Genomic DNA, 72,089 nt, shown 5'->3' on the forward strand with positions numbered 1-72,089 from the left:
AACGTTCGTCTCCCCTCGCAGCACGTCTCTCTTTTATTTCCTCGGGAACTCGAGCAACCACGATAGTTTCTATCACTAAATCACTCGAAAAGAAGGAATTAGTGAGTGGGCACTTTTAAACACTACGACTTGAGAACGAGTCTCGAAGTCGCAGAGCTAAAGACTAGGTCGAGTGAGGACCTAGGTGCCAAGACAAGAGAAAACCGAAAATAAACTAGAGAGAGAGAGAAGAGGACTTCGGCCAAGTTCTAGAGAGAGAGTCTCTCAAATCTCTTAAACTTGGATGAATGAATTGTGAGGAAATGGGGCTCCTATTTATAGGAGAGGTCTCACCTTCAATAAGGTAGTTTCCTCTTCTATAGAATATCACATATTCATGAGCAAAAATCCTTCATTTCCCATTCCTTGTTGGGCGCCCAAGGCTGCCTCCTAGAGGCAAGGATTTGTTTCCTTTTTTGTTCCTTGGCTTTCCCTTTTCTCACTTGGCCGAATTTCCCATTGCATGTGTGGGAAATTTGTTTCCTCTTTTTCTTTTGGCAAGTATCTAAATACATTTATGCACAAAATAAACTCTCTTTCCTTGGGTATTATGGGCGCCCATTTCACTTCTAGAAGGAGCTTCTAGAAGCTTCTTCATTTATTCATGAGAACATGAAAAAGGCCCATTAAGAGTTTTCAATAAAATTCTTATGAAATGAAATTAATTCACAAGGCCCAATTAATCATATTATGGCCGAGTGACATTAAGTCATCAAATGAACTTGTCAAAATTTATTGACATCCATTTCATCCTTATGTCTCAAAAGACAAAAATACCCTTTTAACTATTTTCGTTCTTGTTTTGGCTTAGCTTCCAGTTTAACTATTCCTATCGATGTGATTCGTGACAGTGACCTCATGGACCCAAATGAACAAAGCTTTAGCTAAACACTTGGACTCAAAAGTTCACAAACCTTTTCCAAGTTTAGCTTAATGCCAACTGACTCCACTAAAGAGCTGACACTGAAAATCTCTCGGTTCAAATGAATTTATTTTCTACTCAAGAATTCGACCTAATTATGATGAGCGGATCCACTGAATATTATCTATGTTTACCCTTCATGAATGTCATCAGCTAGTCGGGATTTACTAAATTACCATTTTACCCTTCTAGCTGTTATTTCCTCAACTCCTTTGTCGCTTGTGAATAAGTTAGAAACAATGTATTGACGAGGAGCTAACAAGTCACATTGTTTCATCCAAAAGAGTCAAGACTCAATTTGGACACTGGCCAGTTCATTTATTCACACTCCAAGGAACAAAGCATGAGGTGACATACATTGCATTTCAGCAATCTTGTACATGAATTCCATATCTATGAGAACTTCACAAAGTTACTCATGACAGACTCACAACTTAGTATTTCACCAATAGGCCTTGTTCGGAATCACATAGTGAGTCCGAACTTTGACTTTCTCAAATGAGAATACTAAGGTGTGAAATGGCATGTCTCATTTCCGGATTAAGGTAAGCATGATGCAATTCATACATAGTGACTTCGAGACATAAGAGGTTAAATGGTTTGTTCTTATCTTGTCTCTAGAAGTGCACTGGTCAATTCAGTACCTTCGGAAGATACCTAGAAGAACTATAGAGTTCCTAACTCTCAATGCCTCATAACCAGACATCATAGATTCTTCTAACAATCATACTGAGGTCAATAGTCTTTTGACCCTAAGATTGCGAATATATCGTTTTAAGCAAACTACGAAGAGTTTGTTCATGCAAATCTACATTTGTCTCTTCGTAAGTTGTTAAGTTTGTTTATGGACTAAAAGACTATGGTTTTATCATAAAGCTTCAGACAAGGAAGATTGAATGAACGTTTCAACTTTATTAATGAATGAATAGGCAATTACAAGCAAGAGTCTTCATGAGACTTTATTACATCAAATGTTCAAAATAAAGACTACAACTCTTCTTGTGGGCACTATTGACAACAAACTCCCACTTGACTCAAAGAAGGTGTGTGTAGTCCTTCATGCCTAATCCCTCACGATGTTGGTCGAAGACCTTGTTCGCTAGGGCCTTGGTGAATGGATCTGCGAGGTTGTCCACCGTTGAGATCTTCTTCACTTCCACGTCTCCGCGCTGCACGATCTCTCGAATCAAATGGTATTTCCTCTCAATATGCTTAGAGCGCTTATGGCTTCTAGGTTCCTTTGAGTTAGCGACAGCCCCACTATTATCACAATAAAGGGTCATGGGCTCGTCGACGTTTTGAACAACTTCCAAATACTTAAGGAACTTTCTAAGCCATACAGCCTCTTTGGATGCTTCACAAGCAGCCACATATTCTGCTTCCATTGTGGAGTCAGCAATGCAAGATTGCTTAATACTTCTCCACACAACAGCTCCACCATTAAGGATGAACACAGATCCCGAAGTGGATTTCCTGGAATCCTTATCCGCTTGAAAATCGGAGTCGGTATATCCCGTCATAGTCAGGTCAGTACCTGAGTATGTAAGCATCAAGTTCCTAGTTCTTCGAAGATACTTAAGAACATGCTTAACAGCAATCCAGTGCTCGGGTCCAGGGTTGGATTGGAAACGACTAACTACGCCAACGGCGAAACATATATCAGGTCGGGTGCAAAGCATAGCATACATGAGGCTTCCTACGGCAGAGGCGTAAGGAATTTTCCTCATGTCTTCAATCTCTTGTGCAGTCTTGGGAGACTGGTCCTTAGAGAGTGAAACTCCATGCCTAAAGGGTGTTTGACCCCTCTTGCAGTCTTGCATCGAGAAGCGATCCATCACCTTATCAATATAAGATGCTTGAGAGAGCGACAGGGTCCGGTTTTTCCTATCTCGAAAGATTTGGATTCCCAGAATGTATGCGGCTTCTCCTAGATCCTTCATATCGAATTGCTTTGCTAGCCAGACCTTAACCTCAGATAACTTACCCACGTCATTACCAATGAGTAGTATATCATCGACATATAGTACCAGAAACACAACTTTGCCTTCGTGTATTAACTTGTAAACACAAGGCTCATCTATTGACTGTTCAAAGCCGAAGCTCTTTACAGTTTCATCGAATCTAATGTTCCATGACCTAGATGCTTGCTTTAGTCCATAAATGGATTTAAGCAACTCACAAACCTTGGTCTCTTGACCTTTATCCACGAAACCGTCTGGTTGAGCCATGTAAATGCGCTCGTCAAGATTGCCATTCAGAAAGGCTGTCTTGACATCCATTTGCCAGATCTCATAGTCGAGAGCTGCAGCTATGGATAGGAGTATGCGGATGGATTTAAGCATCGCGACTGGCGAGAAGGTTTCTTCATAGTCAATCCCTTCTTGTTGGGTATAACCCTTCGCCACAAGTCGTGCTTTGAACGTCTCAACGTTCCCATCAGGACCCCTTTTCTTCTTGTATATCCACTTACACCCTACGGGTTTAATCCCTTCAGGAAGGTCTACAAGTTTCCAGACTTTGTTGACATACATCGAGTGCATCTCAACTTTCATGGCGTCAAGCCAAAGGTTTGATTCAGAACAAGCCATTGCTTGGCTATAGGAAACAGGATCATCCATGTCAGAGACGGCTACAAGAGAGTCTCCATAAGACATGTACCTGTCAGGCTTTTGAGTAGCCCTCCCACTACGTCGAAGTACTACTTGACGAGATTCTGATGAGTTAGGTTGTGTTTCAGTTGGGGTAAGAACAGTTCTTACAGATGAGGTAGAAGCTTCCTCACCCAACTTTTCTTCAAGCACAATTTTGCTTCTAGGTTTCGCATCCTTCATAAAGTCCTCCTCGAGGAAACGAGCATTCGTGCTAACGAAAGTCTTATCGTCCTCGGGACTATAGAAAGTAAAACCTTTGGTTTCCTTCGGATATCCTACAAACAGGCACAATTCTGACCTACTAGCCAACTTGCTAGTCTTTTGCCTTAGCACGTGTGCAGGGCAACCCCAAATTCGGATGCGGCCAAGATTCACTTTACGGCCAGTCCATCGTTCATAAGGAGTACCAGGAACCGTTTTGGACGGAACTTGGTTCAGAATATAAGCGGCTGTTTCGAGGGCATATCCCCAAAAGGAAAGCGGGAGTGATGAGTAACTCATCATTGATCTAACCATCTCCATAAGAGTTCGGTTTCTTCTCTCTGACACTCCGTTTTGTTGAGGTGTGCCAGGCGCGGTAAGCTGAGAAGCGATACCTTCTTCTTTAAGAAAGTCATCGAACTCTCCAGACATATACTCACCACCTCGATCAGATCGAAGGGTTTTGATCACTTTGCCAGTTTGCTTTTCCACTAAAGCCCTAAAGACCTTAAATACGTTAAAGGTCTCGGATTTGTGTTTAAGCAAATAGACAAACCCATATCTTGAGTAATCATCAGTGAAGGTAACGAAGTATTCGTATCCTCCACGTGCCTGTTGGTTGAGCGGACCACATACATCAGAATGTATTAGTTCCAGCAACTCAGTGGCTCTTCGACCCTTATCGGAGAAAGGTCGCTTAGTCATTTTTCCTTCTATACAGGATTCACAAGTAGGTAGTGAACCTATTGCAGAGGCTTGGAGTGGACCATCCCTCACAAGTCTCTTAATCCTATCTAGACTGATATGACCAAGTCTTAAGTGCCAGAGGTATGTTGATTTTGTTAGATCGGAGGATTCAGAAAGTTTGATCCTCTTTGGCTCCCTAATTAGATCATTATCTATTTCGGTGTCTAAAAGAGAAGGTTGAGTGGGATAGATGTAGAAAAGAGAATTCTTCATACATGCATTAGTGACAAAAGAATTATCAGGAAACGAAATACGAATTCCATTCTTTATGAACTTTAAACAATAATCTTGCTCGAGAAGACGAGCAACGGATATTAAGTTCTTCCCAAAGGTAGGAACAAAATAAGCATTATTCAAGTTTAAAGCGCGGTCTTCAAAAGACAGCGTCACGGATCCCACAGCCTTCGCAGACACCAGGCTCCCATCACCCCATTTGAAACAGAACTCGCCTACCTCTAAGCTTTTGGTTTTCTTGAAACCATTCAAGGAACAACAAATATGGTTAGTAGCAGCGGAGTCAAGAATCCACGTTGATACATTATCAGCTACTAAGCATGCTTCGGTAACTAGTACAATACTATGTTCCTTTGCTTTGAGATTGGCAGGACAGTTCTTTTTATCGGCCTTGTGAGGTCTCTTCTTAGTTCTAGAGGCGGAGGCTTTTTGCTCAGTAGCATGTGCCTCTCCTTGATTCCTCTTTCTCTTAGTGAGACCTACAGCAGTGTGAAGTTCCTTCATAAGCTTGGTAACAGTGTACTCTAGTTTGTTTATGAAGTAGTTCATCTTGGAGGTATCTAGAGATGCGAGGGGAGAGTTTCTAAGATCATATCTGTGATATTCTTCCCATCAATCTCAGATCCTAGGATTTCCATTTCATTCAGAAAACTAATGATCAGTATCATGAAGTCTCTAACAGGAGTCCTAGCCTGCATATGACAGTTCATAAACTGTCGGACTGCTTGTAGCCTTGTTTGACGCCTTTGCCCACTAAACATCTCAAGGAGATTGTAGAGCATGTCAGCGGCAGTCTCGAAGTCACGATGTTGCTCTTTCAGCATATTGTTCATAGATGCCAAGATATAGCACCTCACAATCTCATCGGATCGAAGCCAGGCCGCTAAGGCGTCATTGTCCTCTTGAGTTGAATCATCATTCGTCAGAGGAGGACTCGGGGTGGTGAGTACCCATTTGTGCTTGTTAACGGTAGGTATTATGTCGAGGTTACGTTTCGAATCTACGAAGTTTTCGTTTTCGAGTTTGATCGAGGAAAGGATAAACGAGAGAAGGTTGAGAGACAAGTTGCCTATTTAAGTTGAAACAAGTTTATGATTAGTCTTTGGTTTAGGATTTAAGTTTCATTAAGACTTTTGTAAAACCCAAAGGTGTTATAAACCAAACGATAATTTACTCCCTCAAGAGAAGGCCGCAAAAAATCTCCATTTATAAGTAAATGACACATCATTAATGCTAAGCCAAGATGTCAATACATCTATTTTGACTAGCCACCTTGTAAATTGGTTTGATCACTCACATCCTTTCGCAGAGCCTTAAGGAAGGATACTAGGGATTGAGCCTAAGTGTGCAACCAACCACTTAGTCCAAAAGATCAGCTTTGAAAAACAATCCCCCAAGGGGAGGCCTTGCCATCATTGCATCACTCTCGGACGTAGCTCATTGAGCAATGATCGAAGCAATAACGCCTTGGAGTACTCACATTTAAGTGAGGGTCGCAAGAGCGGCTCTTAGTCCCACGTTATTGCATCTTTCACTAGTGTTGGGGATCGCGGGTTACAAACAACGAATATAACCCTCCCACTTAGTTTTTGGAGTTGGTTCATCGACTCTTATAAGTTCGGAAACAAATTTCCTAGTTAGAGAGCGACAGAGCGGACAACTAGAAGAGAATCCTAGATCGACATGTTCAGAGCAGTATTAGTGCATAAAGGCACAAGGGACATACTCGATCTTTTCCTATTTTCTATTTCGGGAAAGTGCGTGAGGGAAGTGTGAACTTCAACTCACTCGAACACTTGAAAGTTTGAGATTACACATCTTTTTATTTTTCGGCTTGTCTACAAGGAGACCTCCCACTCAAATTTTCAAGAGCATATAGATTTTGAACATATGTGATATAGATATAGTTTTGAAAACATTTTGAAAATTTATTTGATTTGGATGACAAAATATTTTCAAGTTTGAAAGTGAAAACGGTTTTTCAAAATTCAAACTAGTTTTGTAAAAATTCAATTTCAATTAATCTTTCAAAAATCAAAACTTTTAATCTTTACACATCATGTTTATAATCATATGAAAAACATTTTTGCTCAAGAAAGTTTTCTCATTAGAGTTCTATAACTCATGGTAGTGGGGTTTGAAAATCCGGATTTCTAAAAAACTGGAGTTTCAGACAGCCGCGCACCTCGGAGTAAAATCGCCATAACTGGCGGCTCCGATGTCCTTTTGAGCCGAAACCGGTGGCATTGGACAGAGGACAGACAGAGCTTTAATTTGATTCAAGAATCATTAAATTTCGATTTCTGAGCAGAGAGTTATGCCGCTTTTAATGCGGGTTTACATTCCAGCTCGAAGAAAAAGAAATAAATTAAAGCTTTGTCCTTTTAGATGCGAAAAAGAATCGAGTGTAACGGAACGTTTTATGAAGTTGTTTAAAGCTTTTATTTGTGTTTTATTAGCAGGGTAATAACATAGAATAAAAGAAATAACAACATTCATAAAACGATTCAAGTAAATAAACGAAACTAGCAAGAAAATAAAACTAGTCACAAAATTTACTCGAAAAATCTCAAACCTTTAAAACACGTTTTTCAATATAAAAAATTAAAAACTTTTAGAACTGATTCTAATGTGTTTTAACATCATCCCAAACTCATAGAAAATCAACATGCTTTTTAATTTAAAGACAAGAGCAATAAATTAAAAAAAATCTAAGATTACAATTCTAACTTGTCACAAAATTAGTAAACTTTCGAAAACGATTTTCAAGCTCATAATTTAAAAACATGCACATGCATTCCTTTGACCATAGCTCTGATACCATTTGTTGGAATCGATCTAGGGTTTGAAAAAAAGTTTAACGCTTCGTTAAGCGGCGGAATTTTAAAAATTTTCTTTTTAAGTAAAACTAGTTTTTACTAACCTAGACAAGAGCATATGCATGTAAATAAAAACTAATATGAGCTATAAAAGTTACTAACCTTTTTGATGCTTGAACGTTGATGAGCCTTTGGAAGGTTGGCAACGTTCGTCTCCCCTCGCAGCACGTCTCTCTTTTATTTCCTCGGGAACTCGAGCAACCACGATAGTTTCTATCACTAAATCACTCGAAAAGAAGGAATTAGTGAGTGGGCACTTTTAAACACTACGACTTGAGAACGAGTCTCGAAGTCGCAGAGCTAAAGACTAGGTCGAGTGAGGACCTAGGTGCCAAGACAAGAGAAAACCGAAAATAAACTAGAGAGAGAGAGAAGAGGACTTCGGCCAAGTTCTAGAGAGAGAGTCTCTCAAATCTCTTAAACTTGGATGAATGAATTGTGAGGAAATGGGGCTCCTATTTATAGGAGAGGTCTCACCTTCAATAAGGTAGTTTCCTCTTCTATAGAATATCACATATTCATGAGCAAAAATCCTTCATTTCCCATTCCTTGTTGGGCGCCCAAGGCTGCCTCCTAGAGGCAAGGATTTGTTTCCTTTTTTGTTCCTTGGCTTTCCCTTTTCTCACTTGGCCGAATTTCCCATTGCATGTGTGGGAAATTTGTTTCCTCTTTTTCTTTTGGCAAGTATCTAAATACATTTATGCACAAAATAAACTCTCTTTCCTTGGGTATTATGGGCGCCCATTTCACTTCTAGAAGGAGCTTCTAGAAGCTTCTTCATTTATTCATGAGAACATGAAAAAGGCCCATTAAGAGTTTTCAATAAAATTCTTATGAAATGAAATTAATTCACAAGGCCCAATTAATCATATTATGGCCGAGTGACATTAAGTCATCAAATGAACTTGTCAAAATTTATTGACATCCATTTCATCCTTATGTCTCAAAAGACAAAAATACCCTTTTAACTATTTTCGTTCTTGTTTTGGCTTAGCTTCCAGTTTAACTATTCCTATCGATGTGATTCGTGACAGTGACCTCATGGACCCAAATGAACAAAGCTTTAGCTAAACACTTGGACTCAAAAGTTCACAAACCTTTTCCAAGTTTAGCTTAATGCCAACTGACTCCACTAAAGAGCTGACACTGAAAATCTCTCGGTTCAAATGAATTTATTTTCTACTCAAGAATTCGACCTAATTATGATGAGCGGATCCACTGAATATTATCTATGTTTACCCTTCATGAATGTCATCAGCTAGTCGGGATTTACTAAATTACCATTTTACCCTTCTAGCTGTTATTTCCTCAACTCCTTTGTCGCTTGTGAATAAGTTAGAAACAATGTATTGACGAGGAGCTAACAAGTCACATTGTTTCATCCAAAAGAGTCAAGACTCAATTTGGACACTGGCCAGTTCATTTATTCACACTCCAAGGAACAAAGCATGAGGTGACATACATTGCATTTCAGCAATCTTGTACATGAATTCCATATCTATGAGAACTTCACAAAGTTACTCATGACAGACTCACAACTTAGTATTTCACCAATAGGCCTTGTTCGGAATCACATAGTGAGTCCGAACTTTGACTTTCTCAAATGAGAATACTAAGGTGTGAAATGGCATGTCTCATTTCAGGATTAAGGTAAGCATGATGCAATTCATACATAGTGACTTCGAGACATAAGAGGTTAAATGGTTTGTTCTTATCTTGTCTCTAGAAGTGCACTGGTCAATTCAGTACCTTCGGAAGATACCTAGAAGAACTATAGAGTTCCTAACTCTCAATGCCTCATAACCAGACATCATAGATTCTTCTAACAATCATACTGAGGTCAATAGTCTTTTGACCCTAAGATTGCGAATATATCGTTTTAAGCAAACTACGAAGAGTTTGTTCATGCAAATCTACATTTGTCTCTTCGTAAGTTGTTAAGTTTGTTTATGGACTAAAAGACTATGGTTTTATCATAAAGCTTCAGACAAGGAAGATTGAATGAACGTTTCAACTTTATTAATGAATGAATAGGCAATTACAAGCAAGAGTCTTCATGAGACTTTATTACATCAAATGTTCAAAATAAAGACTACAACTCTTCTTGTGGGCACTATTGACAACAGAAACCTAATCCTACTATACAAGGAAACAAATAATCAGCTGTTGACAACTAAGGAAAAAAAACGTGTACAGCTAAGGGAATTAATCCCACACACTAATCAGCTCTAACTAACAAGGAGAAAAATAAAGCCCATCTAACAATCAACCTAATGGGCCTTTTAACAATGTTACACGTTAATTAGACTATTCTGGAGAGTATACACGGAATTAACATAATACTTTAACAAACAATGTACATTACGTGATTTAACAAGAAGCTCTCAATCTCTAAAACTTGGGATGAATAAAACGAGGGGAATGAGGGATCTATTTATAGGAGAGGATTTACCTTCAACAAGGTAGTTTCCTCTTCTATAGAATATCACATATTCATGAGCAATATTCCCCTTATTTCCTTAGAGGCACCCGGCCAAGAGAGTCTTCATGACTACTTGGATTTGTTTCCTCTTTTGTTTGCTTCTCCCTTGACTTGTTTGACCGAAATTAGCTTTCCTTCTAAAGGAAATTTGTTTCCTCTTTTTCTTTTGGCAAGTATCTTCATACATCAATGCACAAAATAATTTCCTCTTTCTCTCTATGGTATGCACGAAATTTTGAGTCTAGAACATGATTCTAGATGTTTCTTTATTTGTTCATGACAAAATCAGAAAAGCCCATTAAGAATTTTCACATAAAATTCATGAAATGAAATTAATATTCAAGGCCCAAATTCTTTAACTTGGTCGTGTGGTTTTAACTTCATTTGTCATCATATGACAATGTCAAAAAATTTATTGGCATTCATTTCGTCCTATGTCCAAAAAGACAAAAAATACCCTTTAGACAATTTTCGTAAAACTTGTCTCGTTCTTGTTTTGACTTAGCTTCTAGTTTAACTATTCCTACTCGATATGATTTGTGACAGTGAACTCACGGATTCAAATGAACAAAGCTTGAGCTAACATACTTGGACTCAAAAGTTCACAAACCTTTACCAAGTTTTAGCTTAGTGTCAACTGACTCCACTAAAGAGTTGACACTGAGAATCTCTCGGTTCAAATGAATTTATTTTCTACTCAAGAATTCTACTAATTGTGATGAGTGGATCCACTAAATATTATCTATGTTTACCTTTCATGAATATCATCAGCTAGTCGGGATTTACAAAATTACCATTTTACCCTTCTAGCTGTTATTTCCTCAACTCCTTTGTCGCTTGTGAATAAGTTAGAAACAATGTATTGACGAGGAGCTAACAAGTCACATTGTTTCATACAAAAGAGTCAAGACTCAATTTGGAGACTGGCCAGTTCATTTATTCACATTCCAAGGAACAAAGCATGAGGTGATATACATTGCATGTTAGTAATCTTGTACATGAATTCCATATGTATGAGAACTTCACAAAGTTACTCATGACATCTTCACAACTTAGTACTTCACCTATAGGTCCTGTTCAGAATCACATAGTGAGTCCGAACTCTGACTTCGATACGTAGAAGAACTAAGAGGTTAAATGGTTTGTTCTTATCTTGTCTCTAGAAGTCCGAACTATGAATCAATATGTCTTATTTCAGGATTAAGGTAAGCATGATGCAATTCATTTGTAGTGACTTCGAGACATAATAGGTTCAATGGCTGTATAGGCTTGTATGAAGCATTGGGTTGGTCCCCTTGAGGCCCACCAGGTGGCGGGAGGCGTTCTCGGCGAAGGCACGGGGCGCGCGAGGCGTGACGCCCGGCTAAGCGCGGGGCGCGCGCATGCGTGAGGCCTTATCAGGCGTGGGGCGCGCGCAGGCGTGAGGCCCTATCTGGCTGGCGACATGGCAGGGGCATGCCGGCGCTAGCCGAGTGAGGTCCGGCCGGCGCTGGGGCGCACGGCCAAAGGAGGCTCGGCCAGCGCTGGAGTGCGCGGCCGGGGCAGCAGGGTGCGCACGGGCAACGAAGCAGGGCGCGCGCGGGCAAGGAAGCGCGGCGCGCGCGAGGGGGCGCGCGTGGGCGAGGGAGCTGGGTGATCGCGAGGGGGCGCGCACGGGCGCGCGTGCGGGCGAGGACGCAGGTTCACACGCGGGCCGGAGGGCCAGGGGCGCCTGGGCACGCGCGGGACGGAGGTCCGGGGGCGCGAGGGCTGGGGCCCGGCAGGTGGTTCGGTCGACGCGATATCGTTTTTGTTTTTTTGGTTTCTCGAAAACGATCAGTAACATTAGCCCCCCAAGTTCATGGCTCGCGAGTCGTGAGTCGTGAAATTTAATTTTCAAGGACGTTGAGGTCTTTTTGTCCATCTAGATTTTTTTTTCGGCCGGACCATGGGGGTCGGGCCGTCGGGACCGAGCCAGGTCCTGGATGACTGGCCGGATCGTAGAGCCCTCGTACGGCATGACACCGGTGGGCCAGCGCGCGCGAGACCGACGCATTGGCCGGGCCCGTCATGCGCGCGAAGGGGGGGGGGGGGGGGGGTAAGAAGTAGGGTTCCTACTCCTTCCTCTCCTATAAATAGGAGAGTCCCCTCCCCTTTTTCTTCACACCTGGCAGCCTTAAGAATAAAAAAATACTTTTTTCTGTTGAAATTTTTGGGGCTTGCCTACTTTTTCCATCCTTTAATGGGGATTTAATTATTTTCCCAAGTCGATGGTCCTGAGGTCGACCTTTGTTGCCATTCCAAGAATACTGGGAGGGCGGCCAAGGGTCCCTTTGAGGAACTTGATGGGATTCCGATATACGTCGAGGAAGATTCTCGCGTGGCCGATCAATGGCTCGCGGAGTTGGAGACTAATGCCACGGCACTAGCCGAGCTGGCATAACCCGGGAGCGGCCCATCAAATAGGTGTGGCCCTGAAGGGGGAAAGAGGGTCTCATGACACACGCTCATCACGCTTGGTGATAAACTTAGTGTCCCATGAGGTGTCCTTTGACGCCCCCTCGCCCAAGCGGCGAGACGAGGTGGCCTAGTCCGCAGGGCTTCCCCGAGCATCTGACTTAGAGGCCTTGGATGCCGAACTTGCGATAATTCTGTCCGAATCATTCTTGGATGAGATTCACTCCGATGACCCCCTATGGTCAGATTCAGAGGGTCCTGGAGAGGACCTGAAGGCTTCCCCTGCGATGGGGAGAGTGCAACGTAGCTGGAAAGTACTTGAGACGGCTAGGGCGGCTTTTATGTCAGGAGAGTCTTCGGACTATGCTTCTGGGAAGTCCTTGGAGAGGACCCGCTGGGATAGAGTGCACGGGGGTTGATGCCACAAGCACGCTCACCACCCGAGTCTTTAGCACGCTTCGGGAGACGTACAACATCCTTTCCTCGGTGGGGCTGCTTAGACCTGCCCCTGAGGACCGGCCATCCCGCCCGAGGGATGGGTTTGTTGTCGTCACGATAGGGAGCCTCGCTTATGGACTGCTTCTCCCTTTTCCGCCCGTCGTTAGGAGTCCACGCATGCCAGATGAGCCCGGCGTTCTATCGTCTGTTGGCGATGAGCTTCATGGAGTGGCACTGCCAGACGCAACGTGCCATGACTGTGGACGATTTCCGTAACCTGGTTACCATATTCCCGGCACCGCGGCAGTCAAGCTTTCACATGGCCCGCGCTCCGGGCAACGTGAGGTTGATCGACGAACACGACCCGTGGGTGTGGGTGTCGACAGACGGTTTTGGTGAGGCACCCCTCCGCATCGGTCGCCTGGTGGACTTATCGGCGGATGAGGGGGCAATGGAGCTCCCCTTTGTGAAGGATATATCGGGGATGTCCGAGGCTCGCAATGCGAGCGAGCGGTTCCGTTCTCCCGAGCTGATGGCGCTAACCGGGTGGTTCCCACCCTTTGCCCCGGGCTCCGATGAGGAGCTCCGGGCGGGTACGCCTCCTAGTCCCGAGGCCCAGCCGGCTGTCCCTACTTTTCTAGGTAACTTTGTGATTTAAGATTTCTTTACTAACTAAAACCTGACCTTTGTTGTTTAGCTGGTGCATCCGCTAAGAGGAGAGCTCGGAGGATGGCTTCTGCTTCTCGGAACCCTGAGAGGATGGCGGAGATCCGTTCCAGGGTTGCCGACCACATGGCAAGAGAAGATGGTGTCGAGGCTGCCTGCCCTGCCGAGTAAGAGCCCCGTGCCTAGGCATTGTTGCTTCCCCAGCGAAAGATTCTTTCGAACGTTACTTACTTCGAAAGTGCTAGCAATCTATCGGTTTTGTAATCAACCCTTAGGTGAGTGAACATTAACCTTCTTTCAGGAAGGCTGGATTCCGTATCTGTAAATCACTTCCCACTCGAATCATGCTCTGAGAGACTCCCAAGACATAAGCTGTGATTAGCATGGATAGCCTTTTAGCGAATGAGTCAAAGAGCTCAGCAACATGACCCAGTGTCCATGATCACTTTAGGATTCAGATCAAGTCTCACTGTGACCTATATAGCGGCCTCGGTTAGTGTGTCGTAACGGTCCTTAAACGACACATCTACAACCAAGACCTATCCATGTCGTACACTTACAACAAGTGTAGAATGCTCCTACATAGTGATCAGCCTTCACCTATGTGTTCCACATATATGACTTTAGATATAGCTTTCCAGGCGTATATCAGTCATCGACCTCGTTTTAGCTCACAGCCCGAACTCAGGTGCCCAGCACGTGACTCAGTTTAATACGGAGGCTATGGAAGATAGTTGTTATTGATTCTAATTGTTTAGAACTCAACCCACTAATCATATAATGCTAATACATTAATCTTATTATCGAATTTAGTAATCATTTATTCATTATCTTCAAGTGGCCAATATTCCCAACAATCTCCCACTTTGACCAGAGAAGATAAGTTTCCTTCGGCCAATTTAATTCTTTGCCATCATTATAGACGGTTTAGACTTTGACCCATGATTGAGATTCCTATCATATGGATTCCCACTTTTATCTGTACTCTATCATTTATGTCGATCTGACATATGTCCCCCATTTTCATATTATTCTAGTTCATGCATTTTTGCAAGTGATCTTTGACTTACCATTTAAGTTCAAGTCAAATTGTTCATAGTAAATAAATTTACTTTAGAACAAATTAACACTTCGCATACCTTTAGATTATATACCAGACTTTATATCTAAAGATAACAAGTCTGCCTATCAAGGTGTATATCCCTTTGGTGCCAAAACAGGTTGCACCATTGCATGGTTTGACCTCATCACCATTTAGTATAGTGTGATTTATTGAACGTGTTTAAATAAGAACTTTATTGACCTATTTCCATTACTTGGTTATTTGTTGTTGATCCTTGTTTGTCGTGTTCATATTCAATATATACATAGGACTTTGAGGATCTACTCACTACTACAAAACAAGGATTCTAGAACGCTTAAAAACCGTTGTGGAATGATTCTACAACGGTTGTCAAGCGTTGTAGAATCCTGCGTTGTAAAAGCTTCTACAACGCTTAAATATCCGATGTAGAATCCAAGGGGCTTCCACAACGCTTCAACATCCATTGTAGAATCCAAGAGGTTTCTACAACGCTTAAATATCCGTTGTAGAATCCAACTTTCTACAACGGATATCTAAGCGTTGTGGAACCTCCTACAACGGTATACATCCATTGTGAAATTTCTAAATAATTAAAAAATCCCCGCCGCGGCGACATATAATTTTCGCCGCGGCGAGATTTTTATACAACGGATATTATATCCGTTGTAGAATCAACTCGCCGCGGCGAATATTACACGTCTCCGCGGCGGGAATTTCGCCGCGGCGACGTCAAATCTTAGCCGCGGCGACATGATTCTACAACGGATAATTATGCATTGTAGGAAGGTGGTGATTTTTAAAAAAAAAAAACTCGTCGCGGCGAAGAAAAAATCTCGCCGCGGCGAGACTAAGATTTCTAATTTGCCTGCTCTCGGTATCTTTTCTCGCCGCGGCGAATAATATTTCTCGCCGTGGCTCGAATTACTTGCCGCGGCGAGAAGTATAGTTCGCCGCGGCGAGAGTATTTTTTTTTCAATCCAAAATCTGTTTTTACACGATATACCAGCACCTGAAAATAATCTTCAATAACAAAAATAATATCCTCATCTTCAAAACATTCAAAATCTAATATATACATCTACGACCAATCCATAATTCAATAAAAAAAACTAGCTAATCATCACAGTTAATAAATGTTTGTACATAACTTACCCATTCTTCCCTAACTCTCTCTAAATCCTCCTTTGTATAGGATTTCTTATTTTCTAATTTTCCTACACCTCCTACGACTATATCACGCATATAAGAAATCACAAAATACCCGCATTCCGTGTTTCCCGTTTGTCTCGAAGCGTCCCAAGCCTTGATGTACGTTGATTGCCCGTTACTATGGGCGTTTTGATGCTCGAGCTTAAAATCAACAAGAACCCTATATAACACGGAGATTATAAGAGAAAAAACATCTAGAACGATTTATAATAAAAATTATTTAAGAAATCAAAATATTACCTTTTTATCAATCGATTTAAATCGATTGGGATTTTATTTCTCAACGGGTCAAAGAACATAGCGCTATTTCTCCAAAGGTCGAGGACAACGAGCATCCAATGCGCACCTTTGTTATACGGCATCAAAACTAGTTCATCAAATTTGCAATGTCGTACCACGTTTCCAACGTCCTTGACTCGTTTTGACAAATAAGCCTCCTCGTCGTCATTTTCGATGTACGAACTTAAGCTCGGATTTATAAAACAATAATTTCGAGTCTTCTTTGCCTTTTCTAGCCTCGAGCGTAGATAGCTATGACAAACAAATATTTAGTTGATCAAAACACTAAATATTGAATACTGATATTAAAAAACGCATATAAAGAAAACTCTTACTCCATATAAACCGTTATGCTCCCCGCGCCAATTTCCAAGTATTACAAAAAATCGGAAACGTCTTCAAATGACACCAGAATCGGGATAGCCGTGAGACTTGGACTAACATTGACCATAATCACATCCCCTTCCGGTAACATTACTTTGTTGGCATGTTGAGCGAGCAATCGATACTTGGGATTAATCACCTTGTACGAAATCTTCTTAGCATCATCGATGCTAGCTTCACTCTCAAAACCGAGCTTTGAGAGTTGTTTGACAACCGGACCGCGACTCTCTATTCCCGTCTCCATTTCTATGAGTCTCTTCGGCCACGAGACAAACCCGCCTATAGCATCTTCAATGGTTTGAGCTTCTTCGGTGGGAATTGGCAATTTTGCTTTTTTAATCAAAACCCCCAAAACGGCCACGCGTAAATTTTCTTCCTCCAAAGGTGAGAAATGAACTACGCCTCCATTCATGTACGCTCGCTCATTTGCAACATGAATTGTGCCTCCTTTCACAACATCATCAATGAAAAGAAGACACTCGACGCTTTCATCCGAACTCGGTGTCACCGGCGTGGTTGGATTCAAAGAGCAACTAGCACGAACACTATTGGGTTTTTCCACAACGACATGATCGATCTTCGGACAATCATCAACGATGTTAGGATCGATCTTCGGACGATCGCCAACATCGTCGTGTTCTAAGCAAATCACGAATATATATCAATATCTTAATACCAAAATATTTAGCTTTATAGATAAAAAAAAAATAATGAACATACCTAAAGAGACGCGAAGGCTTTCATCACCAAAGATTTCAACTCGCTCATCTCCCGACGCATCCTAATTAATTCTTCGTTCGGCGTTGGAGGAACAAAGTACTTGAAACGCGAAGTGTGTTTGGATTGACCGCAAACTCCTGACGTTCCCAAAGCTTCTTGCAAAATGCTCTTTCCCGATTCCGGCACCCATGTCCCTTGCGTTGCTTGTTGTGATAACGTTTTCTACACAAAATTATTTTCAAATAAAATTACAAGATTAATTGTTATAACAAATGTAAAGTACTTACGATTTTTTCTGCCATTAGTTTGTCTTTCTCATCCTTGTAGTTATCTACGTCTTTCATTCGCGAGTCAATCCAAAGTTCCTCTTTCGTAGGCCATTCCCCCGTTTCTTCGTGCTAGTAAAAAGTAATTATACAATAATTAATAAGCAATGGCAAATTTGGAATAACTAAAAAAAATAAATGAACCTAACCTTTTCTTGATCAAGCTTTCGATATCCATTTCGGCCCGTTCGAGATTTGTACACACTTTTTCCGGTATTTGCTTTCCCATGTTCCGATGTTTGTTTGAACACTTCGGATCGTCTATACTCAACAAATGCTATCCAATCTTCTTCGGTGACACTTGTGTAGAATTTCAAAACACAAGCCGGTCTCTTTAAGGCGATTGGATCGTTGATGATATCTTTGAGTAGATCGTTGTATAGCTCATGACGAAATAACCTTGCCGCTTCTCCGACTCTCATAAGGCAGTCGTGCTTTTGTTCAATAGGAATCGTAAATCCTTCTAACATTTCGTTCCAAATCCGTTCTTTAATTTGATTATTCTCTTTAGATCTCCAATCGCGCATCGAAAGTGGAACGTATTCTCTAGCTAGCACGCCAAAGTAACTCGACAACTCATCACCCTCCTTACCAATTGGTTGTCCCTTTTCATCAAATTGTACCGGAATTTTTTTACCTAGAGTTTTGGCCTTATTAACCCGACTCATAAGAGTATTTCTTCTTTTTCCTTTTTCATCGGAATTTAGTGCTAGTTGTCTTCTAATTTTTCTTTTACCACTATCGCTAGAAGTAGTAGTAGTGGACGACATTGAATCTAATAAACAAAATTCAAAACATAATCTCAATTTCTAACTCAAATCCAATCCGATTCCAACTTAAATACAACTTCAAATCAATATCAAACTCAAATACAACGAATTCTAATCCAATATACTAAAATCCAATACAAATTCTTCCTAACTTCAAATAAATACCAAATTCTAACTAAATAATAACATAAATCAAATTAAATTCAAAACAAGTTGGGAAATAACATACCCGGTGAAGGCGAGGACGCGGCGAGCGAGAGGCGAGGTGGAGGCGGGGCAGGGGCGAGGTGGAGGCGGGGCTGGGCGAGGTGGAGGTGGGGGCAGGGGCGAGGTGGAGGCGGGGCTGGGCGAGGTGGAGGCCGGGCTGGGCGATGTGGAGGCGGGGCAGGGGGCGAGGTGGAGGCGGGGCTGGGCGAGGTGGAGGCCGGGCTGGGCGATGTGGAGGCGGGGCAGGGTCAAGGTGGAGGCAATGAGTGAGGGTGAGGACCGGAGAGAGAGAGGCGGGCAAAAGAGAGAAAAATGTTATGCACATCGAGAAAAATGTTTGCGAATCGCTTATTGGTACACTTCTTGATGATCCAAATAAATCGAAAGACGGAATAAAATCTCGATTGGATCTCAAAGAGATGAATATAAGAAGCATTTTGCATCCCGAGGAGGGGAGTGGGAAAAAAACAAAATTACCACTGGCAAAGTACACTCTAGATCGAAAGGAGAAAAAGAAATTGTGTAACTGGTTTGCTTCTATTAAAGTCCCCGAAGGTCATTCGTCAAACTATAAGAGGTTCGTGTCTTTGAAAGATTTGAGACTTATTGGAATGAAGACGCACGACTGTCATGTGCTGCTACAACAAATGTTGCCTCTTGCTTTGCGAGGAATTGTGCCAAAAGATGTGAGGTTTGCAATATCAAAGATATGTGTATTCTTTAACTCGATTTTCTCGAAGGTCATCGATCCAACTCGATTGGATTTAATGCAGTCAGAATTGGTAAAAACTTTGTGCTTGCTCGAAAAGATCTTTCCACCTTCGTTTTTCGACATAATGATCCACTTAACCGTCCACTTGGTACGTGAAGTGAAATTAGGAGGGCCCGTGTTTTTAAGGTGGATGTATCCAATCGAACGTTATATGAAAGTGTTGAAAAGCTACGTGAAGAACTACAATAGGCCGGAAGGAAGCATAGTTGAAAATTACATAGCAGATGATGGAGAATCCCTTCGAGAGAATGAATGGAGCCTCGGATCAAAGCGGAACGAATGTGGAGTCGTCTCGAGAGTCGAGAAACTTGATCAGTTTGGTCTTGAATTTGCAATTTCGGGTGTTGTTTGTGGATTTATGGTTTGTATAGATTTTGGTCGAATTCAGATAAGGGAGGAGAGGCTGTATGGAATGAAAATCGCCACAATAGTTTATGATTCGAACTATTGATAAGATTGGATGAACAAGAACGCCACAAGGAGTTGCCTTGATAAGTTCTTCGTTTAGGGCTTAAAATTTCAGAGAACTAATACTCACACAATTGTTTGATAATCAAAGATGGTCTGTTTTCTTCTTCCACACAATTGATACTAATACTCAATTCGAGATTATGGTTAAAAAAACCAAAGAGACGCCATAAATCTCGAATTAACACAAAAAACGAAATAACTCTCAGACCATAAACTCACAAACGGTTGCAAGAAAACCAACAGTCTCACACACACATAAAATTCGTTTATCCCTTTGGGCTTGACTCTATTTCGGATTATTTCCTTGAGTTTGGGCTGAGATCATGTTGACGATTCTGGGCTCTTCTATGGCAATATTTTGGGCTCCAAATTTGTGAAGTAGGCTGGTCACTTGCTCTTTGAATCTCTTGGTTCGGGCTCGCGTCATTGGGCCCTCCGGTGTATCCTTGATTGAATGCGAATGCATGTTCGTGGTGATGTCCTCATCAGCAGAAGAGTCGGTTGAGTTTTGTTCTGAGTATTTAGCTAAAACAGACGAAATTGGGTTACCCAAGAATACCAATTTTGATTCAAAAGCTCTATCTACAAGTATCTTTATTTGTTTATTTAAATTATATATGAACATTATTTTTAAGTATTTGTTTCATTATAGGTACTTATTCGATCGTCAACCGAAAAGAATGGGAGCAAGCAAGTCTCCATGTGCTACACAACGTTTCCGAGTGATACGAACCTCCGCTGACTAAGCTCCGAGACCCGATACCCCAATAGCACAGCGACGGATCGTCTACGTTTTAGGAACGAAGGTGGATCGAATGACGCCACGGACGGATGCGAATGGCCGTCTGATGAGTCGGGCTCGAACTCCTACACGCACCGCTTTGTAAGAGACTCGAATAGTTCTAAACGAACCAAAGAGAGAATGAAAATCCTCACAGAATAGTGTTTAACTCGAAATCAGAATTGTCTTTTCCATTCAGCCTAAACGCTTAATTTATAGAGTTTACAAAGGTCAAATTCGCAGCTCCATGGGCCCCATAACCTAATAAGCCCATTTAGCCTTATTTAAGTACTAATAAGCATAAAACAAAGGACCAGCCCAATACAAACCATTATGGGCGTTTTAAATAACATGTCTTGGCCCAAATAACATAAACTGAAAATAGAAAAATAGGAATAGTCTGACTAATTCAATTAAGCCCGAATAACGTTCTTCATTGTTGTTTCTTGGCTTCCTTGAATCCTCTCCTTTGCGATCTTGTCACCTTCTTCATCTTGGAGCTTGATGATCAGATTGTTAAGCTCCTCCTTGAATCTTCTCGCTCGAGCTCTCGTCACGGGTCCTTCCGGCACTTGGTATTTTGCTTGCGGCTCCTTTTGGGGCATGTCCTCATCATTCCTCTCGTCTTGAAAAGGATTTGCCCTCAAATCATGATCTGCATCAAAAGGAGATAAGTCAGTCACATTGAATGTAGCACTAACATTATACTCACCTGGAAGGTCTAATTTGTAAGCATTATCGTTGATCCTGCGAATAACTTGGAAAGGTCCATCGCCACGCGGCTGTAGTTTGGACTTGCGTTGCTCAGGAAAACGCTCCTTGCGCATATGTAACCAGACCCAATCACCTGGTTCGAAAATCACTCTCTTGCGGCCCTTGTTGGCTTGCTGCGCATACTGCTCCGTTCTTCGCTCAATGTTGAGTCGTGCCCTCTCGTGAAGCTGCTTAACAAGCTTTGCTTTCTGTTCACCATCTAAATTCACATGCTCAGACATAGGAATAGGAGATAAATCCAACGGCGTTAGTGGGTTAAAACCATAGACAATCTCAAAGGGTGAGAACTTAGTAGATGAATGAATAGCGCGGTTATAAGCAAACTCAACATGTGGTAAACAATCTTCCCAAGTTTTGATATTCTTCTTAATTATTGCCCTCAACAAAGTCGACAAGGTCCTATTGACTACTTCGGTCTGACCATCAGTTTGGGGGTGACAAGTAGTCGAAAACAACAACCTAGTACCCAACTTAGCCCATAAGGTCTTCCAAAAGTAACTTAAGAACTTGGTATCCCTATCCGAGACAATCGTCCTAGGCATACCATGCAACCTAACAATCTCTCGAAAGAACAGATCAGCAACATTAGAAGCATCATCGGTTTTGTGACATGGGATAAAATGTGCCATCTTTGAAAACCTATCAACCACTAGGCACACAAAGTCTACCAAGCCTGAACAAAAATCCATCATGCCTAAAGTAATCTCCCGACGCCACCTTCTCACACTTCGTAAATATTTCACTAAACTCTCGGTCTTCTAGATACAACTCTTTGATATGTTCAAAATCAAGCAGTTTAGCATCTAAAGTGGATAGTAAGACATACCTTCGAGAAAGGGCATCGGCTACCACATTCTCCTTATCTTGTTTGTACTTGATGACATATGGAAACGGCTCGATGAACTCCATCCATTGCGCATGCCGTTTGTTGAGCTTTTGTTGTCCCTTCAAGTACTTCAGTGACTCATGGTCGGTGTGGACCACGAACTCTCTTTGCAAAAGGTAGTGCTGCCAAGTCTCTAAAGCTCGAATCAATGCGTACATCTCATTGTCGTAAGTGGGGTAATTAAGGGTGGCCCCACTCAATTTTTCGCTAAAATACGCAATCGGCCGTCGATCTTGCATGAGAACTGCTCCGATTCCCACGCCGGACGCATCACACTCAACCTCGAATGGTTTATCGAAGTTAGGTAATGCGAGACAAGGAGGGTTGACTAATTTTCCTTTGATTTCGGTGAATGCCTCCTCTTGTGCTTGTCCCCATGCGAACGCCACATTTTTCTTCATCACCTCCGTGAGCGGGGCAGCGATCGTGCTAAAATATCTGACAAAGCGCCTATAAAAGCTCGCTAAGCCATGAAAACTTCGTACTTGTGCTGCATTTGTCGGCGTCGGCCACTCCTGAATAGCTTTCACCTTTTCCTCATCTACCTGCACTCCTTTTGAACTTACAACAAAACCCAAGAAAACAACGTGATCGGTGCAAAAGGTGCACTTGTCAAGGTTAGCAAATAACTGTTCACGTTTGAGTACAATAAAAACCTCACGCAAGTGTAAGACATGATCATCCAGGGTCTTGCTATAAATCAAAATATCATCAAAGTATACCACCACAAATTTACCAATGAACGAACGCAAAACATGATTCATAAGTCGCATAAATGTGCTAGGTGCATTAGTCAAACCAAAAGGCATCACTAACCATTCATACAACCCAAGTTTAGTTTTAAAAGCGGTTTTCCATTCATCCCCCTCTTTCATTCTAATTTGGTGGTACCCACTCTTTAAGTCAATCTTAGAGAAAACACACGCACCATGTAATTCGTCTAGCATATCATCCAATCTAGGAATGGGAAATCGATACCTGACCGTGATGTTGTTGATGGCTCGGCGATCCACGCACATCCTCTGGGACCCATCCTTCTTTGGAACCAATAGAACTGGTACGGCGCAAGGGCTCATGCTCTCTCTAATGTACCCCTTTGACAAAAGTTCCTCGACTTGCCGTTGCAACTCCTTCGTTTCCTCAGGGTTGGTTCGGTAGGCCGGTCTGTTTGGAAGCGAGGCTCCGGGTACAAGGTCAATCTGGTGCTCAATCCCCCGAATCGGTGGTAGTCCTATTGGCATATCTCGAACAACAACGTCCTTGAACTCCTGCAAAAGAGAAACAATGGCAGTAGGTAGAACCTCGCCATGTTGGTTAGTGAATAAGGCAGCCTCCTTGTACACAAGTAAAATCATCGGCTGTTTGGCAAAGAAGGCTTTCCTCACATCACTCTTGCCCGCAAAGAAGTTGTTTTGTTTTCTCTCACCGATTTTGTTTTTCATGACCCCATCTTTTTTTTCACTCCCCACTTCCCTCTCGGGTTTTCTCTCTGGGACTCTCTCTTTTTTTCTCTCTGTTTTTACCTCATCCCTTGGTTCTTTTCCCTTCTCTAGGGTCCTAAACCTTTCCCTCTCTTGTTGCATCCTCAGTTGATCTTCATGAACTTGCTTTGGAGTAAGGGGTGCGAGGGTGATGGTACGATTCTTGTGCCTGAGGGAGTACTTGTTGGTGTAGCCGTCATGAGTCACCCTCCGGTCGAATTGCCACGGCCGCCCCAAAAGTATATGCCCCGCGTCCATTGGTGCCACGTCACAGAGCACCGAGTCCTCATAGCTGCCAATCCGGAAACTGATAAGGACTTGTTTGTAGACACGTACCTCTTCACCATCATTAAACCACTGAAGCTTGTAAGGACGAGGGTGGTTTGTCGTGGAAAGTCCAAGCTTCTTCACTACAGCAACGCTGGCTATGTTCGTACAACTCCCTCCATCGACGATAACACTGAACACCTTCTCACCAATATGGCACCTGGTGTGAAAGATGTTTTCACGCTGCTCCTCATCATCTCGTACAACCTGCGCGTTCATAGTTCGTCGAGAGACCAACACGAGCTCTGCTGGTGCCTCAATTTCCTCGTCTGACTCTTCTCCGGTACCCTCTTGGTCTTCCTCTTCATCGTCGGTAATCATCTCTTCGGTCGGAAGAATCGTCATGCTCCTCTTATTCGGGCATTGATTCGCGAAGTGACCTACTCCCTGGCACTTGAAGCACTTGATATCACGATTTCGCTGAAATGACGTCTCCGGTTTCTTTTGAGCACTGGGACCAGGATTAGATGGGGTTGGGGCCGTGGAAGTGCTTGGCTTGGCTACGTCCCCTCGTGGTTTGAAACTGCTCTTCTCGTCTCGGTTGAAGGTCTTCTTTCATGCAGGTTGTTCTGAGAATCGGTTTCCCCGCATGCTACCCCTCGTCTTGAGCTGCTTCTCAATCTTGACGGCTAAGTGAACAAAATCCTCCATCTCGACATAATGCTACAACTCCACCTTGTCCGCTATGTCAGGGTTCAGCCCGTTGATAAATCTGGCCATGGTAGACTCGCGATCTTCCTCGATGTTTGCTCGGATCATGGCAACCTCCATTTCCCGGTAGTACTCCTCAACACTGCGAGTGCCTTGCCGTAGGCGCTGAAGCTTCTGGTAGAGCTCTCGGTAATAGTGGCGAGGCACGAATCTCTTCCTCATGATGGCCTTCATCTCATCCCAAGTCTCTATGGGCTCCTCTCCATCCCGTTGCCTACTCGTCACCAGCTGATCCCACCAAACAATAGCATAATCAGTGAATTCAGCGGCAGCAAGTATTACCTTCTTGCGTTCGGTGTAGTTGTAGCAATTGAACACAAACTGGGCTTTGGTCTCCCATTCAAAGTAGGCGTCCGAGTCACTTTTCCCTTGGAATGTTGGAATCTTCTGCTTGATGCCACCAATTCCTCCGTCTTCTCTGTCCCTTCCTCCATGTCTTCTTTCGAACATTCTCTCGTTTCGTCCTCCTCTCCTATAATCCTCCTCTTCAAAATCATTCTCCATCTCATCTTCTGTCTCCTCCCTAGGCTGTCTTCGTCTTCCTCTGTTGGGAGCTTGTTGGCCTTCCTCCACTCTCTCAACACGTTCTCGTAGCGGCTCCAACTCTTCCCTCATCATCCTCCGCATTTCTCCTATCATGGCTTGCATCATCAGCCTCCGGTCTGGAATTCCCTCATCTGCGTCGCCGTTGTTAGACATGGTTGCTGCAAGATGTTGTTAGTAACAAAAGAAAAGCTCACCAAACTCTCCCTCACGTGTTTACACTCAAATAATATCACTCAGCGCTCGTGTTTGATAATGGCGATAGTTATACTCTCTCTGCCTTTTACCACTCACTCAAACTCTCTATAGGCTCGTACCGAACTACTCAGAGACCAGGAAGGTGATGAAAGGAATTCGAAAACGATACACCAAAACGACACAAACGACACCCAAACGACACGGACAATAAAACGACACCACGGAAAGTTATGACCAGGTCTTATATAAGTCCCAAAAACAATCCCCCCCAAGGTGCGACAATCAGCCCAAAATGACAAATGGCGACAAAGCTCCAAAACACACAAGGAATCTATCAGGAAAATAAAATTTCTTGAGCTCAAAAATAAATTATTTTTTTATTTTTTTTTTTTCAGATCCTCTTTCTTTCTCTTTTTTTTTTTTCTTTTTTTTTCTTTTTTTTTTTATATATATCCGGGAGGTAATGCTAATTCGAAATTAAATGTGAAATGTCGAAATGAATTGTGGACACACAAAAACAGGAAACGAATGAAAGGGAAATTAAATGGGAAATGATTCTGGAAATAAAGGAAACTAAAAGAAATCCTGAATTAAGTGAAACTGAAATGTCGAAATTGATTGTGAACAAAAATCCGGAATCAATGAGATACTAGGAATGAATGAAACCCGATTTCAGGATACTAAGAATGAATGCCGAATAAATGAAACCTGATTTCAGGATACTAGGAATCAATGAGATTTCCGAAATTAAGTGATAAAATCCGGAAATGAATTTTCTTTGACTTCCTAAGATAGACTGCGATAATTATGATTGATCTCCACTGAATTCGAATTGATCTACACGAATTTCCTTTTTTTTTTCGGATCTTCTCTTTCTCTTTTTTTTTTTTTTTTTTTTTTTGACGCTAAAGAACACAGACCTAACACGGAAAGAACACAGACCTAACACAAGATAACAAACACAGACTCAACACAACAAATACGTACGTACGGAATGAACACAACACAAACGAAGAGATGAAAACAAAGAAAACGAAACAAAGGATAAGCAGACCTAAAAGTAGAACCTGGCTCTGATACCACTTGATACGAACCTCGGCCGACTAAGCTCCGAGACCCGATACCCCAATAGCACAGCGACGGATCGTCTACGTTTTAGGAACGAAGGTGGATCGAATGACGCCACGGACGGATGCGAATGGCCGTCTGATGAGTCGGGCTCGAACTCCTACACGCACCGCTTTGTAAGAGACTCGAATAGTTCTAAACGAACCAAAGAGAGAATGAAAATCCTCACAGAGTAGTGTTTAACTCGAAATCAGAATTGTCTTTTCCATTCAGCCTAAACGCTTAATTTATAGAGTTTACAAAGGTCAAATTCGCAGCTCCATGGGCCCCATAACCTAATAAGCCCATTTAGCCTTATTTAAGTACTAATAAGCATAAAACAAAGTACCAGCCCAATACAAACCATTATGGGCGTTTTAAATAACATGTCTTGGCCCAAATAACATAAACTGAAAATAGAAAAATAGGAATAGTCTGACTAATTCAATTAAGCCCGAATAACGTTCTTCATTGTTGTTTCTTGGCTTCCTTGAATCCTCTCCTTTGCGATCTTGTCACCTTCTTCATCTTGGAGCTTGATGATCAGATTGTTAAGCTCCTCCTTGAATCTCCTCGCTCGAGCTCTCGTCACGGGTCCTTCCGGCACTTGGTATTTTGCTTGCAGCTCCTTTTGGGGCATGTCCTCATCACCGAGGTCACGCCATTTGTGGATATTCATTTGAATGAGTTGAGAGTGAATAATCCAAAGAAGGGTAGAAATGAATAATGGTTGCAAGAAGAGCACAACCGTTTGTTTCAAAACTGGCTTGGAAAACGCTTATTTAAAGAGGCAGGACATTCATCTACGTTGAGTAAACTATCTGGCGGGCCTTCCTCAATGGTTACAAGGTACACTGCTTGGTCTGTTAATGGTTTAACATTTTACACAAGAGAACGAGACAACAAGCATCCCGTACAAAATAGTGGTGTTACATTGTTTGCCGAAGCTTTACATGTTTCGTCGGCAAAAGATAAGAATCCAAAACATGCTTTTATGAAGTATTACAGATACATTGAAGATATTTGGGAACTTGATTATTGCGGGTTACGAGTCGCATTATTCAAGTGCAAATGGGTAGACAATAATCACGTTAAAGTTGATAATGAAGGAGTTGCAATTGTCGACTTTAGACGGATTGGCTACGAGAATGATTCATTTATTTTTGCTTCGCAAGCAAGTCAAGTGTTTTATGTTTCGGATCCAGCAAATCCTGAGTTGTCGTTAGTGGTTCATATGAAAGCGAGAAACGGTAACGAAGAAGAAGACGAAGACATGTCTAGCATTCCTCCGTTCACATCAGGATTACCGCCAATTGATCAAGAGATGGATGATTTTGATGATGATGATGTTTCACATCTACTTCGTAAGGATATAGATCCTATTTTTGTTTGATATTGAACATTTAGATAATGTATTTTCATTTTGGATTTTATGTTATTCTCATGTGGACAACGTTATTTTTCATTCAAAATTTCTCTATACAATGTCATTTACATTAAAATTACATTTCTCCGACATCGCCGCGGCTGAGTACAACTCTCGCCGCGGCAGGATAATCTCGCCGCGGCAGTATACAAATCCTGCTGCGGCGAGAACCTTTCTACAACGCTTAAACAAGCGTTGTAGAAACCTCGCCGCGGTAACGTATATTCCATGCCGCGGCGAGGTTACTTCGCCGCGGCGAGATATCTTCTTAAAAACCCAAGACTCTCGGTATAAAAAAAACAAAATCTCGCCGCGGCAGTATACAAATTCTGCCGCGGCGAGAACCTTTCTACAACGCTTAAACAAGCATTGTAGAAACCTCGCTGCGGCAATGTATATTCCATGCCGCGGCGAGGGTAGTTCGACGCGGCGGGAATATCACCTCGCCGCGGCGAGACAAGTTCTTAAAAAATACAGACTCTCGATATTAAAAAAATCAAAATCTCGCCGCGGCGAAGTAATATTTTAGCCGCGGCGTAGAGCACTCGCCGCGGCGGGGACTATACGGTGCCGCGACGAGAATAGTCACGCCGCGGCGAGAAAGGTACCTAGCCGCGGCGAAGAAGCACTCTACCACCTAATCATTCACTTTTTTTCCAATATTTAACGTGTTCTCCAACTAAAAATGATCATTTAATTAAAATTTCTACAATCAATAAAACAAACCAAAGTAGTCTTAAACATATAACATCAAGTTTCAATCATATATGAAATAAAACACACCAAACGAGTCTCAAACAAAGTCTGAAGTCTCAAAGACACAAATAAAACACAGTAATCTAGTCATAAACATAAACAAACCAAGCGAGTCTTAAACTGAAACTTAAATTTAAAAAGAGTTTGAAATTTATATGGAAGAGTTGGTGTTGTTGGTTCTTGAAATTTACTCGTCATTTGGTGGTGGTGGTGATGGGTTCGCCGGATATTGAGGAGGTGCCATATGCGGTGGCCACTGTGGCGGTGCGTACGGATAGTCGGAGTACTGAGGATATGGAGGAAATAACACCTGATTCTATTGGTTGATGTCCCACTGAGAGTAGAGATCGTTCAATTGATTGATGTGAGAGGCGCCATACTCCGCTTGTTGGTGCATGTACTGTTGCGTGTGTTGGAACCCCCCGACGAGATAGTTGGAGCAATGAGCAATGTCGTCGATGGTGGCGGGGTCGATTACCGGAGGTGTTGGTAAGCGCAATAGGGGCTCCGCTTCCCCCTCTTCCCCCTCTTCCTCCGCTTCCTTCCCTTCCTCCGCTTGTGGATCCTCCCTAATCTTGTACCGCTCGATAATGGAATATGTAATAGGCCCCATTGGACTGTTGATCGTATCCCTTTTCCAGCGTGGTACCCCCCGCATTTGTACAAAGGCCGGTAATGATCGACGGATATGGCAAACCGTGTCGTTCATTAGTATAGTCGAGTTTCTTCATCCAAGTATAGATGAATCGACCGACGTTAATGGAAAGGCCTTTAACTATGCAGAACAACACCTGGATACGATCCTCGTTGAGAGTGGTGAAGTGCTTGATCGGATAGAGACGAGCGCAAACAAAGTAAATCCACGCTTTAGCGATCCTGGTGACTTGGTCACGCTTGAGTACCCTTTTTCCTTTTTCAGTGACCCAATCCTCTCCCGGAATGCACAACACATGCGACATCTCCTAATGGCTGCAACTTCTTAGCCATTCTCGATAGCCCTCGTTCTCGAAAGGCACATCTGGGGTCCCAAGAAGATCGTTGATAGCTTCGACACTCATATCGACCGGTTTCCCACGGACCGTCACAAAATCACCTTGGGAGTCCGGCAAGTTTGCGTAGAACTCGTACACGAAGTTGACGTTCGAATCGAACTCGGGTACAGCACAGTACCTCCCCCAATCATGACCAACTATGCTGTTGCGGATTTGCTTTTCTATATCCGACGTATTGCTTACATTGAATCCTCTCCCATGAATAATGTTACGCGGCAAGATTTTGTCGTAGCGTTCCTCCGCGACCTTGCTAGTAAAGATACTCGAGTCGTATTCCTCTTTGGGAGACTGTTGACGAGGTCGCTTGCTTTTTCCTTTACTCTGACCTCTAGAAGAGCTCGGAGCCTTGCAGCCCGCCGTGTTTTTAGTTCGATGCATATTCAAGCTCCTACAAAACATAATCATAAACAATTCTACAGTTAACATATAACAAATTATATATCAATTCCAACAATATATATTTAAACATGACAAATTAAAACAATTCCAACAATCACAAATAATTCATAAACAATTCGACCAATCACAAATTCATGAACAATTCGATCAATCACAAATTCATAAACAATTCAATCTCAACATTAATATACATAACCATTTTAACCACTAACCTATGTAACAATATGTCAAACACAATCCGGACATTTCAATTTAACTCAAATTCTCATTCAAATTCATTCAAATCAACAAAACCCTAATTTCACTAAATTCACTCATTCAAATTCCACTAACCTAAATTCACTCATTCAAATTCCACTAACCTAAACCCTAATTTCTTGTTCTAAAAAGAGAAAATCAAACAAAACCCTAAATTTGTGATTTAAAAAAATCAAACTATATGCAATTCGGGTAAACAACAAGAAATCCATATCAACAACACGAAATTAAATCAATAACTACCTTAAAAAACTTTTAAAATCATACCTTACAATGAGGCGGCAAGAGAGAGAGAGAGAGAGAGGCGCGAGAGGAAGCACGGCGAGGACTCGGCGAGAGAAAAATGGCGGCGAGGACAAGGCGAGAGAGAGTTGGCGGCGAGGACAAGGCGACGGCGAGATTTTGGGGCGGCGAGGACGTGGCGAGGGATTTTGGAAGAAACAAACTGGAGAGATGCGGCCGAAAATGGTTGTCTCGTGTGTGGGTATTGGAAAAAATGAGAAAAAAAACTGAAAACGGCCTTTTATAGTGAAAACCTAAAAAACCTCGCCGCGGCGAAAAAATATGTCGTCGCCGCGGTGAGGTGTTCCTACAACGGATATTATAACCGTTGTAGGAACGTCTCGCCGCGGCGAGATTCCTCACTCGCCACGGCGAGACAGTTTCTTAAAAAACTGCTTGGCCACGGTATCCACCTCGCCACAGCAGAGAATATTAAATACCAAATTCTAACTAAATAATAACATAAATCAAATTAAATTCAAAACAAGTTGGGAAATAACATACCCGATGAAGGCGAGGACGTGGCGAGAGAGAGGCGAGGTGGAGGCGGGGCAGGGGCGAGGTGGAGGCGTTGCTGGGCGAGGTGGAGGCGGGGGCAGGGGCGAGGTGGAGGCGGGGCTGGGCGATGTGGAGGCGGGGCAGGGGGCGAGGTGGAGGCGAGGACGTGGCGAGCGAGAGGCGAGGTGGAGGCGGGGCTGAGCGAGGTGGAGGCCGGGCTGGGCGAGGTGGAGGCGGGGGCTGGGCGATGTGGAGGCGGGGCTGGGCGATGTGGAGGCGGGGCTGGGCGATGACGTGGCGAGCGAGAGGCGAGGTGGAGGCGAGGATGTGGCGAGCGAGAGGCGAGGTGGAGGCGGGGCTGGGCGAGGTGGAGGCGGGGGCTGGGCGATGTGGAGGCGGGGCTGGGCGAGGACGTGGCGAGCGAGGGGCGAGGTGGAGGCCGGGCAGGGGCGAGGTGGAGGCGGGGCAGGGGGCGAGGTGGAGGCGGGGCTGGGCGAGGTGGAGGCCGGGCTGGGCGAGGTGGAGGCGGGTCTGGGCGATGTGGAGGCGGGGCTTGGCGAGGACGTGGCGAGCGAGAGGCGAGGTGGAGGCAAGGTGGAGGCAAGGACGTGGCGAGCGAGAGGCGAGGTGGACGCGGGGCTTGGCGAGGTGGACGCGGGGCTTGGCGAGGTGGAGGCCGGGCTGGGTGATGTGGAGGCGGGGCTGGGCGATGTTGAGGCGGGGCAGGGGCGAGATGTTCCTACAACGGATATTATAACCGTTGTAGGAACATCTCGCCACGGCGAGATTCCTCACTCACCGCGGCGAGACAGTTTCTTAAAAAACTGCTTGGCCACGGTATCCACCTCGCCGCGGCGGAGAATATTTCTAGCCGCGGCGAGATATATACCTCGCCGCGGCGACGAGTTTCTACAACGCTTTTGTTTAGTGTTGTAGAAACCACCCGCCGCGGCGAGGTATGAATTTCGCCGCGGCGGATTACATTTTTCTACAACGCTTTCACTGTGCGTTGTAGTAAGTTCTCACCGCGGCATAAAACACATGACGCCGCGGCGTGGATTCTACAAAGGATTTTTAAAGCGTTGTGGGAAATCTGAAACACCAGGTTTCTACAACGCTTAACTATATGCGTTGTAGAATCTCCAAGATTCTACAACGCTTAACCATATGCGTTGTAGAAACACCAAGTTTCTACAACGCTTATCCATAAGCGTTGTAGAAACACCAAGTTTCTACAACGCTTGTCATAAGCGTTGTAGAATCACTAGTTTCTACAACGCTTGTCATAAGCGTTGTAGAATCACTAGTTTCTACAACGCTTGTCATAAGCGTTGTAGAAAGTGGGTTGTATAATCCAACATTTGTAGTAGTGACTATATTTAAATAACTAAGTATCTCACTATTTCCAAAAATTACAGTGTTTACAACACATGTAGTTATTCTCGGAAATACGACATTGTCTAAGGTCTAATTATTAGTCTTTTTTTAAAGACAATGTCAATAGCCTCAACATTGAGCTCATACCTTATATCAATAAGTATGTTTGAGACATAATGGAACGAGCATGTCGTTTCTAAATTTAATTTTAGAAACAGTTAGCTCAGTCAATTTACTTGTGTCATAATGAGGTCTAGAACTATAATAGTAATGACTTTATTCATAACACTTGTTTAGGACCTACACTTATCGATCATTCTCAAAATATTGATTATAACAAACATCCATGTACAATCATGATTAGTTTGTTAAGTACTTAGGATCTACCTTTCATATTTCAAAAGGTTTAGTAGTATAACTACTTCGATCCATGTCTTTATGTTATTGGAACTTCATCCTCAAAGGACAGTTCATCTTCAATTTTGAAGATCCCAAATGAAGTAGTTCGTGGTATCAGAAAGAAGAGTATCATTGATGATAATGTCTCTCCTTAACAGCTCAATCCCTTACCTTATAGCTTATTAAAGCTTAAACAATTTCATTAATCCTTTTATAGATCTCTCTATTCCTTTAAGCTAATAGCTTAACAGGAAGATCTATTAAGGATGCTCCCACTCAATAATATTAGATATTTAGTGACTAGCTCCCACTCTTTTTTGAACAATAGTGACTAGAATCCAATTAAGGATGCTCCCACTCAATAATATTGGTTATTTAGTGACTAGGTTCCAATTAAGGAAGCTCCCACTAATTTAATTCATCATCAACACTAACTTTTAGTTGTGTCTCCTTAATTACTTATTATTACCACAAGTCATTGTCGAATAATGGTAATAATTATTTAGACGCTTTCAAAGCTCTAAATAGTTTATAAACAATAAAACATATTCAACATAAGAATTTAATGAAGCAATAAAAGCTAATTAAATTCTAACAGAGATAATAACTTAGAAAATATTTATATTTATTTATTGTGCTTCTATATAGCATACGAACGGAAAAAACGTGACCTTCATATTCTATACCTTTTTCATAAGGACATAAGCATTCATGCATATTCAAATATCATAAAAGCAATCAAGGCATTCAATTATAGAAGGAAATATTTAAAGACACAACCATGTGTTCATAAATAATGTAATAAAACATAAAGAAAGAAAGATTCATCCTATCTGGAATAACCATAAAGGCTACAATTCAGAAAACTTCGGATTATTAAATGACACATCCCATGTTAAAAAAAAAAATCCAAAAATGAAAGTAATAAAACTAGCGGGAAATTAGATCTTCAAACGGAGCATGAGCTTCTCTACAATTTGGGCTTGAATCCGACATTGTTTAGCAAGCTCGTCTACACACGTGTGCTCCATCAGATCTTCTCTGCAACAAGAAAAGAAGTATGCTCATGAATAATTATCCTCAAAACATTTTTAGGATATCTTTAATCATGAATTTTAAGGTACCATACCAGCATTCTTCTTGTTTTTCTCAAGCTCAGCCAAGTACAAAGGACAATGCCTCTTCCAATGGCCTTCAGTGTTGCAGTGGTGGCATTTACCAATGCTTTCTCGCTTCTTCTCTTTTCCTTTTCCACTTCTCTTGAAGTTCTTCCTTTCCTTCTTAGCGTGACCTTTCCCCTTTGAAGTATTCAGGCGTGCCTTAGATGACTCAGCACCAGAAGTCAACTTCTTCTTGGTTTTAGGCGAAGAACTCTTGTCAGCATAGAGACCTGACCCTTTGTTCTTCCCACGTCGAGTGATAGACTCGAAAGTCTGTAGTTCATTCAACAGCTGAGACAGTCCATACGTCAACTTGTTCATGATGTAGTTGGACGTAAACTGTATGAAGTCACTCGAAAGGGAATTCAGGATTATTCCCACCTGAGTTCAGCTTCGGTGAAGTAGTTAGTCATCTTCATGACATGATCTCTCACCGGAGTTCCCGCAGTCATCCTAGTGCTAGTGCACGTACGGGTGAGCTCAATGCGGGCTTGCTCACTTTGCATCCGAAACATTTGTTGTAACGAGTCAATGATCTCCACAGCGGTCTCTTTCCATTCCATCTTAGTTCGCAACGCATCAGATATGCTTGCGAGCATGTAGGCCACCGCCTTGTTATTGGCAGTAGTCCACTTGTCATAGTCCTCCCTCAAGGTCTTGGAGGCACCATGAGCAGGAAGAGGAGGTCTGTCTTCAGTGAGGATAAAGCGAATGCTTTCACTAACAAGCACAATGTTGAGATTCGACTTCCACTTAGGAAATTTATCTCCAGTCAGGACATCTTTCGACAACAGGGCCATAATAGGGTTTGACATGATTACTAAAAACATAACAGCATATTTACTAGTAATATGAAAAGAAACAACATTCAATATAATTTAGGAAATAAAAACTATAATGCAAACATGCACGGGATAAAATACTAATCAAAAGAACCCAGTTTTTATATTCCAAGGTAATTCGACTAATAGCCACAGTCCGTTTCACTCTGGTGACGTAACGGAGTGCACCTAGTGAAAATGAGAACCATCTCAGATTAGTGAGCAATCATAGTACATGCACCTTCATAACTATGCTCACTAACTACCAATTTTATAGGAATCTTTGGCCACATGAGCAACCACCGGTTGGTTCATGCATGAGTCAACCCAACATTTCAGTGAAAGAAATCTAGCTCATACGCACTAGTGTAACTAGTACACGCAGAGATCAACCCTCCCACCTATCGTCAGAGACACAACCTTGGTTTTGGAATCAGAAAAGCTCTTCCGAATGGAACTGACCACCATGTTTAGAAAACCGCCGGTCACGAGGGGATCTTTTATCCTCACGGTGTTGTGTCAATGTTGGAGACCTTACGACTCAATATACTTTCAGTATTTTAATTTTTCTAGCATTAACTTCAATCTAGGTGATCCACTCGAGTTAACTAAGTCATATTAAAAACTCGAGTGTTTCTAAGCTACCCTTAAAAACATATGTTTCGATATAGCTTAGTGATTAGGAATTCATGACATCTAGCCTTGATTATCCTAATAGTATTCCATCACGGAAAAGCTCCCAGTAGAGAAGGTGAGACACTAGGTCTTCTTAAGTACCTCTCAGCTTAGCCTCTTATCGGCATGGTGACAGAGCTCTCCGATCCGTTCAACTCATTCATTAATTAACTATTCTAATCAAATTAGACAATTTTAATGAATGAAAGCCCATGAGAACCATTAACATACGATACATGATCTAAGTTATAGCATACAAGCATGGCATAGTAATTAAATAAACAAGCAAGAGCATGCAAGAATGGTTTGATTCGGATTGATCGTTTCCTATATGATTCTATAAAGTAAATCAAGATGAGCCCAATCATATTGGCCCATGGATTCAATTGGGCCCATTCTTATGTCCTTTAGAAAAATAAATCAATATCAAAGTATTTAATTTTTCTAATTTTTTTTTTATCGGAAAAATTAATTAAGTAAGGGCCCATTCCAATGTCCCATTTAAAATAAATCGATATCATAATCATTTATTTTGTAATGTTTTAAATAAAAATCATTAGGGCTCAGCCCATACAATTAATTAAATAAAACATTTAAAAACTTAATTTTTTTCGGTAGATTTTTTTTAATGAGTAGGCCCACTAGGGTTTCCAGGCTGAGGCCCGGACGAATCCTCTAATCTTGACCTAGGTCAAGATTAGACTTGAGGCTGCACCGAACCGCCGCCGCCACGAGGGCGCGGCCCGGCACGAAGAGGACGGCCGAGACTTGTCACAAAATTTTGTGACAAGTTTTCTTGTGGCGTAGTCGTGGAGGCTTTCTTCGTCCGTCATGCTTCTTCGTTGTGTGTCCATCTCTCGCCGATCGTCGTGATCCAGAACGTCGAACCATTGGATTACAACAATAATAATAATAATAATTACATAAAGCCTATACCCTTTGAATTTCGGGTTTACAAAAAATCTAGAAAAGCGAGAATCAAATATTCTACGATCAAACCACGAATCACAATCCACATATCATATATTTAATTGCATGAAATTCACATTCACATATAATTTCATTCAAACCATAATTAAATTAATTACAAGAACAAATATATTAATTAATCATAACATCTAGCTCTGATACCACTTGTTGGGGAATCAAGCGCGTATCAGACACGAACAATCGCTCTGATACCACTCGTTGAAGATGATTCTCCCATATAATCATATTAATGCGGAAAAATTATTAATTATGCTGATCATAAGCTAATTAAATTATGGTTATAATTAACAAGATCTAGTTATGTTTAATTAATTTAATTCACGAGAGCATATTTATCAAGCTACCGATATGAGCGAAAAACGAATACTTACCTTGATTTTCGGTTCAGCTACAGAACGCTCCTAAACCAATCGCGTACTCCTTGCGTCGTCTTGATGAAGGACTCGAGGATGACACCTTAGTCTTCCGAAACGTAATCTCCGAGACGAATAAGAAAGATGAGTGGGCGCAGTCTTTATCTCACTAGATGAGAAACGTGGTGTTCCAAATCTCGCTCTTATTTTACTAAGAATGGAAACGAATTTCCGAGGGGAAGAGAGGAAGAAAATTTCGCACGGCCAAGAGGGAGAGCCACGAAATTATTAGGTCAAAATCCTTAATTTTTGCCTTCTCATGAACCCCTATTTATAGCAGTAAAATGAGATATTCATGGAACCTTCCAGAATATATTATTTCCTTTTATTGTGTTCACACTAGGTGATTTAATCTTGGCCCTTGGATCTCAACAAGTGAATCCTACTTTTTCTCTCATCCATCGGATCAAAATCTATGGGATATTATTCTCTATTTATATAGAGAATATTTTATTTAGTGAGAGAATAAAGGAGAATATATTATTTCCCTTTAAATATATTCTCATATATTCTCCTAAATACTTTCCTTTAAATAAGGAGAGAATAAAAGACAATATCTTATATTATTCTCTCTCCTTTATTTAAACAACTAAAGAAAAAATATTGGTAAATACCAATTTGAAATTTTCGAACTTGATGGCACACGGCCAAGGTGATTTGCGCAATCCCTAGTGCCAAAAAACCTAATTCGACTTTTCCATGTGTGCAAGGCCCAATTGCTTAAAACCCAATGAATCATTTATTTACTTCGTCCAACAATAAACAAATAATTAATAATTGTTTATTTACTTGATCAAACAATAAATAAACAATTCTACCATAAATATTTATTCAATTCTGCGAATACCCGTTTTCCAGAATTAATGCTGTCAATCACAATTACAGCAAGTGAGATTAATAACGATAAACATTATTATACGGAAGTTTTTATCTGCCTTTATCAGAGCCGAATCAGGGACTATGGACCTAGTAATAGAAGCTTAACAAAATAGATGAAAAAGATGAAATAGTCCATTCTCTTTTTCCATCGATTCATCTAATCTTGGTCAAATACTCCACTTTGTAAGCCAAGACTGAACTCTCCTTTAATACTAGAATTATATTTACTCATCGTGACGAGTGTCCACTGATATAGTCAGTTCGTGATCAAGATCCTCCAGGTTCAACCCGTGTCAAGAGAAGTCAATTTTTCCGTTATACTTCTCTTGATACATATCAGCCCTAAGCATTGTTGCTTCCCCAGCGAAAGATTCTTTCGAACGTTACTTACTTCGAAAGTGCTAGCAATCTATCGGTTTTGGAATCAACCCGTAGTTGAATGAACATTAACCTTCTTTCAGGAAGGCTGGATTCCGTATATGTAAATCACTTCCCACTCGAATCATGCTCTGAGAGACTCCCAAGACATAAGTTGTGATTAGCATGGATAGCCTTTTAGCGAATGAGTCAAAGAGCTCAGTAACATGACCCAGTGTCCATGATCACTTCAGGATTCTAATCAAGTCTCACTGTGACCATCATAGCGGCCTCGGTTAGTGTATCGTAACGGTCCTTAAACGACACATCTACAACCAAGACCTGTCCAAGTCGTACACTTACCACACGTGTAGAATGCTCCCACATAGTGATCAGCCTTCACCTATGTGTTCCACATATATGACTTTATATATAGCTTTCCAGGCGTATATCATTCATCGACCTCGTCTTAGCTCACCACCCGAACTCAGGTGCCCAACACGTGACTCAGTTTAATACAGAGGCTATGGAATATAGTTGTTATTGATTCTAATTGTTTAAAACTCAACCCACTAATCATATAATGCTAATAGAGTAATCTTATTATCGAATTTAGTAATCATTTATTCATTATCTTCAAGTGGGAAATATTCCTAACACCAACGACTTTGGGTTCGTTCCATAGGCGACCGAACGTATGTGTTACGCCGAGTATGGCCCGACGACTTTGGGTTGTGCCATAGCGACTGAACGAATGTGTTCCACCGGGTATGGCCCGCCAAATTAGGGTTCATGCCATAGGCGACCGAACGTATGTATGTGGCGGAGGGAGTGGCCTTGTCGCCTTTACATGCGCCTTTACGCGACTTTTGGCACGCCGGGCTAGGCCGACTATTTTACTCAAACCCGTGTGTTTCGTGCCATTGGCGACCGAATGTGTATGGCTCAGATTTGGCTGTTAGGCTTTGAGGCAGCGCCTTTATGCGACTTACATGCGTCGGGGGTGGCCCGACGACTTTCACCTGCACCTTTACGCGACTTACGGCACGCCGGGTAGGCCAACAGTTTCGCTCAAACCCGTATGCTCGAAGGGCCGTCGGGGTTCGAGCTTCTTAAGCTTGTATCCTTAGTGTGTGCGGGTGACTTAGGACTGTATTTGGCGATTCTTCTTAAGCCTGTATCCCCGTGTATGTGCCGGGGACTTAAGCATGTATCTGGCGATCTCACTTCGTGTTAATTGGCGACCGAAGGGGCGTCGCATTGGGTCGACGACTTTACTCAAACCCGTATGCTCGAAGGGCCGTCAGGGTTTGAGCTTCCTAAGCCCGTATTCTGATACGAACCTCGGCCGACTAAGCTCCGAGATCTGATACCCCAATAGCACAGCGACGGATCGTCTACGTTTTAGGAACGAAGGTGGATCGAATGACGCCACGGACGGATGCGAATGGCCGTCTGATGAGTCGGGCTCGAACTCCTACACGCACCGCTTTGTAAGAGACGCGAATAGTTCTAAACGAACCAAAGAGAGAATGAAAATCCTCACAGAATAGTGTTTAACTCCAAATCAGAATTGTCCTTCCATTTAGCCTAAAGGCTTAATTTATAGAGTTTACAAAGGTCAAATTCGCAGCTCCATGGGCCCCATAACCTAATAAGCCTATTTAGCCTTATTTAAGTACTAATAAGCATAAAACAAAGGACCAGCCCAATACAAACCATTATGGGCGTTTTAAATAACATGTCTTGGCCCAAATAACATAAACTGAAAATAGAAAAATAGGAATAGTCTGACTAATTCAATTCAGCCCAAATAACGTTCTTCATTGTTGTTTCTTGGCTTCCTTGAATCCTCTCCTTTGCGAGCATGTCCCCTTCTTCATCTTGGAGCTTGATGATCAGATTATTAAGCTCCTCCTTGAATCTCCTCGCTCGAGCTCTCGTCACGGGTCCTTCCGGCACTTGGTATTTTGCTTGCGGCTCCTTTTGGGGCATGTCCTCATCATTCCCCTCGTCTTGAAAAGAATTTGCCCTCAAATCATGATCTGCATCAAAAGGAGATAAGTCAGTCACATTGAATGTAGCACTAACATTATACTCACCTGGAAGATCCAATTTGTAAGCATTATCGTTGATCCTGCGAATAACTTGGAATGGTCCATCGCCACGCGGCTGTAGTTTGGACTTGCATTGCTCCGGAAAACGCTCCTTGCGCAGATGTAACCAGACCCAATCACCAGGTTCGAAAATCACTCTCTTGCGGCCCTTGTTGGCTTGCTGCGCATACTGCTCTGGTCTTCGCTCAATGTTGAGTCGTGCCCTCTCGTGAAGCTGCTTAACAAGCTTTGCTTTCTGTTCACCATCTAAATTCACATGCTCAGACATAGGAATAGGAGATAAATCCAATGGCGTTAGTGGGTTAAAACCATAGACAATCTCAAAGGGTGAGAACTTAGTAGATGAATGAATAGCGCGGTTATAAGCAAACTCAATATGTGGTAAACAATCTTCCCAAGTTTTGATATTATTCTTAATTATTGCCCTCAACAAAGTCGACAAGGTCCTATTAACTACTTCGGTCTGACCATCAGTTTGGGGGTGACAAGTAGTCGAAAACAACAACCTAGTACCCAACTTAGCCCATAAGGTCTTCCAAAAGTAACTTAAGAACTTGGTATCCCTATCCGAGACAATCGTCCTAGGCATACCATGCAACCTAACAATCTCTCGAAAGAACAGATCAGCAACATTAGAAGCATCATCGGTTTTGTGACATGGGATAAAATGTGCCATCTTTGAAAACCTATCAACCACTACAAAAACAGAATCACGACCTCGCTTAGTCCTAGGCAAGCCTAACACAAAATCCATAGATATATCTACCCAAGGTGAGCTAGGAATAGTCAAAGGTTTATACATACCGTGTGATTGAACTTTCGACTTAGCTTTCCTACATGTGATACAATTACCACAGATCCTCTCAAAATCACGCTTCATGCGAGGCCAATAAAAGTGCTCTTGGATCACTCCTAGAGTTTTTGCTATCCCAAAATGTCCCATAAGGCCTCCACCATGAGCTTCCCTGACTAACAACTCCCGAAGAGAACAACTAGGCACACAAAGTCTACCAAGCCTGAACAAAAATCCATCATGCCTAAAGTAATCTCCCGACGCCATCTTCTCACACTTCGTAAATATCTCACTAAACTCTCGGTCTTCTGGATACAACTCTTTGATATGTTCAAAACCAAGTAGTTTAGCATCTAAAGTGGACAGTAAAACATACCTTCGAGAAAGGGCATCGGCTACCACATTCTCCTTACCTTGTTTGTACTTGATGACATATGGAAACGGCTCGATGAACTCCATCCATTGCGCATGCCGTTTGTTGAGCTTTTGTTGTCCCTTCAAGTACTTCAGTGACTCATGGTCGGTGTGGACCACGAACTCTCTTGGCAAAAGGTAGTGCTGCCAAGTCTCTAAAGCTCGAATCAATGCGTACATCTCCTTGTCGTAAGTGGAGTAATTAAGGGTGGCCCCACTCAATTTTTCGCTAAAATACGCAATCGGCCGTCGATCTTGCATGAGAACTGGTCCGATTCCCACGCCGGACGCATCACACTCAACCTCGAATGGTTTATCGAAGTTAGGTAATGCGAGACAAGGAGGGTTGAATAATTTCCCTTTGATTTCGGTGAACGCCTCCTCTTGTGCTTGCCCCCATGCGAACGCCACATTTTTCTTCATCACCTCCGTGAGTGGGGCAGCGATCGTGCTAAAATCTCTAACAAAGCGCCTATAAAAGCTTGCTAAGCCATGAAAACTTCGTACTTGTGCTGCATTTGTCGGCGTCGGCCACTCCTGAATAGCTTTCACCTTTTCCTCATCTACCTGCACTCCTTTTGAACTTACAACAAAACCCAAGAAAACAACGTGATCGGTGCAAAAGGTGCACTTGTCGAGGTTAGCAAATAACTGTTCACGTTTGAGTACAATAAAAACCTCACGCAAGTGTAAGACATGATCATCCAGGGTCTTGCTATAAATCAAAATATCATCAAAGTATACCACCACAAATTTACCAACATGTTCTCGTAGCGGCTCCAACTCTTCCCTCATCATCCTCCGCATTTCTCCTATCATGGCTTGCATCATCAGCCTCCGGTCTGGAATTCCCTCATCTGCGTCGCCGTTGTTAGACATGGTTGCTGCAAGAAATTGTTAGTAACAAAAGAAAACCTCACCAAACTCTCCCTCACGTGTTTACACTCAAATAATATCACTCAGCGCTCGTGTTTGATAATGGCGATAGTTATACTCTCTCTGCCTTTTACCACTCACTCAAACTCTCTATAGGCTCGTACCGAACTACTCAGAGACCAGGAAGGTGATGAAAGGAATTCGAAAACGATACACCAAAACGACACAAACGACACGAACAATAAAAACGACACCCCAAATGACACAAACAAGAAAGATAACACCACGGAAAGTTATGATCAGGATCTTAAATAAGTCCCAAAAACAATTCTCCCAAGGTGCGACAATCAGCCCACAATTGACAAATGGCGACACAAAAAAATATCGATAGGATGTAGGGTACCTAAAAACGCTCCAAAACATACAAGGAATCTATCAGGAAAATAAAATTTCTTGAGCTCAAAAATACTTTTCTTTTTTTTTTTTTTTTTTGGGATCCTCTTTCTTTTTTTTTTTTTTTGATATCCGGGAGTTAAATGCTAATTCAGAATTAATGTGAAACGCTGAAATTGATTGTGATCACACGAAATCAGGAAACGAATGAAAGGGTAATTAAGTGGAAATTGATTCTGGAAATAAAAGGGATAAAAGCAAATCAGGGAAACTAAGATATAAAGATACTTCCGAAATTAGGTGCCAAAAATCGGGAAACTGAATAAAATTGACTTCCTAAAACAGACCCCGGTAATTAACAAGAAATATATGATCTCCACGGATTCCTTTTTTTTTTTTTTGATGCTCAAGAACACAGACCTAGCACGAAAAGAACACAGACCTAATACGAAGATAACAAACACAGACTCAACATAACAAATACGTACGTACGGAATGAACACAACACAAACGAAGAGACGAAAACAAAGAAAACGAAACAAAGGATAAGCAGACCTAAAAGTAGAGACTAGCTCTGATACCACTTGATACGAACCTCGGCCGACTAAGCTCCGAGATCCGATACCCCAATAGCACAGCGACGGATCGTCTACGTTTTAGGAACGAAGGTGGATCGAATGACGCCACGGACGGATGCGAATGGCCGTCTGATGAGTCGGGCTCGAACTCCTACACGCACCGCTTTGTAAGAGACTCGAATAGTTCTAAACGAACCAAAGAGAGAATGAAAATCCTCACAGAATAGTGTTTAACTCGAAATCAGAATTGTGTGTCTTCCATTCAGCCTAAAGGCTTAATTTATAGAGTTTACAAAGGTCAAATTCGCAGCTCCATGGGCCCCATAACCTAATAAGCCCATTTAGCCTTATTTAAGTACTAATAAGCATAAAACAAAGGACCAGCCCAATACAAGCCATTATGGGCGTTTTAAATAACATGTCTTGGCCCAAATAACATAAACTGAAAATAGAAAAATAGGAATAGTCTGACTCATTCAATTCAGCCCAAATAACGTTCTTCATTGTTGTTTCTTGGCTTCCTTGAATCCTCTCCTTTGCGAGCTTGTCCCCTTCTTCATCTTGGAGCTTGATGATCAGATTGTTAAGCTCCTCCTTGAATCTCCTCGCTCGAGCTCTCGTCACGGGTCCTTCCGGCAGTTGGTATTTTGCTTGCGGCTCCTTTTGGGGCATGTCCTCATCCGACGCCTACATGGTGCAACCAGGACGCCTACCTGGCGCAACCTGAGACGTCTACGTGTAACAATCCGGCACACGTAAGGCACCTACGTAAGCATGGCTAACTCGCAGTTGAAAAAACTTACAGAGCGCGAACCGTCCAAGTGGCTGGCGCGCCTGAAAAGGTATCCTGCTGAGGTAAAAGAATTGGCAAGACCATTGACACAAACACTTGCCTATCCAAACACGCCATAAAACATGAATGTGTAAAAATGTTCATAAAAATAAATGAATAATATCTCACAAAGAAAAGAGCAACTGCCCCAAAATCCTAGAAAGCCTGCGCTGAGACAAGTGCGCTAAAGGGAAAAATCCTAGTAAGCAAGCGCTAAAACAAGTGCGCTGAATGGAAAAACCTAAAAAGCATGCGCTAAACACTTGCGCGAGAAAAATAAAGAAAAAAAAATGTCACTCGGCGGGATCGCCACCTACTGGATCGGCCCCGTCGAGTGGTGGGAACAAGGAGTCGAAGAAGTGGAAGGTGACCCCCGAGAAACATTCTCGGTAGCTGTGGCGTCCCGACACTCCACCGCCGCCGCATGTCTTGCCTCCTCGACTCCGACATTAAAGTCGTCTTGAAGGTCGGACGCAAGCTGTTCCGCCGCCGCTTTCTCCGCGGTAACCCGAGCCACCTCCTCCGCCAAGGAGTCGCGCTCGCGCTCCGCGCGAACACGGGCGGCCTCGCTCGATGTAAGCTGGCCCTGGAGAATGCCAACTTCTTTTGTGCGCGATTCCAACTGGCGTCGAAGGTCCCGCGCTTCGCTCCGGAAGACCTCCGTCGATCGAGTCGCCACTTCGAGAGCTTGACGTTCCGTCATTAGCTCCTCAGCCATCTTCGCCACCGCCCCCTGAGCACGGTCGCACTTGCCACGGGTGACTCCCAGTTCCACGCGAGCTTCTTGAAGCTGCTCGCAAACTCCGCCCTTGAGTGAGAACTTCGCTCGGCACGGGCTAGCTGAGACTTCGCTTGAGCAAGCTCCTCTTGGGCAAGCTCATCCGTCTGATGAGGTCATGAAGGATCTTTTCGCCCCGGGTCGCTCGAGCAAGCACCTGAGAAGGCAAGGAGACAATTCAGTAAAAGACAAAGCCCCAAAACAGACAAGGCAAGAGAAACTTACTCTCTGCACGTCAGAAACGCCGTGGCGAAAGAACTCCACGTCGCTACTGGCCACGATGCTCTTCCACATCTTCATCGAGAATTGAGCGAGGCCCAGGGAACATTCCCCCCTAACCTCCACGGCCTCCACGTCGACCATCGAGTTCACACGCTTAGAGTCCGAAGACGTGTCTGGTAGAGCCGAGGAGGAGGGTCGCTTCAAAGAAGTGCGAGGACCGTTCTCCGGTGGATGACCAATGTCGGGTTTCTCCCGACCGTTTCGCGTGGCAATCTGACAACGGACCGCCGCTAACGATTTCGGATCCCGAGAAGCCTTCGCTAAACGCGCTCGAGCCCTCGCCCTAGCCGAAGAGACTGCAAAAGCGACAAAGTCAAAACCCTAAGCTAAGGACAAAAGAAAAAAGTGCGAAACTTCGACATACCTTGAAGACCGCCGCTCGAGAGAGATGATGCGGCACTGGGAGCACTCTCGGTTCGCTGACTGTCGCCCCGGCTAGGTGGAAATGGCTGGAACCACCCGGTGGAAGCCATCAGCTCAGGGGAACGAAATCGTTCAACGGCCTTCCGAGCCTCCGACATTCCCCGGATCTCCTTCACGAAGTCGAGATCATCGGCCCCCGCGTCAGCAGAAAACTCGGTCAAGGGGCCGAACCGGAGCGGCGCGTCGCCAAAAGCCTCAGCCGAGACCCACACCCATGGTCGTCGGTTATACTTCTCTGAGTCCATGATCAGCTTAGTGTTTCGGCGATCGCGGGCCATGAAGAAACTGGGTTGCCCGGGCGCAGGGAAGACCGCGATGAGATTACGAAAATCACTCACGGTCATCACCCGCTCAGTCTGGCAATGCCACTCCATGTGGCACATCACCACGATGCGGTAGAACGTCGGACTCATCTTACACGCGTGCACCCCCAGACGGGCGAGAAGCTGCTGAACGATGGGTTGAAACGGCAGCCGCAACCCGCAGTTGAGACTTGCAACAGAAACTGCGGCAAATCCACGACGAGGCCGGAAAGGACGGTCGCCCTGTAAGGGACGGAGAAGCGCCACGGACGATGGAATGGCGAATGCCTCCCGGAGACCGACGAATGTTCGGTAGGTGAGCGAGCTCGAAGCATCGACCCCCGAACAATCGAAGTCCTCGAGAGCAGCAAAGCCCTCCTCGGGATACCACTCCGTCCTAGCGAGCGACCTCGGCGATACTAACGCCTCTGCGTCAGGGGTCTCGGGCTGAGAACCCCTTGGCTGGACGGAAGGGCCCCTGCCCTCCGGCACAGCCGTGGCAGCCGCCGACGGTACCTCGGGACGCTCCGATGCGAGGCCTTCGGCCCCCGGACATGTCTACGAATCACCTCCGGGATCTTCAGACTCGGGACCAAAGTCGTCCACGCAGTCAATCTCGTCGAGGACCTACTCTAGCGGAGTCATCGCATCCACATCCGCGATATCTCCCGGCGCGCCATGAGGGTCCAAGTCGGACTGCGCCACGTCAAAGCAGGCTTTGTCGCGAACCCCCTCGCCAACTAAGTTGATCACGAGGCGAGGGGCAGGTTCCCCGGACGTGGGATGATCAAACTCCCCACCTGTGTCGCGCCCGACTGGCGCGCACTCTTCTTGAGGCTGAGCAGCAGGCACGGTCGCACCCAGCTCGCCTTCCTCGAGCCACTGCTCTACTCTGCTTGGATTCTCTCCCACGTGCAGAGGAATTTCCCCTAATCCCGCGAAGAGATCGTCCTCTGCATGTTCAGAACCCTGAAACAAGAGAGAGAAATCAATCTCGGGACTCTCAGTTGAGAAAAGGGGAGGGACACCCATAATGCAAACGTAAAAAGAAAAAAGAAACAAGCATAGAGAAAGAGAGAAAAAAAATAAAGTGAGGAATAAGAGAAGGGGGGGGTCTATTTATAGACTTCTAGGGGGGTAGGAGTCGAAATCCTACTCCCACAAGGAGAAAAAACGGAGGAAAACTCCAAAAAGTCGGAGTTCCCTCGCGCAAGGCGAACTAGCCCCGCGCACGGGGCGCGCCGCGCGTCAAGCCCGCGCGCCGCACGGGTCGCGATGCACAGACCGCGCGCCGCGCGGCCTCGTCAAAAAAAAAAAAGAAAAAAAGAAAAAAAAAACAGAGAAGAAGAGGAAAAGATTTTTCCTCGGGTGACGGGACATGGGAAATATTTTCCTCAAACACCCAACTAGAAGGACAAAAAGTTCATCACTGGGAACCTCCCGAGCGATGAACTTGGGGGGCTAATGTTGTCGGTCATTTTCGGAAAACCCGAGACATCGAGAAGGCACGTCGCTCAAAGGGCCGATGGTCAGGCCGGAGGTCCTGAAAAGCGGCAAGCCCCCAAATCCTCGTCCAAACTCTTGACTCCTTGAGTCGAGCTTAGCCCCTCGAGTTGAGACTTGAGTCGGTTCCTCGAGTCGAGCCTCGCTCTTCGAGTTGAGCTTTGAGTTGGTCTCCTCGAGTCGAGCTTCGTTCCTCGAGTCGAGCCTCGAGTCGGTCTCCTCGACTCGAGCTTCGCTCCTCGAGTCAAGCTTCGCTCCTCGAGTCGGCCTCCTCGAGTCGAGCTTCGCTCCTTGAGTCGAGTATCGACTCGAGTCCTATCCGTCAAACAAACATTTGTGTCAAAGGCCCGAAATACCAAGCATCTCAACGGGCCCGGAAGTGTGACGATCGCGAAAAGCCCGCAGAGACGAAGCCCAGTGCGCGCCGCGCAGTGGGCAGCGCTGCCAGCGCGCCGCGGGTCGCGCGCCGCGCGCTGAGTGGCACAGACCGCGAGCCGCGGGTCGCGCGCCGCGCGTTGTGCGCCGCTGCCTCTTGTGCGCCTCCACTTGAATAGGGGTGCGTTCCTAGTCCCACATGGACGCCAAAGGGCCTCCTTAGGGTCCTCAAACACCTATATAAACCCCCTCCCATTGAGGGGAAAATCATCTCTTCATCTCCTATCGACACGCTCGATTTCTTACTCTTCCCTGCTTCTTTTGATGCCATTTTTGGCCTGAAGCAGTCTCTCTACTATCTCTCTCGTTCTCAGAGGTTCCGAAGCACTCACGGGAACTTCCCGGACGTCGCTCCCTCTGACCGAACGTTCTCCGGTGCTCAAGCACGCCCCTAGGGTTCTCGACTAGAGTTCCCCTCGCACGTCTAACACGCTAGACGCATACACGGTCTCCGAGGTTCTGAGACGCTGCCGAGGACTCCTCGCGCCCCATCTCCTTCGTCGAGCACGTTTCTCCACCAAGGTTCCACGCCTCATATTGCGTCCTACACGCCTGAACTACGTTCTGACCTGATCCCACGCACGGGTACGTAGGCAGCCGACAGCCAAGGCACGGTCACTCCTCCTCCTCATCCCCTACCTCTCCCGAGAGGTGGGTTGATCGGAAAAAAACCTAGCTCGAGACTTTCGAGTTCACATTTTTGGCCCGGGTGCGATCACTTGGTCCGGCTTGGATCGAACCGCCCGAGGTTTTAAATAGTTGTTCATTTTCGTGCGACAACAGAGACTACATGTATCTTCTCATCTATGTCGATGACATGCTTATAGCCTGTAAAGATAAAGTGGAGGTGCAGAAAATGAAGACTCAACTCAATAAAGAGTTTGATATGAAAGACCTTGGAGCAGCATCAAGAATTCTTGGCATGGACATTGTCAGGAACAGGGACAACAGGTCTTTGACTCTATCTCAGCAGGGCTATCTACAGAAGGTTGTGAATCTCTTTAGTCAAATTGACACAAAGGTATCAAGACTACCTATTAGCGCTCACTTCAAACTAAGAGCTGTTCACACACATGAAGAAGATACAGAGAAAATGCATATGAGAAATATACCATACTCAAGCTGTGTTGGCAGTTGCATGTATGCCATGATCAGCACCTGACCAGATATAGCCTATGGTGTAAGTCTCATCAGCAGGTTTATGAGCAAACCTAGTCGTCTACACTGGCAAGCTGCAAAGTGTCTGGTCAAATACCTGAAAGGAAGTCTAAATCTGAAGATGATCTTTAGAGGAGATAAAGATGAAAGCTGCAAGGTCATTGGATACTGTGACTCAGATTATGCAGGAGACTTAGACAAGAGAAGATCCTTGACAGGGTATGTTTTCACAGTTGGAGGAAATACTGTGAGCTGGAAATCCACTCTTCAGCATGTTGTAGCTTTGTGCACCACAGAAGCTGAATATATTGCTCTCACTGAAGCAATTAAGGAAGCTTTGTGGCTAAAAGGGTTCACAAAGGAACTTGGTCTGACAGATGAAAAAACAATGGTCAATTGTGATTCTCAAAGTGCTATACACTTGTCCAAGAACAGTGTGTTCCATGAGAGGACCAAGCACATTGATGTGAGGCTTCACTTCATCAAGGATGTCATTAATGAGAAGCTGGTACAGGTGAAGAAGATTGATACTGAGGTAAACCATGCTGACATGTTTACCAAGGTAATCCCACTTGGCAAGTTTGAACAAGCTCTAAACTTGCTAAGGATGGTCAAAGAGGAGTGACCATGGAAATAGGCCTCGAGATGAAAGAGAAACTTTGGTGATCCACACTTGTGAAGTTTCAAGAGCTGCAAGTGAAGAAGGGTGATGACTCAGCAAGGTGGAGATTTGTGAAAGCTGTGCCTCGTCATCATGACACCTCAGCACTTGGAACTGCCTCTTATTAGAGCGAGCTGGAGCGAGCTGAGCGATCTGGAGCGAGCTGCGGAGTTGATCTAAAGTTTGTTAGGCGGTTATGATGTAACTAGTCTTGTTTGTAACCAGAGCAGTGTGTATGTAAACACTAGCCTGGATAGTTGTGTGAGTACTAGTTCATTGTTGTATTGAGAAAAAAGAATCCGAGAGAGAGTGTTTGAGATTGAGAAGAGGGCTTAATCTCTGGGAAATACTTGAGTGAAACCTGTTGTGAGACGTGTTCAAGGGTGCTGGGATTGTAGCTTTGAAGGTCAAGATCAAGGGTTTGATCGGATTGCTTTGTAACTCGTTTGAAGATAGTGGATCATCGAAATAGGACTCTCTCGAGGCCTGACTGGATCGGATTCCTCAATTTCTTGTAGTTTCTGCTCTTCGCGCTTAATTTCTCGAATAACTTCCTGTGCAAGTTATTTCTGGTTATTTGTTTTGATCTGCGTTTCTTGTTGTAAGTCTGTAGAATTATGTTTTTCCGCGTTCAATTCTTAACAAGCACAGCGGCGGATCGTTCTACGAATGAGGAACGAGGGTGGAATGAATGACGCGACGAACGGTTGCGAAAGACCGTCTGATGAGTCGGATTTGAACGCCACAAGACTAGTCTTGATAAGTTCGATAAAAGTTCATAAGAACTCAAGAGAAGACTCTCATATTTTTATATACAAATCTGGATCTCTTTCATTCATCTTGAAACCTCCTTTAAATAGGAAAATACAAAGCAAATTCGGAGTACATTGTTGCCCTAGTTTAAATGGACCTACAAAACATTATTTAGGCCTGATAACATTAAAATTAAAAGCCTAACTTAATACCTACCACACATGGGCTTCATTAAGCATAACTAAAGCCCAAAAACACTTTTAAAAAAAACTCTAACTTCATCTATTATTTTTAACTACGAAAATAACAAATAAATAGCTCAAACTGCTTAAAATGACGTGAATAAGCTTTCCTTTATTTGCGCCGCCCTTGGCCTCGTGGTTGGGTTTTCTTCTTACGTCGTTTTTGGCTCTAGCTTTATATTTCTTCCATTCAGCTTTGTTCAAACCATGAAACTCTTTGTTGAAGTCTTGTACTCTTGAATTAGGAATAGGCTCGATGAAGCGCATTTGTTCCTTTGCACGTGGGATCACATCAGTTTCTATCACAAGAATCACTTGAGAGAAAAAGAATTAGTGAGTGGGCACTTTTAAACATGACGACTCAAGAACAAGTCTTAAAGTCGAAGAGATAAAAATGATAGGTCAAATGAGGACCTAGGTGCCAAAACAAAAACAAAAATAACTTAGAGAGAGAGAGAGGAGAAGTCGACCAAGTCTAGAGAGAGAAGCTCTCAATCTCTAAAAGTTTGGATGAATGAAATGAGAAGAATAAGGCCCCTATTTATAGGAGAGGCTTTATCTTCAATAATGTAGTTTCCTCTTCTATAGAATATCACATATTCATGAGCAAAATTGCCTTATTTCCCTTTCTCATTTGGGCGGCCAAGAGAGGTCTTCTAGAAGCAAAATTGTTTCCTCTTTTGCTTGCCTTCTCCTTGCCTTGGCCGATTCCCTCTTTCCTCATAGAGGAAATTTGTTTCCTCTTTTTCTTTTGGCAAGTATCTTCATACATTAATGCACAAAATAAACTCTCTTTCAAACTAAGGCTGCACGAACTTTTATCTCCCATTCTCTTGGGTTGGACGCCAAAAGGCTTCTAGAAAGCCTTTCTAGATTTTTCTTTACTTGTTCATGACAACATAAGAAAAGCCCATTAGCAATTTTCAAGTAAAATTCTATGAAATGAAATTAATTCACAAGGCCCAATGAACACATCATGGCCGATTGATTTAAGTCATCATATGACCATGTCAAAAATTACCATTTCGACAATTTTTGTAAAACTTGTTTCGTTCTTGTTTTGACTTAGCTTCTAGTTTAACTATTCCTACTCGATGTGATTTGTGACAATGACCTCATGGATCCAAATGAACAACGCTTGAGCTAAATACTTGGACTCAAAAGTTCACAAACCTTTTCCAAGTTTACCTTAATGTCAACTGACTCCACTAAAGAGTTGACACTGAAAATCTCTCGGTTCAAATGAATTTAGTTTCTACTCAAGAATTCAACCTAATTGTAATGAGCGGATCCACTGAATATTATCTATGTTTACCCTTCATGAATATCATCAGCTAGTCAGGATTTACAAAATTACCATTTTACCCTTCTAGATGTTATTTCCTCAACTCATTTGTCGCTTGTGAATAAGTTAGAAATAATGTATTGATGAGGAGCTAACAAGTCACATTGTTTCATCCAAAAGATTCAAGACTCAATTTGGACACTGGCCAGTTCATTTATTCACATTCCAAGGAACAAAGCATGAGGTGATATACATTGCATTTCAGCAATCTTGTACATGAATTCCATATCTATGAGAACTTCTCAAAGGTACTCATGACATCTTCACAACTAAGTACTTCACCAATAGGTCCTGTTCATAATCACATAGTGAGCCCGAACTCTGACTTTCTCAAATGAGAATACGTAAGCTGTGAAATGGCATGTCTCATTTCAGGATTAAGGTAAGCACGATGCAATTCATACGAAGTGACTTCGAGACATAAGAGGTTAAATGGTTTGTTCTTATTTTGTCTCTAGAAGTGCACTGGTCAATTCAGTACCTTCAGAAGATACCTAGAAGAACTATAGAGTCTCCAACTCTCAATTCCCCATAACCAGATATCATAGATTCTCCTAACAATCGTACTGAGGTCAATAGTCCTTTGACCCTTAGATTGCGAACATATCGTTTTAAGCAAAGTACGAAGAGTTTGTTCATGAAAATCTATATTTGTCTCTTCGTAAGTTGTTAAGTTTGTTTATGGACTAAAGACTAATGTTTTGTCATAAAGCTTCAAACATACAAGAAAGAATGAATGAACATTTCAACATTTTATTAATGAATAAGCAATTACAAGCAAGAGTCTTCGTGAGACTTTATTACATCAAATGTATAAAATAAAGACTACAACTCTTCTTGTGGGCGGAACATTGACTACAAACTCCCACTTGACTCAAAGAAGATGTGTGTAGTCCTTCATGCCTAATCCTTCTCGATGTTGGTCGAAGACCTTGTTCGCTAGGGCCTTGGTGAATGGATCTGCCAGGTTGTCCACCGTTGAGATCTTCTTCACTTCCACGTCTCCGCGCTGCACGCTCTCTCGAATCAAATGGTATTTCCTCTCAATATGTTTAGAGCGCGTATGGCCCCACAGTTATCACAATAAAGGGTCATGGGCTCGTCGACGTTTGGAACAACTTGAAAATACTTAAGGAATTTTCTAAGCCATACAGCCTCTTTGGATGCTTCACAAGCAGCCACATATTCTGCTTCCATTGTGGAGTCAGCAATGCAAGAATGCTCAAGGATGAACACAGATCCCGAAGTGGATTTCCTGGAATTCTTATCGGCTTGAAAATCGGAGTCGGTATATCCCATCATAGTCAGATCAATACCTGAGTATGTAAGCATCAAGTTCCTAGTTCTTCGAAGATACTTAAGAACATGCTTATCAACAATCCAGTGCTCGGGTCCAAGGTTGGATTGGAAACGGCTAACTACGCCAACGGCGAAACAGATGTCAAGTCTAGTGCAAAGCATAGCATACATGAGACTTCATACGGCTGAGGCGTAAGGAATTTTTCTCATGTCCTCAATCTCTTGTGCAGTCTTGGGAGACTGGTCCTTAGAGAGTGAGACTCCATGCCTAAAGGGTGTTTGGCCCTTCTTGGAGTCTTGCATCGAGAAGCGATCCATCACCTTATCAATATAAGATGCTTGAGAGAGCGACAGAGTCCGGTTCTTGCTATCTCGAACGATTTGGATCCCCAAAATGTACGCGGCTTCTTCTAGATCCTTCATATCGAATTGCTTTGCCAGCCAAACCTTAACCTCAGATAACTTACCCACATCATTACCTATGAGTAATATATTATCGACATATAGTACCAGAAACACAACTTTGCCTTCGTGTATTAACTTGTAAACACACGGTTCATCTATTAACTGCTCAAAACCGAAGCTCTGTACAGTTTCATCGAATCTAATATTCCATGACCTAGATGCTTGCTTTAATCCATAAATGGACTTACGAAACTCACAAACGTTGGTCTCTTGACCTTCTTCCATGAAACCGTCTTGTTGAGCCATATAAATGCGCTCGTCAAGATCGCCATTCAGTAAGGCCGTCTTGACATCCATTTGCCAGATCTCATAGTTGAGAGCTGCAACTATTGATAGAAGAATGCGGATGGATTTAAGCATCATGACTGGCGAGAAGGTTTCTTCATAGTCGATCCCTTCTTGTTGGGTATAACCCTTAGCCACAATTCGTGCTTTGAACGTCTCGACATTCCCATCCGAACCCCTTTTCTTCTTGTATATCCACATACACCCTACGGGTTTAATCCGTTTAGGAAGGTCTACAAGTTTCCAGACTTTGTTGATATACATCGAGGGCATTTCAACTTTCATGGCGTCAAGCCAAAGGTTTGATTCGGAACAAGCCATTGCTTGGCTATAGGAAACAGGGTCATCCATGTCAAAGATGGCTACGAGAGTGTCTCCATAGGACATGTACCTGTCAGGCTTTTGAGTAGCCCTCCCACTACGTCGAAGTACTACTTGACGAGATTCTGATGAGTTAGGTTGTGTTTGAGTTGGGGTAAGAACACTTCTTATAGATGAGGTAGAAGCTTCCTCACCCAACTTTTGTTCAAGCACAATTTTGCTTCTAGGTTTTACATCTTTCATAACGTCCACCTCAATGAAACGAGCATTCGTGCTAACGAAAGTCTTATCGTCCTCGGGATTATAGAATGTGAAACCTTTAGTTTCCTTTGGATATCCAACGAATAGACACAATTCTGACGTACTAGCCAACTTGCTAGTCTTTTGCCTAAGCACGTGTGCAGGACAACCCCAAATTTTGATGCGGCCAAGATTTATTTTACGGCCAGTCCATCATTCATAAGGAGTACTGGGAACCGTTTTAGACGGAACTTGGTTCAGAATGTAAGCGGCTGTTTCGAGGGCATATCCCCAGAAGGAAAGAGGGAGTGATGAGTAACTCATCATTGATCTTACCATCTAAATAAGAGTTCGGTTTCTTCTCTGTGACACTCCATTTTGTTGAGGTGTGCCATGTGCGGTACGCTGAGAAGCGATACCTTCTTCTTTAAGAAAGTCATCTAACTCTCCAGACATATACTCACCACCTCGATCGGATCGAAGGGTTTTGATCACTTTGCCAGTTTGCTTTTCCACAAAAGCCATAAACACCTTAAATACGTTAAAGGTCTTGGATTTGTGTTTGAGCAAATAGAAAAAACCGTATGTTGAGTAATCATCAGTAAAGGTAACGAAGTATTCGTATCCTCCACGTGCCTGTTGACTGAGTGGACCACATACATCAGAATGTACTAGCTCTAGCAACTTAGTGGCTCTTCGACCTTTATCGGAGAAAGGTCGTTTAGTCATTTTTTCCTTTTATGCAAGATTCACAAGTGGGTAGTGAACCTATTGCAGAGGCTTGGAGTGTACCGTCCCTCACAAGTCTCTTAATCCTGTCTAGACTGATATGACCAAGTCTTAAGTGCCAGAGATATGTTGAGTTTGTTAGCTCGGAAGGATCAGGAAGTTTGATCCTATTTGGCTCCCTAAGTAGATCATTATCTATTTCAATATCTAATAGGAAAGGTTGAGTGAGATAGATGTAGTGATGAGGACATACCCCAAAAGGAGCCACAAGCAAAATACCAAGTGCCGGAAGGACCCGTGACGAGAGCTCGAGCGAGGAGATTCAAGGAGGAGCTTAACAATCTGGTCATCAAGCTCCAAGATGAAGAATGGGACAAGCTCGCAAAGGAGAGGATTCAAGGAAGCCAAGAAACACCAATGAAGAACGTTATTTGGGCTGAATTGAATTAGTCGGATTATTCCTATTTTTCTATTTTTCAGTTTATGTTATTTGGGCCAAGACATGTTATTTAAAAAGCCCATATATGTTTGTATTGGGCTGGTCCTTTGTTTTTATGTTTATTAGTGCTTAAAAAAGGCTAAATGGAAGACACAATCTGATTTCGAGTTAAACACTTTTCTGTGAGGATTTTCATTCTCTCTTTGGTTCGTTTAGAACTATTCGAGTCTCTTACAAAGCGGTGCGTGTAGGAGTTCGAGCCCGACTCATCAGACGGCCATTCGCATCCGTCCGTGGCGTCATTCGATCCACCTTCGTTCTTAAATTGTAGACGATCCGTCGCAGTGCTATTGGGGTATCGGGTCTCGGAGCTTAGTCGGCCGAGGTTCGTATCAAGTGGTATCAGAGCTAGTCTCTACTTTTAGGTCTGCTTATCCTTTGTTTCGTTTTCCTTGTTTTCTTTTCTCCGTTTGTGTTGTGTTCATCCCGTACGTACGTATTTGTTGTGTTGAGTCTGTGTTTGTTATCTTCGTATTAGGTACGTGTTCTTTTTGTGCTAGGTCTGTGTTCTTGAGCGTCAAAAAAAAAAAACAAGAAAAACAAGAAAAAGAAAAGAAAGAGAATCCGTGGAGTTCAATTCTTATTCAGTGGAGATCAATTCTAATTATCGCATGCTGTTTTAGGAAGTCCATTTTTAATCAGTTTTCGGATTTTATCACTTAATTTCGGAAAATCTCATTGATTCCTAGTTTCCTGAAATCGGTTTCCATTTATTTGCTTTTATTTCCCGAATCCTTTCTCTTGCATTTCCTGTTTTGTGTGTTTACAATCAATTTCGACATTCAATTCGGGATTTCTTTTAGTTTCCTTTATTTCCAGAATCATTTCCCATTTAATTTCCCTTTCATTCATTTCCTGTTTGTGTGTGTTCACAATCAATTTCGACATTTCACATTTAATACCGAATTAGCATTACCTCCCGGATATCAAAAAAAAAAAAAAAAAAAAAGAAAGAGGATCCGAAAAAAAAAAGAGTATTTTTGACCTCAAGAAATTTTATTTTTCCTTGTGTGTTTTGGAGCGTTTTTAGGTACCCTACATCCTATCGATATTTTTTTTTTGTGTCGCCATTTGTCAATTGTGGGCTGATTGTCGTACCTTGGGAGAATTGTTTTTGGGACTTATTTAAGACCCTGGTCATAACTCCCTGTGGTGTCGTTTTTGCTGTTCATGTCGTTTGGGTGTCGTTTTGGTGTATCGTTTTCGAATTTCCTTTCATCACCTTCCTGGTCTCTGAGTAGTTCGGTACGAGCCTATAGAGAGTTTGAGTGAGTGGTAAAAGGCAGAGAGAATAACTATCGCCATTATCAAACACGAGTGCAGAGTGATACTTTGAGTGTGTAAACACGTGAAGGAGTGATTTTTGTGAGGTTTCTCTTTTTACTAACAATATCTTGCAGCAACCATGTCCAACAATGGCGACGAAAATAAAGGAATTCCAGACCGGAGGCTGATGATGCAAGCCATGATAGGAGAGATGCGGAGGATGATGAGGGAAGAGTTGGAGCCACTACGAGAACGTGTTGAGAGAGTGGAGGCAGGCCAACAAGCTCCCAACAGAGGAAGACGAAGACAGCCTAGGGAGGAGACAGAAGATGAGATGGAGAATGATTTTGAAGAGGAGGATTATAGGAGAGGAGGACGAAACGAGAGAATGTTCGAAAGAAGACAAGGAGGAAGGGACAGAGAAGACGGAGGAATTAGTGGCATCAAGCAGAAGATTCCAACATTCCAAGGGAAAAGTGACCCGGACGCCTACTTTGAATGGGAGACGAAAGCCCATTTTGTGTTCAATTGCTACAACTACACCGAACGCAAGAAGGTAATACTTGCTGCCGCTGAATTCACTGATTATGCTATTGTTTGGTGGGATCAGCTGGTGACGAGTAGGCAACGGGATGGAGAGGAGCCGATAGAGACTTGGGATGAGTTGAAGGCCATCATGAGGAAGAGATTCGTGCCTCGCCACTATTACCGAGAGCTCTATCAGAAGCTTCAGCGTCTGCGGCAAGGCACTCGCTGTGTTGACGAGTACTACCGGGAAATGGAGGTTGCCATGATCCGAGCAAACATAGAGGAAGATCGCGAGTCTACCATGGCCAGATTTATCAACGGGCTGAACCCTGACATAGCGGACAAGGTAGAGTTGCAGCATTATGTTGAGATGGAGGATTTGGTTCACTTGGCCGTCAAGATTGAGAAGCAGCTCAAGACGAGGGGTAGCATGCGGGGAAACGAATTCTCAGAACAACCTGCATGGAAGAAGACCTTCAACCGAGACGAGAAGACTCAGACGAGGAAATTGAGGCACCAGCAGAGCTCGTGTTGGTCTCTCGACGAACTATGAACGCGCAGGTTGTACGAGATGATGAGGAGCAGCATGAAAACATCTTTCACACCAGGTGCCATATTGGTGAGAAGGTGTTCAGTGTTATCGTCGATGGAGGGAGTTGTACGAACATAGCCAGCGTTGCTGTCGTGAAGAAGCTTGGACTTCCCACGACAAACCACCCTCGTCCTTACAAGCTTCAGTGGTTTAATGATGGTGAAGAGGTACGTGTCTACAAACAAGTCCTTATCAGTTTTCGGATTGGCAGCTATGAGGACTCAGTGCTCTGTGACGTGGCACCAATGGACGCGGGGCATATACTTTTGGGGCGGCCGTGGCAATTCGATCGGAGGATGACTCATGACGGCTACACCAACATGCACTCCCTCGGGAACAAGAATCGCACCATCACCCTCGCACCCCTTACTCCAAAGCAAGTTCATGAAGATCAACTGAGGATGCAACAAGAGAGGGAAAGATTTAGGGCCCTAGAGAAGGGAAAAGAACCAAGGGATGAGGTAAAAACAGAGAGAAAAAAAGAGAGAGTCCCAGAGAGAAAACCCGAGAGGGAAGTGGGCAGTGAAAGAAATGATGGGGTCATGAAAAACAAAATCGGTGAGAGAAAACAAAACAACTTCTTTGCGGGAAAGAGTGATGTGAGGAAAGCCTTCTTTGCCAAACAGCCGATGATTTTACTTGTGTACAAGGAGGCTGCCTTATTCACAAACCAACATGGCGAGGTTCTACCTACTGCCATTGTTTCTCTTTTGCAGGAGTTCAAGGACGTTGTTGTTCGAGACATGCCAACAGGACTACCACCGATTCGGGGGATTGAGCACCAGATTGACCTTGTACCCGGAGCCTCGCTTCCAAACAGGCCGGCCTACCGAACCAACCCTGAGGAAACGAAGGAGTTGCAACGGCAAGTCGAGGAACTTTTGTCAAAGGGGTACATTAGAGATAGCATGAGCCCTTGCGCCGTACCAGTTCTATTGGTTCCAAAGAAGGATGGGTCCCAAAGGATGTGCGTGGATTGCCGAGCCATCAACAACATCACGGTCAGGTATCGATTTCCCATTCCTAGATTGGATGATATGCTAGACGAATTACATGGTGCGTGTGTTTTCTCTAAGATTGACTTAAAGAGTGGGTACCACCAAATTAGAATGAAAGAGGGGGATGAATGGAAAATCGCTTTTAAAACTAAACTTGGGTTGTATGAGTGGTTAGTGATGCCTTTTGGTTTGACTAATGCACCTAGCACATTTATGCGACTTATGAATCATGTTTTGCGTTCGTTCATTGGTAAATTCGTGGTGGTATACTTTGATGATATTTTGATTTATAGCAAGACCCTGGATGATCATGTCTTACACTTGCGTGAGGCTTTTATTGTACTCAAACGTGAACAGTTATTTGCTAACCTTGACAAGTGCACCTTTTGCACCGATCACGTTGTTTTCTTGGGTTTTGTTGTAATTTCAAAAGGAGTGCAGGTAGATGAGGAAAAGGTGAAAGCTATTCAGGAGTGGCCGACGCTGACAAATGCAGCACAAGTACGAAGTTTTCATGGCTTAGCGAGCTTTTATAGGCGCTTTGTCAGAGATTTTAGCACGATCGCTGCCCCGCTCACGGGGGTGATGAAGAAAAATGTGGCGTTCGCATGGGGGCAAGCACAAGATGAGGCGTTCACCGAAATCAAAGGGAAATTAGTCAACCCTCCTTGTCTCGCATTACCTAACTTCGATAAACCATTCGAGGTTGAGTGTGATGCGTCCGGCGTGGGAATCGGAGCAGTTCTCATGCAAGATCGACGGCCGATTGCGTATTTTAGCGAAAAATTGAGTGGGGCCACCCTTAATTACCCCACTTACGACAAGGAGATGTACGCATTGATTCGAGCTTTAGAGACTTGGCAGCACTACCTTTTGCCAAGAGAGTTCGTGGTCCACACCGACCATGAGTCACTGAAGTACTTGAAGGGACAACAAAAGCTCAACAAACGGCATGCGCAATGGATGGAGTTCATCGAGCCGTTTCCATATGTCATCAAGTACAAACAAGGTAAGGAGAATGTGGTAGCCGATGCCCTTTCTCGAAGGTATGTTTTACTTTCCACTTTAGATGCTAAACTGCTTGGTTTTGAACATATCAAAGAGTTGTATCCAGAAGACCGAGAGTTTAGTGAGATATTTACGAAGTGTGAGAAGATGGCGTCGGGAGATTACTTTAGGCATGATGGATTTTTGTTCAGGCTTGGTAGACTTTGTGTGCCTAGTTGTTCTCTTCGGGAGTTGGTAGTTAGGGAAGCTCATGGTGGGGGCCTTATGGGACATTTTGGGATAGCAAAAACTCTAGGAGTAATCAAAGAGCACTTTTATTGGCCTCGCATGAAGCGTGATGTTGAGAGGATCTGTGGTAATTGTATCACATGTAGGAAAGCTAAGTCGAAAGTTCAATCACACGGTATGAATACACCTTTGCCTATTCCTAGCTCACCTTGGGTAGATATATCTATGGATTTTGTGTTAGGTTTGTCTAGGACTAAGCGAGGTCGTGATTCTGTTTTTGTAGTGGTTGATAGGTTTTCAAAGATGGCACATTTTATTCCTTGTCACAAAACCGATGATGCTTCTAATGTTGCTGATTTGTTCTTTCGAGAGATTGTTATTTTGCATGGCATGCCTAGGACGATTGTCTCGGATAGGGATACCAAGTTCTTAAGTTACTTTTGGAAGACCTTATGGGCTAAGTTGGGTACTAGGTTGCATGGCATGCCTAGGACGATTGTCTCAGATAGGGATACCAAGTTCTTAAGTTACTTTTGGAAGACCTTATGGGCGAAGAACGGAGCAGTATGTGCAGCAAGCCAACAAGGGTCGCAAGAGAGTGATTTTCGAACCTGGTGATTGGGTCTGGTTACATATGCGCAAGGAGCGTTTTCCGGAGCAACGCAAGTCCAAACTACAGCCGCGTGGCGATGGATCATTCCAAGTTATTCGCAGGATCAACGATAATGCATACAAATTGGATCTTCCAGGTGAGTATAATGTTAGTGCTACATTCAATGTGACTGACTTATCTCCTTTTGATGCAGATCATGATTTGAGGGCAAATCCTTTTCAAGACGAGGGGAATGATGAGGACATGCCCGAAAAGGAGCCGCAAGCAAAATACCAAGTGCCGGAAGGTCCCGTGACGAGAGCTCGAGCGAGGAGATTCAAGGAGGAGCTTAACAATCTGGTCATCAAGCTCCAAGATGAAGAATGGGACAAGCTCGCAAAGGAGAGGATTCAAGGAAGCCAAGAAACACCAATGAAGAACGTTATTTGGGCTGAATTGAATTAGTCGGATTATTCCTATTTTTCTATTTTTCAGTTTATGTTATTTGGGCCAAGACATGTTATTTAAAAAGCCCATATATGTTTGTATTGGGCTGGTCCTTTGTTTTTATGTTTATTAGTGCTTAAAAAAGGCAAAATGGAAGACACAATCTGATTTCGAGTTAAACACTTTTCTGTGAGGATTTCATTCTCTGTTTGGTTCGTTTAGAACTGTTCGAGTCTCTTACAAAGCGGTGCGTGTAGGAGTTCGAGCCTGACTCATCAGACGGCCATTCGCATCCGTCCGTGGCGTCATTCGATCCACCGTCGTTCCTAAATTGTAGACGATCCGTCGCTGTGCTATTGGGGTATCGGGTCTCGAAGCTTAGTCAGCCGAGGTTCGTATCATGTAGAAAATAGCATTCTTCATACATGCATCAGTGACAAAAGAATTATCAGGAAATGAAATATGAATTCCATTCTTAATGAACTTTAAACAATAATCTTGCTCAAGAAGATGAGCAACAGGTATTAAGTTCTTTCCAAAGGAAGGAATGAAATAAACATTATTCAAGTTTAAATTGCGGTCTTCAAAAGACAGCGTCACGGATCCCACAGCCTTCGAAGACACCAGGCTCCCATCACCCCATTTGAAACATAAGTCGCCTTCCTCTAAGCTTTTTGTTTTCTTGAAACCAGTCAAGGAACAAATAATATGGTTAATAGGAGCGGAGTCGAGAATCCATGTTGATACATTATCAGCTACTGAGCATGCTTCAATAATTAGTACAATACTATGTTCCTTTGCTTTGAGATAGGCAGGAGAATTCTTTTTCTCGGCCTTTTGAGGTCTCTTCTTAGATCCAGAGGCGGAGGCTTTGTGCTCAGTAGCATGTGCGTCTCCTTGGTTCCTCTTTCTCTTAGTGAGACCTTTAGCAGTGTGAAACTCCTTTATTAGCTCGGTAACAGTGTACTCTTGCTTATTTATGGAGTAGTTTAGCTTGAAGGTATCGAAAGATTCGGGGAGAATTTCCAAGATCATATCTATTTTGGTCTCCTCGTCAATCTCAGATCCTAGGATTTCTATTTCATTCATGTAACTAATGATCAGCATCATATGGTCCCTGATAGAAGTCCTAGCCTTCATGCGACAGTTCATAAACTATCTGATTGCTTGTTCTCTAGCCTGACGCCCTTGCCCACCAAACATCTCATGGAGATTATAGAGTATGTCAGCGGTAGTCTCGATAACACGATGTTGTTGTTGCAACACATTGTTCATCGATGCTAAGATATAGCACCTCACAATCTCATCGGATCGGAGCCAGGCCGCGCCAAGGCGCCTTTTTCCTCTTGTGTTGAATCATCATTCGTTTGAGGACGGGGGGGGGGGGGGGTTGGTGAGTACCCATTTGTGCTTGTTAATGGTAAGGACGATGTCGAGGTTATGTTTCGAATCTACGTAGTTTTTCATTTTCGAGTTTCTTTGATGAGAGGATGATTGAGAGACAGTTGAGAGACACGTTGCTTAATTAAGTTGAAACAAGTTTATGATTAGTCTTTGGTTTAGGATTTAAGTTTGTTTAAGACTTGATAAAACTCGGGATTGCTTCCTTCATCTCGAGGGATCCCCACTATCCTGGTGGAAGGGCGTGGTGTCGAAGAGTGACATCGCCTTCTTTCAGGCGGGAGTTACTGACGCTCAGAGGGTCAGTATTTTTATTCATTTGTCACAAGCGTAGGTTTTATTTTTAACCTTTGCTTTTTGTCGTCGCAGGAGTATGCGAGGGCCGTGCGAAGTGACAAGATTCTGCACGACTTCATCCGGCGCTTAGGGGCATCCCAGGACGAGCTCGCTCGGACGAAGGCTAGGCTGGCTCAGGTCGAGCGAGGTTCGCACCCGGGGGCGGAGACCGAGATGCTTCGAGGCCAGCTTCGTGAAGCTAAGGTGGAACTCAAAATTGCACGGGATCAGCGTGATGGAGGCCAACTTTCGGTGGCCAAGATGGCGGGGGAGCTGACCGAAGAAAGGCGAGCTAGCGAGGTGGCGACCCGATAAGCGGAGATTTTTCGCACTGAGGTCACCGACCTTCGGAGGCAACTGGATGCTCGATCCGATGCCTTGGAGACGTCGCACTGCCAGCTCACTTCGAGCGAAGCGGCGCGTGTTCGGGCGGAGCGCGAGCGCGACTCTCTGACGGTGGAGAACGCTCGTCTCTCGTCCCGGCTTGCTGAAGCGGAGCGAAAAGCGTCCGACTTGCAGGATGACTACGACATAGGGGTCGAGGACGCACGTCGTGCCGGAGCGGTGGAATGTCGGAATGCGACCGCGACCGAGAATGAGGCCCGGGGGGTCACTTTCGACTTCTTCGACACCTTGTTTCCCCTGCCAGATGAGGGTGCTCCTTGAGCCGTGTGGCTTCTTTTTTAACGCGCATGTTTAGCGCTTTGCTTTCTTTTCCTTTCCTAGGATTTATTTTTTTATTTTTTTTTTCTCACGCACTTTTTATTCAGCACGTGTTCATTGGATTCGGAGCCGTGGCTCTCCTTATTTATGAGATTTTTTATGTTGCTTTCATGTTGAATGCTATCTCATTTTCCGAGCAATTTTTACTCGCATGCGCCTTCTCTGTGGGCTATCGTGGCCCAGTGACTTCGCTTCGTGCCTTTCGGCGATCGAAGAGGTCGTACCGGGTAGTCCCCGGGGGCTTTGCATCCGTGCCATTGGCGACTGGACGTGTAAGTCGCGCCGGGCTGGGCTGGCGTCTCTTGAGTTCGCGCTCTGGAGCAAGCGAACTCTCATGTGTTGCGCCGGGCTGGGCCGGTGTCTTTGAGCTCGTGCTGTCAAGTGACCAAGCTTATGTGTTCTGCCGGGTTAGGCCGGCATCTTTGAGCCCGTGCTGTTGAGCGACCGAGCTTGCCGGATTAGCCAGGCGTTTTCGAATTCGTGATGTTGAGCGACCGAGCTCGAATGTGTTGCGTCAGGCTGGGTCGGCGTCTTTGAGCTCGTGTTGTTGAGCTACCGAGCTCGAATGTGTTGCGCCGGGCTGGGCCGGCGTCTTTGAGCTCGTGCTGTTGAGCGACCGAGCTTGAACGTGTTGCGCCGGGCTGGGCCGGCGTCTTCGAACTCGTGCTGTTGACCGACCGAGCTCGAATGTGTTACGCCGGGCTGGGCCGGCGTCTTTGAGCTCGCTTGCCCTGGAGCAAGTGAACGCGGGTGCGTCGGGTTTGGCCGATGTCTTTTTGGGCCCGCTTGCCTTGAAGCAAGCGGACGCGGGTTGCGCCGGGTTATGCCGGCGTCTTTTTGGGCCCGCTTGCCTTGGAGCAAGCGGACGCGGGTTGCGCCGGGTTATGCTGGCGTCTTGTGGGCTCGCTTGCTCTGGAGCTAGCAAACGCGGGTGCGTCGGGTTAGGCCGACGTCTTTTTGGGCCCGCTTGCCCTGGAGCAAGCGGACGCGGGTTGCGCCGGGTTATGCCCGCGTCTTGTGGGCTCGCTTGCTCTGGAGAAGCGAACGCGGGTGCGTCGGGTTAGGCCGACGTCTTTTTGGGCCCGCTTGCCCTGGAGCAAGCGGACACGGGTTGCGCCGGGTTATGCTGACGTCTTACGGCACGCCGGGAAGGCCGACGTTTTACCCGAACCCGTATGCACGAAAGGCCGTCGGGGTCCGAGCTTCCTAAGTCTTTTTCACCGTAGGGGACTTTCTGTTGAGCGACCGAACCTCATGTGTTGCGCCAGGCTGGGCTGGCGTCTTCGAGCTCGTGCTGTTGAGCGACCGAGCTTATGTGTTGCGCCGGGTTAGGTCGGCGTCTTTGAGCTCGTGCTGTTGAGCGACCGAGCTTATGTGTTGCGTCGGGTTAGGCCAGCGTCTTTTCTCGGACCCGTATGCTTGATAAGCCGTAGGGGTTCAAGCTTCTCAAGCCTCTGTATCCCATGAGTGGGGGGCTTCAAGGTTTTTCTTCCCTCTTTTTTTTTAAAGAGTCGGCACGAGGAGTATCAGTCGACTCGTAGACTCGGAGCTCGACTCGAAGAGCGAGCTCGACTCGAGGAGACGCGTAGATTCGGTGCGGGGAGTACCAGTCGACTCGTGGGCTCGGAGCTCGTCTCGAGGTGCGAGCTCGACTCGAGGAGACGAACAGGACTCAAAGAGCGAGCTCGACTTGAGGGGCGAGCTTGACTCGAGGAGCGAACTGGGCTCGAGGAGCGAGCTCGACTCGAGGAGCGAGCTCGACTTCCGGAGATGAGTAGGTTTGGCGCGAGGAGTGCCAGTCGGCTTGGCGGACTCGGAGCTCGTCTCGAGGAGCGAGCTCGACTCAAGGAGCGAACTGGACTCAAGGAGTGAGCTCGACTTGAGGAGCGAGCTCGACTCGAAGAGCGAACTGGGCTCGAGGAGCGAACTGGACTCAAGGAGCGAGCTCGACTTGAGGAGCGAGCTCGACTCGAAGAGCGAACTGGGCTCGAGGAGCGAGCTCGACTTGAGGAGCGAGCTCGACTCGAAGAGCGAACTGGGCTCGAGGAGCGAGCTCGACTTGAGGAGCAAGCTCGACTCAAGGAGCGAGCTCGACTTGAGGAGCGAGCTCGACCCGAAGAGCGAACTGGGCTCGAGGAGCGAACTAGACTCAAGCAGCGAGCTCGACTCGAGGAGCGAGCTCGACTCGATGCCGGCCTCGTTGAGCTTGCTCTAGTGAGCGACCGAGCTCGCCGAGTTAGGTCGACCTAAGCCTCATCCCAGAAGTGGGGAGCTTAAGGTTTTTACCTTTTTTTTTTTTTAATATTTTGGCCGTGAATTCTTGAGTGTATGTCGCAGGACCCATTAGCCCCCCAAGTTTTTAGTTTACAGGCCGTGCCGTGATGACTAAAAACTTTTTTTTTTTAATAAAGTGGGTAAAAAAGACCGCAAAATTTATTTTTTTATTGATTTTTGCTAACGGGAAACATCCTTGAACAGTGGCACATAGGCCTTTATTAAATAAGGGAAATCAGAGTAATAATGAGGGGACTTGATCACTGGTGGTACTGCCTCAAGTGTTCGGCGTTCCACGGGTGCCGGATTGGAGTTCCGTCCGTGTGTTCGATGTAGTAGGTCCCGTCGTGTATGACTTGTCGGACTCTATACGGTCCTTCCCAATTTGGGCCTAGGACTCCGGCGCCTTGCACTTGGGTGTTCTGGAACACGCGTCTGAGTACAAGGCTGCCGATGGCGAAGGTCCGCCTTTTGACTTTGGCGTTGTAGTATCTCTCGACCTTTCGCTTTTGCGTAGCGAGTCTGGTGAGAGCCTCGGATCTTTTCTCGTCGATTAGATCCAGTTCGAGGCGCATGGCTTCCTCATTTTCTTTTTCGTCGAAAGTGTCAACCCGATAGGTGGGGACTTCCATTTCCACGGGGACCACCGCCTCAACCCCAAAAGCTAGGGAGAAGGGGGTCTCTCCGGTGGCATTTCGAACGGTCGTTCGATAGGACCATAGGATGAAGGGCAGTTCTTCAGCCCAAGCGCCTTTTTTGGCTTCGAGCTTTTTCTTGAGGTTGCTCTTAATCGTCTTGTTGACGGCTTCCCCTTGGCCATTAGCCTGTGGATGTCGCGGGGATGAGAATGTTTTGCTTATCCCTAGTTGGGCGCAGATCTCTCTAACCCTCGCGTTGTCGAACTACGCGCCGTTATCGGTCACGATTGACGCGGGGATGCCGTGGCGGCATATTATGGACTTCCAGATGAAGTTCGTAGTGTTGGCCACGGTGATCCTGGCCAGAGGCTCGGCTTCGACCCACTTGGTGAAGTAGTCGATAGCGACGATGGCGTATTCGTATTGCCTCGGGGCTTTGGGAAGCTTGCCGATAATGTCTACGCCCCATTTTGCGAAGGGGCGTGGAACAACGATGCTACTTAGGGGAGATGGCGGCTGTCGTACGACGTTGGAGAAACGTTGACACTTGTCGCACTTTCTCGCCCAGTCGTAGGCGCCTTTTTTCATCGTTGGCCAGAAATAGCCTTGTCGAAGCGCTTTGAGCGCGAGGGACCTTCCAGCGGCGTGGTTTCCGCAGAGGCCTTCGTGGATCTCGCGGAGGACCTTGGTCTACTCGATGCTGTTGAGACATCGGAGCAGCGGGGTTGATTACCCGCGCTTGTATAAGGCTTCGCCTCTCAACACGTATTTGGATGCGAGGGCTTTTAGCCTTTCGGCTTCTTTGCGGTCTTCGGGAAGTACCCCTCTTCGCAAGAAGTCCGTAAGCGGGGTCATCCAAGTTGGATGAGCGGCGCTCTCAATCGTTCCCACCTCGTCAAGTGAGACGGATGGCCGCGAGAGAGACTCGATTGGGATGGTTCCCAACTCGTCTTCGGTGATACCGGATCCGAGGCGAGCTAAGGCATCAGCCTCGGAGTTCTCTTCTCGTGGGATCTGGATGATCTCGAACCAGGAGAAGGCATCTAGCTTGGCATTTGTCTTTGCCAAGTAAGCGATCATGTTAGGTTCTTTGGCAACGTAGTCGCCTTTAACCTGATTTACGATTAACTGCGAGTCACAGTGTATTCATAAATTCTGTACGTCGAGCTTTTGAGCGAGCTCTAGCCCTACGATGAGGGCTTCGTACTCGGCCTCATTGTTTGAGTCCTGGAATCCGTAGTGGAGGGCGTAGCGTAACTTTTCCCGGTCGGGATTTGTCAAAATCACGCTGGCGCCTGCTCCTTGGGCATTAGATGCTCCGTCTACGTGTAGTTCCCAGATGGGACCCGTAGGGTCGACCTTTCTCTTTCGAGCCGACAAGTCGTCGGTCGAGCCATCTTCTGCTCTTCCCATGTCAGGAGTGTAGGAGAATTCTGCCACGAAATCAGCTAAGGCTCGCCTTTATTGCCGGCCTCGGATGAAACTCAATCCCGTACTCGCTCAATTCTTGGGACCAGACCGCCATGCGAGTCGATGTTCCCTTTTGAAGAGCCTTACCGATTGGGTGTCCGGTTCGGACAACGATTGGGTGAGCCTGGAAGTAGGGGCGTAGTTTTTTGGCGGCTACGAGGAGAGCGAGAGAGAGCTTCTCTATCTTTGTATAACGCGTTTCGGCATCAAGTAGGGCTTTGCTTATGTAGAAGATGGGCCATTGAGCCCTATCTTCTTCACGGATCAGCACAGGGCTCACAGCTCGTTCGGAGACGGCGATGTAGATGTAAAGCGTCTCGCCTTCTTTTGGCTTGGAGAGGAACGGAGGTGTCTCATAGTAGGCCTTCATTTCTTGGAAGGCCTTTTCGCACTCGTCTGTCCATTCAAAGCCGTCCGTCTTCTTAATTGCTTTGAAGAACGGTTGACACTTGTCGGTTGCTTTGGCCACAAAACGCGATAGGGCGGCAATCCGACCGGTCAGAGTTTGGACTTCCTTGACACGTCACGGGGACTTCATGTCAAGGAGTGCCTTGATTTTCTCGGGGTTCGCTTCGATACCTCGACGGCTAACTATGTAGCCTAGGAACTTCCCGGACTCGACCCCGAACACACATTTGTTGGGGTTGAGCTTCATTTTGTACCGGCGGAGGATTAAGAACATCTCCCTCAGGTTGTCTACGTGGTTGGTAGCCAATAGGCTTTTAACGAGCATGTCATCCACGTACACTTCCATGGTCTTGCCGATTAGGTCGGCAATCCGGTTTACCAATCGTTGGTAAGTAGCTCCTGCATTCTTAAGGCCGAAAGGCATGACCTTGTAGCAGTAGAGGCCGCAATCAGTGACAAAGGTTGTCTTGATCTGATCAGGCTCGTGCATTCGTATCTGGTTATAGCCCGAGTAGGCGTCCATGAAACTTAGGAGTTCATGTTCTGCCGTGGCGTCGACCAGTTGTTCGATGCGTGGGAGTGGAAAGCAATCTTTCGGGCAGGCTTTGTTAAGATCTTTGTAATCTATGCAAATGCGCCACTTCTCGTTGGGCTTTTTGACCATGACCACATTGGCCACCCACTTTGGGTACTTGGCTTCTCGGATGAAACCAGCGGAGAGAAGTTTTTCGACTTCCTCGTTTATTGCTAGGTACCGTTCGGGGTTGAACGCACGTCTAGCTTGTACCTTTTCAGCGACATTCAATCGGTGCACAATCACATCGGGGTCTATGCCGGGCATGTCTGCATGTGTCCATGCAAAGACATCCTTAAACTCACGAAGGAAGGACGCGAGTTGAGTTTTGATGGCGAGAGGGAGTTGTGTACCGATCTTTACTACCTGGTCAGGTTTAGCTTCGTCGAGAACGATCGAAGTGAGATCATCGGGGGTGTCAACTTTCAACCTCTCGATATCGTTGAGGGGGTCTAATTCCCCGAGTTGCCGTGCGTCTTTTTGATCACACGGGTAGTCATCTTCCAGTTGGTAGATCGTGTTAACCCTTTCTTCAGCGGGCTTGCCATCCACGCCTTGGACGTAGCATATCCTCGCCTGGGTTTGTTCACCGGCCATGACGCCAATTCCCTCTTCGGTGGGGAATTTCACTAGTAGGTGATAAGTGGACGTGATAGCCCTTAGTCTGTTCAATGTGGGTCGCCCAATGATAACATTGTAGGGCGACTCCTGGTCGACCACAAGAAAGGGGACCATGTGAACGACTTCGATGCCTCCGGTAGTTACGGAGGTGACTAGTAAATCAATGTTTCCTTCAGTCATGACCTTTTCTCATGTGAACCCAAACAGGGGTGTCTGAGTTGGGACAGGGCGGAGCCCCCCGAGCTTCATGCGCTCGAGGGTGGTCTTAAAGATTATATCGGCCGCGCTGCCGTTATCAATAAGAACTCTTTTTACCAAGTTGTTGGCCACCTGGGCCTTAAGGACTATAGCGTCATTGTGCGGGTGCACAACTCGCTTGGCCTCTTCATTGGTGAATTGTATCGTCTCGTAAGGTACGGACGGAGGTTCCTCGTAGGTGAGGTTAACCTGCCCGGCAAGGCCTTCTTGAGAGGCAGCTCTGAGGAGCTTTTTCCTTGGCCGGGCTGAGTCCCCGTCTTGCAAGCCACCTAGTATGGTGGTGATGACGTGGAGTTGCGCATCAGCCGTAGCTGTGACCGCTGTGCAGTTGTTGTTTGCATTGGTCCCTCCACCTTTCTCAGGCTGCGGCCTGTTGCCGGCGGGGGCTGCCGCTCCTACCAAGCGAAGGACGAACTCTTTGAGCTCTCCCTTCTGGATTAATGTCTCAATTTGTTTCCTAAGATGGAAGCATTGAGCGGTCGTGTGACCGTAATCCCGGTGGAACTCACAATAACGGGACCGGTCACGAGATGCGGGGCTGCCCCTTATTGGAGCCGGAGCGACGAACTTGTCACGCGCCACTGCGTAGATTTGCTCTACCGGGGCGTTCAAGGGAGTCTAACCCGAATAATAGTCTCTAAAATTGCTCGCAAGACGCGGCTTCTGAGACATAGGGGGTCGGCTATCTATAGCTTTACCTCCCTTGTTTATCCTCTTGCGGGGGTTTCCAGGCTCGTTGCCGGACTCATCTCGACGGCAGGAGCTTTGGCTGCTGCTCCTGCGGCCGTCGAGGTAATCTTCTACCCCCATAAAGGTTTTGGCTCGGTTCATTAACTCGGCCATCGTAGAAGGGACTCTGCCGACGACGGACTTTAAGAAGTCTCCGGTGCGCAAGCCCTCGATGATGGCTGTAATTGCGTCACCGTCGTCAAAGCGGTCAACCTTATTTCATTCTGCGGTGAATCGGGTGAGATACTGTCTCAAGGACTCGTTATTCTCTTGTCTGATCGACCATAAGTACATGTTGGTCTTCTTTTGGACCATGGATTTAGCAAATCGTGCTAGGAACATGTCCTTCAGGTCTTTGAATGATTGGACGCTTCCTGGTCTTAAATTCTTAAACCACTCGAAACCGTGTCCGGTGAGGGTAAGACTAAAAGCTTGGCATAGAGCCCCAGGTGAGACGCCCTGCATCGTCATCCAAGTTTCGTAATGTTGGATGTGATACGTGGGATCAGATTTCCCATTGTATGGAGGGAGATTCGGGAGTTTGAAGTTTCCCGTGCACACCTCAGCAAGGATTTGGGCGGCGAAGGGAGAGGAATGTTCTTCCACGACCCCGTATGCCTCACCGGCCAAGCCGTCTTCACGCAGGTCACGCACCTCATTACGAAGGTTGTGAATCATGGTGGCTACGTCGAGGCCAGTGTTGGGGGTCATTCCTTGTTCAGGAGGAGTCACCTGTCGCCTTTCGTTCGACCCTTGAGCTGTGCGAGGGTCCCCATTGATTGGGGCCGTAGGGTTGTGACCCTTACGA

At 44.6% G+C, this 72,089-nt stretch overlaps 1 protein-coding gene across 1 annotated transcript; it reads right to left on the reverse strand.

The window, feature by feature from the left end:
• Positions 1–22,114: 22,114 nt before the first annotated feature.
• On the reverse strand, positions 22,115–42,670 carry LOC149401489 (uncharacterized). The gene is made up of 6 exons (XM_089610744.1): positions 42,550–42,670; positions 25,460–25,581; positions 24,401–24,553; positions 23,096–23,716; positions 22,853–22,933; positions 22,115–22,417 (listed from the first exon to the last, which is right to left on the reverse strand). Exons 1-6 carry the CDS (start codon positions 42,668–42,670, stop codon positions 22,115–22,117), a joined length of 1,401 nt encoding a protein of 466 aa, XP_089466870.1.
• Between the last annotated feature and the right edge of the window lie 29,419 nt (positions 42,671–72,089).

This window comes from Urtica dioica, chromosome 4 (assembly GCF_054948205.1).
Source record: "Urtica dioica subsp. dioica isolate 48M chromosome 4, U.dioica_male_clone48M_v1_H2, whole genome shotgun sequence".
NCBI classification, from domain to species: Eukaryota; Viridiplantae; Streptophyta; class Magnoliopsida; order Rosales; family Urticaceae; genus Urtica; species Urtica dioica.

Coding starts and splice junctions, on each gene's coding strand:
- LOC149401489 (XM_089610744.1), bottom strand. CDS start 42,670: ATGTCTAACAACGGCGACGCAGATGAGGGAATTCCAGACCGGAGGCTG. Junction 25,582..42,549: donor GCCGCTACGAGAACATGTTG/GTAAATTTGTGG, acceptor AACATCTTGCAG/CAACCATGTCTAACAACGGC. Junction 24,554..25,459: donor TGGAGCCGCTACGAGAACGT/GTTGAGAGAGTG, acceptor TTCAAGTGCCAG/GGAGTAGGTCACTTCGCGAA.